The sequence below is a fragment of the Eucalyptus grandis genome, chromosome 6 (genome assembly GCF_016545825.1).
Source record: "Eucalyptus grandis isolate ANBG69807.140 chromosome 6, ASM1654582v1, whole genome shotgun sequence".
NCBI classification, from domain to species: domain Eukaryota; kingdom Viridiplantae; phylum Streptophyta; class Magnoliopsida; order Myrtales; family Myrtaceae; genus Eucalyptus; species Eucalyptus grandis.
The window spans coordinates 32946018-33017254 of NC_052617.1; the positions used below are offsets into that span (position 1 = coordinate 32946018).

General features: G+C 38.9%; 4 protein-coding genes across 10 annotated transcripts; 2 read left to right on the forward strand and 2 right to left on the reverse strand.

Moving 5' to 3' along the window:
- Positions 1–4893: 4893 nt before the first annotated feature.
- On the forward strand, positions 4894–15314 carry LOC120294816. 6 transcript variants are annotated; one of them, XR_005552145.1, is made up of 10 exons: positions 4894–5231; positions 6695–7440; positions 8386–10076; positions 10458–10630; positions 10703–11354; positions 11438–11519; positions 12986–13033; positions 13598–14069; positions 14163–14220; positions 14983–15314. XR_005552145.1 is itself a non-coding variant. In XM_039315467.1 (9 exons), exons 1-9 carry the CDS (start codon positions 4904–4906, stop codon positions 14201–14203), a joined length of 3885 nt encoding a protein of 1294 aa, XP_039171401.1. In that variant the 5' UTR covers positions 4894–4903; the 3' UTR covers positions 14204–15314. The 6 variants fall into 6 exon arrangements, 2 of the variants coding, with proteins under 2 accessions (XP_039171401.1, XP_039171400.1); XR_005552142.1 differs by having other exon boundaries at positions 13598–14220; positions 14955–15314; XR_005552144.1 differs by having other exon boundaries at positions 13598–14220.
- Positions 15315–17226: 1912 nt separating this feature from the next.
- LOC104449267 (activating signal cointegrator 1 complex subunit 2) lies at positions 17227–27175 on the forward strand. Of its 2 annotated transcripts, XM_039315468.1 has the most exons (10): positions 17227–17314; positions 17372–17806; positions 20310–20469; positions 20576–20637; positions 21314–21408; positions 22043–22156; positions 22882–22947; positions 23363–23460; positions 23889–24307; positions 25422–27175. In XM_039315468.1, exons 2-10 carry the CDS (start codon positions 17389–17391, stop codon positions 26642–26644), a joined length of 2655 nt encoding a protein of 884 aa, XP_039171402.1. In that variant the 5' UTR covers positions 17227–17314; positions 17372–17388; the 3' UTR covers positions 26645–27175. The 2 variants fall into 2 exon arrangements, with proteins under 2 accessions (XP_039171402.1, XP_039171403.1); XM_039315469.1 differs by lacking the exons at positions 17227–17314; positions 17372–17806 and having other exon boundaries at positions 20328–20469; positions 21325–21408.
- Positions 27176–29516: 2341 nt separating this feature from the next.
- LOC104449266 (interferon-related developmental regulator 1) lies at positions 29517–34390 on the reverse strand. Its single transcript, XM_010063379.3, has 13 exons — positions 33972–34390; positions 33429–33600; positions 33088–33168; positions 32655–32737; positions 32456–32571; positions 32256–32366; positions 31918–32027; positions 31447–31747; positions 31295–31372; positions 31145–31195; positions 30965–31054; positions 30191–30268; positions 29517–29795 (listed from the first exon to the last, which is right to left on the reverse strand). Exons 1-13 carry the CDS (start codon positions 33979–33981, stop codon positions 29745–29747), a joined length of 1332 nt encoding a protein of 443 aa, XP_010061681.2. The 5' UTR covers positions 33982–34390; the 3' UTR covers positions 29517–29744.
- A 4878-nt stretch (positions 34391–39268) lies between these two features.
- LOC104449265 (BRAP2 RING ZnF UBP domain-containing protein 2) lies at positions 39269–43479 on the reverse strand. The gene is made up of 12 exons (XM_010063378.3): positions 43136–43479; positions 42712–42827; positions 42507–42615; positions 42285–42408; positions 41639–41736; positions 41379–41485; positions 41029–41275; positions 40881–40934; positions 40605–40754; positions 40450–40514; positions 39798–39852; positions 39269–39719 (listed from the first exon to the last, which is right to left on the reverse strand). The coding sequence occupies exons 1-12, from the start codon at positions 43463–43465 to the stop codon at positions 39675–39677; spliced, it is 1500 nt and encodes a 499-aa protein (XP_010061680.3). The 5' UTR covers positions 43466–43479; the 3' UTR covers positions 39269–39674.
- Between the last annotated feature and the right edge of the window lie 27758 nt (positions 43480–71237).

Here is a 71237-nt window from a genome sequence, read left to right on the forward strand (position 1 = left end):
CATTTTCAAGTGGGTGAAGTTTGGCCCTTGGTTTTGATTGCTAATGGATCTTGTCTGTTAAGGACTAACTCATGTTATACTTGTTGCTCTTTGTCCTTTTGTTCAGGCTAGCTTGTGGTACGTTTTGTTCGGTCTCACGGGGAGTATTGTGATTATTGCTGTCGATTTTTATTTTTATTTTTTATATAAATGTGATCATGTTATGCTAAATCATCAATGCATTATGTTATATTGGCATACTATTAGTTGCAGGAAAAAGCACTGGGTCCGGTTCAATTTAGAAAAGATCAGCTTCTTGATTCTCTGACCTAAATAGGGCCAGAACTAGTTTGACTCCCAATTCCAAAATTGGAATTGCCAAATCTACTCGAGATTTGATTTTTAAATCTCTTTCAAAAAGAAAAAGAAAAAGAAAAAGAAAATCTTTTGCATTCATTGAAAATTGAAGTAAAAACAACAGAACTACTCGAGGAACAAATGTTTTATTTTATTATAAGAATTTGGCCCCAAACATAAATTTGTGTTTTCGAGGTTCCAATTATTTGGATATGGTTCCGGCTTTTAGAATTGGAACGGAGTATACCCCAGAGTTATCACCCCTACTTAGCTTGCCTCTCATGTTTTAAGATTGTCAAAACATAATCTTTCTTGCCTCTCATGTTTTAAGATTGTCAAAACATAATCTTTCTTTTGCTTGGATTGAGTTTGTCATAAATTCTTAATTGCTCTGTACTATTTTCTTTTGCTCTATTGCCTTTCAAAGGGGAGAATTGTCCAAAAAGTCATAACCCTATTGCAGTTTTGCCAATTGAGTCATAAACTTTTTAACTTTGCCAATTGAATTCTAAACATTTTCACTTCTTGCCGATTCAGTCCATTCGGCCAATTTTGGCAGGAAAATGTTGACGTGGGCCGCCGACGGTGCCACGTAAGACTATCGGCGCTGACATGGACAATTTTAAATAATATTTTAATATATTTTGAATTTTTATTTTCTGTTTTTTTTTCCTTTTTAGTTTTTCTTCTTTTTTTTGCTTTTTCCGGTGGCCGGCCACCGCCACAGGCGACGGCCGGCCGTCGCCCTCCCCACGGCGTCGCCCGGCCGGCCGAGCATTGGATGGCCACTACGAGGTTGACGCTCACCTAAGCGAGGGCGACCCCCCGCGAGGGCTCCCCTCGCCAAATCTGGCGAGGTCGGCTCTCGCTGGGGCTAGGGCGCCTCGCCGGGGGTCGCCGTCGCCCGGTCGAGCCTTGCCTGTGGCGGGCGAGGCTAGCCGGTCGATGGCCGGCTGTCGCTGTGGCCGGTGGTCGGCTACCGAAAAAAGCCAAAAAGAAGAAAAACTAAAAAGGAAAAAAAAAAAGAAATTCAAAAATATTTTAAAATATTTAAAAATATTATTTAAAATTGTCCACGTCGGCATTTTCTGGCCAAAAGTTGATCGGATGGACTGAATTGGCAAGAAGTGAAAATGTTTATAACTCAATTGGCAAAGTTAAAAGGTTTAGGACTCAATTGGCAAAACTGCAATAGGTTTAGGACTTTTTGGACAATTCTCTCCCTTTCAAAGCATACATCATTGCTGTCCCAATCATATGTTTCCTTTGGTCTAACAGACATCTGATGCTGCGATTATAGCTCAAACCGTGTGTCTTTGGTAACTTATTTGCATTGTTAGGTCCAGCTCCTCATGTGTAGTATTTGACAAGATGATAGATATGTATGGTAAGATGAGTGATCAGAAAAGACATGGCTATTGGATACTTTGCTAAGCAGTATAGATAATGATTTAGATAATGATTACAGAAGTTGACTACCCTCACCTATTGATTTAGATCATGATTTTGATGTAGCGATCATTGGTCAAAGAATGGATTGGTTCCCACACTAGAATCTGAAAGTGGATTGGACATAATTGATTCCCAATACGTAGAACTAAGAATCAACCATGTCCATCTTGGAATTGGACTGAATCAGACTGGCCAATCCCAGTCTAGATCCTAGGTTGTCTTGGAAACCAGCGATGCACTTTTTTTTTTATTATTTATTTTCTTTCTTAAAAAGTCCTAATTTTATTAGAAGTTACTCTAATGTATGATAAATTTACCGATCACGAGGGAGATACTAATAAAAGAAGAGATTATTTCTTGTAAATAATTTGTGCATTTTGTCCTTGCTGATATTCAAAAATAAAAATATATATGATTTGGCTAGTTCCGCCAGTTGAGCTTTGATTAGGTTTAGTTTCAAAGTTGGATCATGTCCGATGCACACACCTATTTTGATGGGTTTGATGAAAGCCTAAAAAAACGACTCAGTTTATTGTGCTTTATGATGAAGTGTCGGAACGACTTGGATAGATGTGTAAACAACAATGAAGTCGTCGTCGGTTTTGATGGAGTTGCAATTGGATCTGCATTTGACTTTCCAGTGGAGGATGAAAAAAACTGGAAAGACGTTCATGGTGAAGTTTGCTGATCTCTCCTTTCGAGTAGGGGTGGAGAACTTTGTAAGTAAAGGAGGAGATAGCCATTGATGTAGCTTATTTACCATTGTCGCTACATGACTGATGACTTTTATGTCTTTCTTTGATTTTGATGTGGCTTGGATATTATTGTCTCAGTTATTTAATAAACTATTTTTATTACAAACCCTCCTCTTTCTCGAGTCTTACTTCATACCCAAAAAAAAAAAAAAAAAAAAAGATCCTATCACTCAAATACTTAATATGATGTGTAAATGTAAGCTAAAGACTTTTTTTTTTTTTCCATTTAGGGCGGTGATTTCAACCATAAGAGAAAAATAAATTGTTTTCGATGGGTAAAAATATTCATCTCCAAAAAGGTTTTAAGTTAGCGTTTTACTCGAATTTGAAGAAATAGCCCGCATTGCCTTTACAACTAAACATATTTCCCTTTATGGAAATAATTCAAAAATTTCCATTTCACACATCCAAAAATACTGTCATTTTCCTCAATAACGACTTCTGTGAAAAATATTTTGAAAACGTTAGTGCCTTTCAGATACATTTATCCTCATTTATGAACAACAAAATCATTTAACTCGTTTTCATTTATTTGTTAATAAGCTAAACAACATTAGGTTATACCAAGTCATTTTCACTAAACAACATGGGTCGTGTTTATAAGCTGGTATATAGTTTGTTTATTTCATCGATATTTGATACATTTCAACTCGTAAGTTACATGGTTAAGATGAGAATCAATAATAGTAGGTCGTTAATTCTTGATTATGATAAAAAAAAAGAGCTACTTTGTTTATTAATTCATAACAATACTAATTATTTGTTGGACGTAGTAAGTTCTAATTATTAAAAGACAAAGAAAAATTTCAAAAGGTGTCAGTAGCTCTAAATACATTATTTGAGAGAGCTAATTAAATTGAAAAAAATTCAAGAACTTGGTGGTGCCCCTATTGCTAAGATTAAGACTAACTATTTTGAGATATATGTGTATTTAAAACCCGAATGGTGGGCAAATTGATCATGCATTTAGGTGGCAGTTCAACCGGTTAGCTCAAGGTTCGACCAATTTCTGCAGATAGTGAAAGTTTAATATAATGGCATACAATGTTTTCATCGTGCATATATATACACATTTAAGTGAAGACGGTCATGCCACGTTCCATTCTTAGGATTGAATTTAACCTCTTAATGGGCTATAATTGAGTGACCGTCCGACTTCACCGCCAAAGAGGTCTATCAGCCCGTCAACTAACATGCCAAACTAGGGCAGTTCGGTCCAAATAATGGGTCCGGTTCACCGATTCATCAGTTGAACCGCTGGCCAAACCAGTTCATTCCATGTTATCCGAGTCTGGATGAATAATCCAACCCCTCGGGTTGAAAAACCTTGGAAATAGATACTAAAATAGAGAGATGCGAGACTTACAAAAAAAAAACAAATGAAAAACAGAAAGATAAGAGAGCCCAGAAGGTGGTGATTGCGCAACATTGGAGAATTAAAAAGGTGAGGACAATGGTGTCGATTCTGTCGAATTGGCTCCACGTACTCCATTTCCTCTCCGGTTTCTTCTCCTTTCCGGGATGATTGCAATTGGTGGCCCTACACGGAAACGTCACCTCCAATTTTCTAATGCCGGTGAATCCAAAGTCTCTCCTAATTTTCTTTATGTCACTTTCCATTCACTTCTGGTGATGTTGCAAAAGGTACTAATCAATTGGTTAGCTAATCAATCGCCGAAAACCGGTCTATCCTGATTGGTAAACGCGATATTTTGACGTCTTAACACCTTTAAGATCTTCTGTCTGCCTAATAAGAACAAAATACCTCATCACGAAGGACATACACAATGCGACAGAGAAAGCTTGGATTTATCTTGACATGAAGTTAAGAAAGTTTGAAGAGAAACCCGAAAAAACACTGAGTTTGGAGACAATTTTGCTCAAGCGATCATTGTAATCCATCGCTCTCTCGTCCACATACATTCAAATTGTATTTCGAGCTCACTAAAGTTTGCACGATTTTGCCATTGCAGCTCCAATGGTTACGATAATATCATCTAAAACCGATATGAAGTACAGGTCAAACTCAACCAATTTTTGGGACTTGCAAGGTGTTTCACAGGCCTTCCGATAGCGGGTGCTTACCGCTGTAGCCTCGGCTCATCCAAAAAAGTTTTTTTTTTTTTTTTTAACAGCAAAAGTTGGGGATGTGGAAATGGGCCTCTTCAAACGAGATCATGGGCTTGGCTTGGGGGGACAAAAAGCCCAAGAAGTAATTAGCCCGATGGGCTAATTAGCAGGGGCACGTGCGTCCTTTCGCTGTTCCGGTTTACTCCGACTCGGAGGTGTAATTCCACCATTGCCCTCCGTTCCCACAAAAGGAAGACCGGCGCGCGTGCACCGCACCCCTCTCCACAGCCATGGCCGCGTCCGAGCAGCCTCTGAAGAAGCGCAAGCTCTACGAGCCCCAGCCGGAACCGCCCCCAACGCCGCCGCCGCCGCCCCACCAGCCGCCGCAGCCGCCGCCGCCCCCCGCCGCCCCAAACCCTAGCCCGCCCCGACCCCGCCGCCGCGCCGCCCCGGGGCCGCCGTCCCAGGAGGAAATCGCCGCGAGGAGGAGGAACAGGGAAGCGATTCGGGGCGTGTACGAGGCCTACAAGCGGATTAGGTTTTGCATTGGCCAGAAGGAGCCGCGCCCCGCGCCCGAATTGGAGCCGGCTTATCTGTCCCTCATTGCTGCCGCGCGAGGTGAGAGTTGATTTCGCTTTCTCGATTGTCTCCGCTTGTTCGGATTGATTCTTAGTTTGTGTAGCGACTGGTGGAGTGAGGTGATTGCGTTATGTCTGTTCGATTGTTGAGTTTGGTAATGGTGATAATATCTAATGTCTGAGTGCTCTTTTGTTCTTTCCCCTAGATAAAATTTGATCTTATTGATCGAGCAAAAAGGGTTCTTCAAAGTTATCTCCGGTGCTCTACTATTTTCTCACATTATGTTGAATTATCAGCAGCGTACTCTCCTTGGGTTGAAAATTCTCTAGGGATTGAAGCAAAGTATAACCTTGTTGTTGATTTTATTCTCCCTAACTAGAGGACGGAAGTGGTTTGATTTTCCATATTCAAGACTCTTGTATTGACTTGTCTTTTGGAACTAGCTGCTGGCTTTAGAAGATCAATTGGTAAGAAAAGCAATTTCTTTTGTAAAGTAGACATAGATATGGGAACTTTCTCTGAGTACATTCATTTAGAAAGGGTTCAGGAAAAAAAAATTGTTGAACATATATGCAGTTAATTGAAATGTAATTTGGTCTATGCAGATCAACTTAACCTTTTAAAGCCGAGTTTACATTTGTGTTTCTCACAAGTTTTGTTAAACATCATCGCTTTTCTGGATCCAAATGAAATTTGATGACCTAGACATTATTCTTTGTTAATTTTGGACATTTATGTAGCTTCTCAGCTGATCAGAAATTTCCCAAAAGTCATTTGTCTGGATCCCTTATGAACTTATTTCTCAGAAAAATGTGTCTCTTAATAGGCTGGAAGTTTGATTCACTGATATAAGTGGCGTGTGGGATTCTGGCCTGATATATTTGAGAGATGTAAGGAGTTGATTGAAATCGTTAAAGAGTTTAAGAACTTAATTATTCTGTCATAAATATAAAGTGGTGGATGATTTTGATACAGAAACATTAAATTGACAATGCTAATATGCTTTAGATCCTGAGGAGAAGCATTTTGTGATGCAAAAAGTTGTTTGTTGATTGTTTGATTCCAGATTTTTGAGATATTTGTTAGTTGTGGATCACAATGAAGGATCTATTCTACTTTCAACAATGAAAAAAAAAAAAAAAAAAAAAAAAAATTGACCCAAAAGATTAATCTGGTTTCTTATCTGGTGATCACAAGATTTCTTGCTTCAATTTGACCTCTAGCTGGCTGTTATCTTGTTGTTTGAGGATTTTCTTTTACTATGGTATTTTAGAACTCAAACTTGTGCATGTTTGCATTTTCTGGGCTTCTATGTTTTTTGCGCTGTGTGTGATCCATCTCATCCATCTAGTATGGGAGCATCAATCTATGCGTGTATCCTGGAAGATGCCCTGACCATGCCATGTGAAGTTATTGTTCGTTTTTTGCTTCCAATTATCCTGCCTCTTCATTTAAAGGCACATGAGTCAGCAGGAATGCTTCACTCCTTCTTCTCTACGCAGGTTGTTCTAGTGTGCAACGGATTGTGGTTGATCTTATTCCCCGATACGCATCATACTGTCCGACTGCTCTTGAAGCCGCAACAAAAGTCTTAGTCAATATGTACAATTGGAACCTTGCAATTATGACCAAGGGAGGGGATGCTGATGGAATTGCATTTCAGACTACTAAAGCCTGCATTCTTGGTCTAGTTGATGTTTGCTGCGCAGCTTCTTCATTGGCACCAACATCATCTGTTATCCGAGGCATATGCATGACCGTTTTTAACAATGTGCTCAACTTTTTCATGTCCTCTTTTGAGGGAAGTAGTATTGTCCAGATCATTGGTAAACAAAATTTGAGGATGCCAGATTCTGATGAGATCTTTTCTGAGCTCAAGCTAAAATGTTTAGATGGAGATGATTCTCCACTTATTAGATTGTCTAAGTTGCGTGCACTGAGTGCCCTTCGGATCTTCTGTGCTTGTACTAAGAACATGCTCGAGGCTTGTTTTGAGCTCCTTAACTCCTCTATAAAGGAAGGAACTCAAAATGGAGGATTTTATTTCCTAAATCAGGTAACGAGCAGGCTTGATGCTGATGATGTGGCTTGCCTTATGGATGACTCAAGTGATGAAGCTAAGTCATGTACAGGTTCTGTTAGAACCAGCAGAGACAGGAATGAGGTTGTGAGTGTGGACCTACCATTAGATGGCAAAAGTTCCTCTATGAATGGATCTTTAGTTCCGAAGAATTGCTTGTTAGGACTGGTAATACTTGGATCTCTTCTCTTCATCCCGTCATTATCTTTATTTCAGCATTAGTTTTTGCTCTTTACTGTATTTTGCTAGTGGCAGCTTTTTGTTAGAAGTGTTCATAGGCAATGCTTTACTTGGCTGGAGTGTGCTACTTGCATTGTCTTGCCCCTTCAGAACTGTAAATTTCTGGATTCTGCTACTTACTAGAATGAAAAGTGATTTACATAATGCTATTGGTGTTCTGTGTTGTGGTTCTTTTATGATGTCACATTTAATTTCATTATGCTGCTAACTAATGGATATTTTGCTCAAAACGAACTTGGGAGAACTTTTATAACTGTAAGGCATTTCTGGTCTCTGTTCACAGCATTTCACAATTGCCTTTGAAGGATGGATGATCTTGTTAGCATCATGCACATATCTTGGTTTAGCAAAATGATTTGATCAAATAGGTGAAGGGGTATGTGTTCAAACTGAAGTTGACAATAAGTTGTAAGGGATTAGGTTAATAAATGTCTTCAGGGTAGTTCAATGTTCTAGCAGCGAGGGCTTGTAGCTACATGCTAGACAGGGACTAGAGAGTTCTTGAACCACCAAACAATCTTAAACATTTATTTTCTTACTGAAGACTGTCTTAAGTATCTTGGTTGAAATCGTGTAAAGTTGGGACCTGTGAGGTTGGACTGGCCTGCTCAGTTGACTCAGTTGGCTTTCCATTATGGTCAAACCTGGTCCAATCCATATTTTCAATGAAGATGCAAACTGTATAACCAAACTGAATTTCAAATTGGACTTCCCCCATATTAAAATATTGATGACAAGGATAACTTTTTGTTGAACATGCCAAATGTTTGATGAAGTTGTGTATCTTTTACATGTGAGTTGATGATGTGCCTGTTGAATTATCTTTTTATGGTTTCTCAGTGGTAGCGGCTGTTGACTAGCTTTTTAATGCAGGCAATTGCCAAAGATTCATCCTTGAGAACTTGGATTGTTAGGAAGTGCAAGAAATTAAAAAGATTGGCATCTTCTAAAGCTATGTCAGAAACATTATCTGCCTTTGAAGGCTGCTTAGAGTCTCTGAGTGAACTGGTCAACTTAGAGGAGAGTCTAGGAGATAGTGATGAAGATGATTTTAATCCGTGCACATCTTTTAGCGGACATTATTTGAGGCGTGGGGTTTCTAATCAGTGTTCTATCCCCAGCAAATCATCTTGGGAAGATGATAATGTAAGATCTCATAATGGATCATGCAGTGAAGATTTTAGCCATAAATACCCTAATCAACATTTAGAACCTCAGGCTTGTGAGGTTCCTCTTGAGATGGATCATCACTCTAAGATTGGTGATCATGGTCGCTCAGGATCCAGGTCCTCATGCCTTGAGATTGTAGAAAATGGTGAATTTTCAGGTAGCATATCTTCTTGCACACCCAGAGATGTGCCTGAGCGCCAGTTGGTTTCACCTGGCAACAGATCCCAATCATATTTCAGGACTAATTCTTTGAAAGGCAGGAAGGACTTTTCTTATATTGACTCTAATCATGTCCTTAAAGCAGAGGCAACCTCACCTCACATGAGATCATCTGCAGGAAGTGCACCAAATAGTTTTTCCCCTAAGGGTAATTATGCGGTACCAAGTGGCTTTCCGAGTCAAATGGTTTGGTTCTCAGATGGTGAACCAGCAGCTATGGATGTATACTCTGCTTCTAACCAGCTGTGGGTGGGTGCTTTGGGTCATGATGTATCTGAAGCTCATGTGAGATTTGAGGCAGATAAATTTGGTCCTGTTGAACATTTATTTTTCTATCCAAGAAAACGGTTTGCACTGGTTGAGTATAGAAATATCATGGATTCTATTAGGGCTCGGAATCATATGCGAAGACATCTTCCATGGTGCATTAAGTTTTTGGACATAGGACTAGGAACTAGGGGATCTGTAAATGGTGTGGCCGTTGGTTATAGCAATTTTGTTTATATCGGGAATGTTTTGGGTCAGTGGATGAAGGACGAGTTACTGAATGAATCAAGGAAAGCACTTTACAAAGGTCCTTATACAGTTACAGATCTAGGCAATGAAGGTGCGATGCTACTGGAGTTTGAAACTCCTGAGGAAGCTTGTGCTGTGATGACTCATCTAAGACAGTATCGAATGGAAATGATTAAACGCCTGCCACCAGGGCCAAGTAATTTTAGAATATCTCCCATTGATACTCCCGGATCTTCAAGAAGCAATAACTATGCAAGCTTTTCTAACAATAATATTGGCTCACCTCAGTCTCAGAGAGTGCCTCAGAGCCCTGCTGGCAGCTCTAGGATGTCTCCCCTACATTCTTTACTCTCTTCGTTGCGTTCTAAGTATAATGTTGGAAACTGGCAATCTGCAACCTTGAGAGGAGAAAATAAAATGCCATCAAGCACTCTTTGGATACAGCATCCCCCAAATGCCAACTCTTACATCATGGATGATGAAATATTGGCCATTTGCAAACTTGCTATTGGCAATGTAGGCTCCATCATTCAGGTGACCCGCAATAATACGCATGTGGGATGTGGCTGGGTGGTTGAATGCAGCAGCGTTGATGCTGCCATTTCTGTTTTGAGAAATCTTCAGGCCTGTCCTCAGATGTTCCTTCAGATTGAATTCAGGTTTGGGCTGTGTTATTGGATTCTTCTGATCAAATCAACTTTCTTTGTTCTTTATTATTGTTGTCATCGCAGCTGTTGTTTTAAAATGTCTCTCCATCTCTCACACAATCAAAATCAAAGAAAGAGTCCAAATGTGGGGGCTTTTGTTATAAAAGCTAGACCATAACTTTGCATTGTTGAGGATAAAATCTGTTACGAGGGGTCGCAAGTTGTGTATGCTTTCTGAAAATCTGTTTCTGAGGTAGTTTATTATCTGCTAGTGTTTTTGGAATGGGAATATCTGCCTTTAATTCTTCCATATCAGCTTTTAGGGAAATTCCCTACCTTTTGAACTCTCTCTCTTTTTTTTTTTTTTTTTTTTTTTTGGGGATTTCTGAACAGTCAATTGGCAAAGCAACAAGGCCCTCCTGTCTCATTAAATCCAGAGAGTAGTTCAATGGGTTTAGTCTCCCCAAGGTTGAGAACTGAGAAAAATGGAACCGCATTAGAAGCTGCACAATGGGATGCTTCTGTTGGTGCTGAGCAGAACATGGCGGTGGATTCTTCACAGTGTGGTATTTATTTATGTTCACTAAGTCATCTCCCATTTAAAAGCGGGAATTGTGTATTGACTCCCAATCTTGCAGGTCCACCTGTGGTTTCTTGTACAAATGGAGGAGCATGGATGTACAACAAGCCCGAAGTTGAACAGCAGTCAGCTTCCGGGAGCATATCATGCATGCCAGTCGCAGCACAAGGACCGGTTCTGGCACCTCAGCAAATTCCAGCATCTCCATACATGAGACCCATGTATTTTACCCCACCCAATCCATGGGATGTACAAGGTTCTAGTCATCACATGCCTCTGAATCCAATAACAGGGTCAGTTCAAAGTAATTTTCAAACCAATGCCGTTGCTGCCCCTTATCCTCCTCCTTCTGTGACCCCTCTGGCACAGATACAGGGAAACATGGTGAGGAATGACCAAACTTTTATCCCTCCTGTGCCTTTGACATCCCAACCACCTCAGCCTGATATGCCACCTCCGCTACCTCCATCTCCCCCTCCTTTACCTCAGTCACAACCACCTTCAGCCCCACCTCCACCAAATTCTCCTCCCCCTCCTCCACCTCCTCCCCCTGTCGGAGAATCCTCCAACGAGAAAAGGTCAGGACATGATCCTCAGTACAAGTGGCAGGGAAAATTATCTAAAAGTGGAGTTCACTACTGCACAATTCATGCATTCAGAGTGGATTCAAATACGTGCAAATATTCAAATGGCCTCTCTGAACCTACTGAGTAAGAATGTTGTCACCATTTTGCATCAACTTCTTGGGGTGAACTAATCACTAAGGTTGTTTTCATGCTGATAATTTGTGCAGGTGGCCCGTTAAACTAGATATGACAAAACGTACTGATTTTCGGCATGTAAGGTCAACATTTACCAGTACTCCGCCACATAGGGTGAGTGCGCTACTTCTTGTTCCTTGTTCTTTCATTTGCTATCTTACATTTGATTTTATTTTCTGGCCTACCTTGGAAACCTTGTGTTTTCATGGTTCCACCCACGCTAATTACCTTGAAGTTCTAAAACTTTCAATTCACCTTTGACTTTGCTGTCAGATTCAAATGTATCCCTTCTTAAATAATTGGTCAGTCTGACAATATGACCTCTAAGAAGTAGTTATTGGGGCATTAAAATAATGCCTCATCAACTAGAAAGAAGAAACAAAGGCAAGAGTAATTGCTAGTCATATGGTTCATACCTGTCCAGTTTTATATAATGGTCCAGATCTGTGTATACTATTTGTATGTGCAACCTATATTAAAATTGTAGAAATAAAAGTTGGGGGTAGATTGGAAAGTTAGGTATAAAATAAAGTAAAGAAATCCGTAAAGATTGGATTTACTAGCTACTTGGGGCTAGTTTTTTAAGTTTTCAAGGTTGAAGAAAAGCAATTGTGTGTATATAATCGTGCCTGTGTGGTTTCAACTGTGATTTCTTTGTTTGTTAAACTGCTACTTCTGGATTTTGATTGTATAGAGCTTTCAAAGTTTGGTATAGAATCAGAAAAATCCTGGAAGTATGGGAGATTTTCAGTTAGTGAAGTCTTTCTAACGATGCTTGCAAGATAAGCCAAACTGTCTCCGTGAGTATATAATTAGGCCTGGGTTGTTCGAAATGTGAAACTTAAGTTTGACAAGGTGCCACCTCAGGATGGGAATTGTAAACCGATCTTTTGCTAGGAGAAATTTTAGTTTGTTGCCAGAAAGTCTGGATCCAAGCAAGGAAGATATTGTTCTAGATAATTCTGTCTGTTGCTGATGTCCCTTGAGTAGCTACTTATGCTGAACACTTTGAAGCCTTAGGTTAAGGAGATACCTAGCATCAACTTCTGCCCTTGATTTTTGTCATCAAACCTGTTGCGCTTCATTTTTCTCACTGTGCAGCTTAATCAGTGAATTTGGTTTGTTACAAATGGGTAATGCCGGAGATTTGATGTTTTAACCTGCCACAGGTTAAAATTGTCAATGTGTTTATATTGAAGTGTGCTATTAATCTCTCCTTGGGGCAGTTAATCATTGCATTGTTACCTTATTTTGATTTGCTGTGATGTGCATCTGGAACAATGCTGTAGCAATATATTTGCTTGGTCATATTAATATCAAGGTTAAGTATATGAGTTCCTTAAGAGCTCTGGTTAAGTATACTTAATGAGGTAGGTTTCAATTTCCAAAGCATTGACTACACATAGCATGGTTGCAAGCTTTCCTCATAACTAGTGTGGGGTGCTTGTTACCAAAATCCTTGATATTGTTAAATTCCAAAAATTTAAGTAATGCTGAGAAAAGAGAAATTTCTTTCAACACCTGTAATAGTTGTTTCAGAACTCTTAATGGTATTCTCATTGGTTGCCCCTGTGATGCAGAGAGAAGTGTGCCAGCTGATCCCGTCTTCTGCAGCTGACTGTAAAGGCGTAAGTTGATAACTTGTCTTCTTTTTTATTTTCTAACAATTGATCAAATCATGAAAACCAAATGAACTTTTTTATCCATACCCCTTTTTATGGTAGAAATTGATTGGATTGTAGATCCGCCGAAGTTCTTCCTTTTCAAAAAATGGCATGGACCTGGCCTAAGAATCTATTTGTTTATGACAAATCAGCAAGGGACACTTAAATAATGGTGAAAATCTTTTTTGCTTAATGGCGACATGTTTAGATTGTTCTAGTCTATTCTAAAAAAATGAAAATCTAAACCATTGTACTGATGATAAAAGAAATTTAATGTATTCTAGACACCTGATTTGAAGTAGTGAAAAATGGTAGTTTGGACAACTATAAGCGAATTCTTGCAAATCCCTAACATTTCAATTGTGTTTATCAGCTTCCATCTCGTTTCATTGATTACAAGTCTTTATATTATCTGTGTATCCTCACGTAGTGGTGTGAATTCATATTGATCATGGATGTGCCCCCTTGTGAAACATTTGCTTAAGGTCTTACCATTGTTTTTTTTTTTTTTTTTTTAACTCTTTTCAGTTTCAGGATTTTATATCGTACTTGAAGCAGAGGGAATGTGCTGGAGTTATTAAAATTCCTGCTGTAAATTCTATATGGGCAAGGCTCCTGTTTATTCTTCCTTATTCACAGGACATTTGTTCTCTGCTCTCGATCGCTCCTAATCCAGTCGACTGCCTTCTTGTGTTGGTTTTGCCAAAAGAAACGAACTTTGAGTGGGTGTGATCTTATTAAGTTAATGGCAGTTTGAGAGCTTGTACATTAATGCCTTGCAGATGGTTGCTTCACATTGTCGTGTGACATGTAATGAGGAAGGCACTGCCCAGAAAAAGTAAATTCTGTTGGCATTGGCAATCATCTGTGCCTTTGTGAGTGGGGGGTCAGATCTGGCTCCAATAATGCTCGATGGCAGAATTAGTTTAACCAGTTCTGTGTACATTGTACGTTGTACAGCAACCATCGTGAAAAAAATTTTGCTTCCTGGTATCAGCAGGTACTTCTGGAACTTAAAGATTGCTTACCATTTGAGTTTATGGGGAGCTTTCAGGTCCTCAGGATCTGACAGCGCACTTTTGAACTTTTCTAGTTGATAAAGTATAGTATGGTTCAGGCTTGCAAACTCTCTAGCGTTACTGTGGCTGGAGGTAAGAGTTAATATTTGACTCAATGGAGCAATATCTTCATTTTGCTTTTACATAAAGAACTATCTGCTTTTGTTTAAAATAGTAGTTTTGAATCTTCCTCGAAGACTTTAAAATGTATGGCTTCTTATCTAGCCTCCTACCTGATAGTGGCCCTTTGAGGTTTGTTTTGGGATATGGATCCTCTGACTAAGAAGAATAGTCCCTACTGATAAATGGCAGAAGACATTTAGAATTGTGGCTGTGAGATGCAGCATAGACTATCGATGAATTCCATTATTTTGGTGCTTTATACCACACGGTAAACAGTCTTGTACATGCACATAAAAATTTAGTGGACTTACGTAGGCTTTTCTTTTTCCCGAGGACATGGTTTTTTTTTTTTCTTAGGCAATATGATTTTGATGCATGTTTGCATTTTGTTTATGACACTGTTATGTTAGTCGATTTACATTATTTTTGAGGAAGTTGCAAAGAAGACTTGGATCTTTCCCCTGAGGAATAGGAAATTGTTCATAGAAAGGAAGCGATGGAATACCCTAACAGCATGGATGGATTTTAAGTTCATGAAATGGGTTTCTTCTTGTTTACCTCCGACGACTTTGGTTCCTTCTCATGTGGAATGACTTCTTGTGTCAGGTTTCCTTAACAAAGAAAATATAAGTGTTTCAGATTCTATGTCCTTGTAGTTACATTGTATTTCCTTCCTTCTGTACTTACTTGTAAATGTTGTGAAGATTGAGAACGGAAAAAGCCCTGATACAGCTGTCTCCAGTGTGGCCGGCGTGCTTGGGAGAATGAAAGGCTGCCCACAGTCGAAGAAGATAAGTCTTTTAACGGATCCTTCCTCTTCTATTGAACCGGTGAAATCTGTGTCGCATTTGTTCTGGCTCCTAGATGTTTTTGCTCATGTGACGCTGATTGCAAAAGAGAAGTTTCTTATGGAGGGAGTTGTTTGTACTTTTGTCTAGGTCAAGTTCGAGTTCTTAGGATTTAAAGGTGTCTCAAAGCTAGATCTTTGCTCCCTTTTAGTTTTATCTCTGTATTCATTCTTTACATCTTTAGCATGAAAATCAATTGACCCTCTTCTCATTTTAGTTGGAGACGTGCACGATTGATGAGAGCATGCACTTTTGCGCGCCCCTTTGAAAATCTATGGGCTCGCGACATCGCACGCTTGTTCTAGAAGTTATAGGATGCTGAACAGTGAGCACGATATGCCTATAATTGCTTCCTCATGTGGTTCCTATTACGTTTGTTTCGCTGTTCAATTTATAGCTTAAGCTAGTGGTCGAAAAGCCTTATGCGTATCAGGTGACTAATCCATGCCTTTGCTATATTCAGAGATGTCGTGTTCGTTCGATTTCATGTGGCAACGAGCTCAGTACTATTAACATAATGTAACATGACTTTCACTTTTCATCCTCATCGTTTCTCATTAAGCCTTTGAAATCTAAATTTTGTTGGGCGTGAAACACTCGAATATGCAAATTACCATGTTAACGTCTAATTTTTCAAATGTTTTTTTAAATATTTATGACATATTGTCCTTTCGAAAGATTTTGGATGTAAATTTGAGTGGACAGATGCCTAAACAAATTTCCTTTTTTGCTAAAATCATGGACTTAAATGAAATAACTTTTTATTTCTTATAAGTAGAAATGGAAGGTTTTTGGATGGCAAAATAATAAAATAAGACTGCTCCTTTGTTTTACAGAAATAAATAATTTAAAAAATATATTTCTAAAATCATTGCTTATGTCGTTTGAAATATTTAGACAATAATTTTTATTTTATTATTGATAATATTTTACATTTAAATATTTTAATAAATGATGAAAATATTTTTCATTCATTCATTTTTATAAGTGATTCGAGAGATTATTTATTTTCTATAAAATAAACATATTCTAAGTTTCTTTTTGTTTCGTTGAGAACGAATGATTTAGAAGACATTTTCCAAAAAAATGATTTTTGTATTGATTATGAACGAAATTTTTTCGTTGTTCAATAAAGCATTTTTATATAAATTATTTTTCATAATGAATATATTTGGGAAAATTTTAAATAAAGGCCTGGAGTGCTTCTATATTCTCGAATAAAGATTTGAAATGATTTTATTTCAAATAAGAAATTTCAAGTGGATTTTGTATTAAAAAAAGGTAAGTAACTATATATTTTTTTAAATAAAAACTTAACTTTCCAAGCTGGTCAAGGAGATTTTAATCATTGATTTTTTTTTTTTAAATTCCCTTTTTCTTTTTTTTTTTTTTTATGGTTTTTCTTTCTTCTTCATTAGTGGTTGGTGACCACAGCAATGCCAAAAAGGTTGGGTGAGGGTCACCTCACCCATGCTAGCGAGGCAACCCTCACCTTGAGGAGGCCACCCTCGTGGCCATCGGTGAGACCAGCCCTCAATAAAGGCTGGTGAGGGATAGCCTCATCCTACGAACAGATTGCCCCCATGGCTATTGGCAAGGTGGACCCTCGCTAGATTAGGTTGCTGAGCCCTCATTAACATTGGGTGAGGTTGACCATTGTCAAATCTGACAAGTGTGGCCTCGTCGACCCTTATCAAAGGTTGGCAAAGGTGATCGAGCCCTTGTTAGCCTTTTACCAGCAACTGGGGGTTGTTGGCCATCGCCAGAAAAAAAAAAGAATAAAAAATAATTAAAACTTAAAATTGTAACCGAATGAAAATATCCTTAATTAATTGGAATATTTAGTCGACCAGCGAAATCAAACCCTTATCTAAAACAATTATGCTATTTGAGATTCTCATTTGAAACAATTTTAAGTCATTATTTAAAATAACCATTGCCACTTTAAATTCTTATTTAAGATAAGGTTCACTTGAACTTTCCTTTAAGAAAACGAGAGTACCTTTATTTAAAAAATTTCCTAAATTGTTTATAGGAAAATATTTGTGGACGTATTTTCTTCACAAAGTAAATCGAGCCTAAATAAAAAGCTGAAAAAGAAAACTATAAATAAGGATCGCCCGCCACTCCCTCCTTGCGCATCACGCAGGCGCTCACGTGGACGCGCGTACTAAAATCACCCGCAGACACTCTCTCTCTCTCTCTCTCTCGCGCAGTTTCTTACGCTCGCCTTCCCTTCCTTCCTGCCTTCTCCAATTCCCATCATCTCCTCCTCCCTTCGATCCCCAGCATGTCGAACCGACGCTCGCACCCTCCGACCCGGCACGAACCCGGCGCCAGGCCCCCCGCCAAGCCGCAGCCCCGTTTCGTCCCCAAATCGCCGCACGGCGAGGCGTCCCGGGCCGCTGGCTCCGCCGCCACGCTCTCGGGCTCCCTCCGGGGCCCCCCGGCCTCGGATCGATCGGGGGATGCCGCTCCCGCCGGCGGCAGGGTCCGGCCCGCCGGCGAGGGCGGCGGAGGTTGGGTCCCGTCCGGGGCCTCGGGTGGCCGCTTCGTGAGGTACTTGCCCCAGGACGAGGCCGTGGCGAGCGGGCTCGGCGCCGAGGAGGGAGGGCTGGATCCGGTGGAGTCGCAGCGGGTGGTGGATCTTCTGAACAGAGAGCTCTCGCGGTTGCTCAAGCTCAGGCCGAGAGAGTTCTGGAGAGAAGGTACGGGTGGGCTGCGATTGAATTTCGACGCTCGTTTTCTCTGATATGAACTGTGTGCGATAGTGTCTCGAGTCCTGATAGTGTTAGCGGGCTATGATTTTGTTTTATGGAGTTTCTTTGGCGTAATATTGATTAAGAGAGAGATCAGAGAAGGAGAAGATTAGCAGAGATGTTATAAGTAGAGTAAGGTTTAAGAGGAAGTAGAAGAGAAAATTTTAGAGAGGAGATAGACTACGAAAAAGTCTGTGTGTTGAGTTTCCAATCCCTGATACTAGAGCATATCGGCTTCTATGAATAATGACCAAAAAAACCAGGAAAAACGAAAGTAAATATGCTAAAATTTTGGCCTTGCAATGTGTGATTTTCTGAAAGCAGAGAGATTCCTCATCATTGGCCTTCGCCATTTGGCCCTTAAAACAGAACACCTCAGGTCATAAATGGGTCCTTTCAACTTGCGGTCTAACTAATCATACTGCATGTAATATGTCTTGATCGTAGTAAATGTGAAATTGTCTGTAGTAGAGAATGTCGTTCCATTGTTACATCAATTGCACATGGATAAGATGATATTAATCAGTCCATAAAGAAAAAAATTTCATCTAAAGTGATTGTAACTAGAAAACCTTTCATTGTAACAATGAATAGTCAATTGCTCTCTTATTCAATATCTCTCGCAACTCGAGTTTTCATGGTGAATTGTCTTTTTGAATGTCAAAGGGCCCCTCATCTTATTTAAGCTCTGCTGTAATTGAGGAACTTTTCAGGATGTAAATGTTGAAGAGCTAGAGAATTTCCCTCATAGGCTTATATGTCCTTAAAAAATTAAGATGAAGTGGATGGGGACAAGAAATATCAAGCACAAAGCATTCATTACTGACTCTCATTATTTTGGTTTAATGTTGGCTTCTTCTACTGCTTTGTGTATGCGAAAGGGAGTAAACATATTTTAAAGATTTTTATTATTGAGAAAGTGGATGCAACATAAATGCAGGGGAACAAAAAGATTTCTCTCATTACAGGGCTTGAGTTTCATCGTAAAAGCAGGAGAACTGTAGCTGATAAAAATTATTTACACCACTTGCAGCAAACTACTGACTCTGTAAACAGAGTATTAACAGGTTTTAATGCTATTGCATTACTCTCTCTTCACTTAGATTACATCTAAGTAGCAAAAGAGAGGTGAAAATTTTTCTCCAGCTCTCTTTTCTCTTCTCCGCCCTTGGAATTTATCCCTGCACCACCCTTCATTTCCTTTTTCTTAACTTACATCTAAGTACCTAATGACAGATAGATATTTTCTTCCAATTGTCTTCTTTTCTCATCTCTCCCTTTCTCTTACTTTTCCTTTCTTTGCAACTATTGAAGTTAGTGCTTGTTTTTGTTCTAAAAGTTTAAGCAGTTAGAGAATAGTGTGGAATGCATTTTATATCTTAAATCTCCCCCTCAAACGGAACTGTGATTGAAGTGTTAAGTGTAGAAACTCGATTCGTGTGCTGTGGCTGGGTGTGGGTGGACAAATTCTATAGATGCCCATGATGCCTAAGGAAGGGAAATCTACAAATCTTTGCCTTTCATATAATGCTTTTACTTACTTAATAAAAGATTTTTCTAAAGTAACGATTCTAGTACATCAGAAGTATACAAAAGAAGAAAGAAAGAAAATTAAAAACAGAGAAAAGGAAAAAAGAAAAAGAATACATGACAAGACTGTATGGAGTCAGAACAACATGTCCAAAGCTGAAAAAGAGCACTGCACTGAAGCCACTGAAGATTATAAACAATTTTTTTCCAAATGCTAAAGTTGTTGGAAAAGGTTTAAAATGGTATGCATCGTATTTTTAGCACTTTTCCTCTCACAAAACACAAGATGTGGACATAACTACATCAATGAGATGATCAGGGATAGCATTACATACATAATATCAGGAATAATTGGCAGAATAAAGATGACAGGATGCCAACATTCAAACTAGCGTCTTGTACTTGATACAACATTGAAGTGGAGAGTGTAATTGTTTTTTCTAGGTGGTTAAGCTTTTAGAGAACAGTGCAGAATATATACTTTTATAGCGACTAAAGTTCATATATATAGTTTTAGTATCTCCATGTAAATATTGCTTGAGATGTGCTGTTCTTACATTCTTATGTAAGGTATATAATTTTGTTTTTTAATTGCTATATTCAGCCAAGTTTTGCAAGATTGTTGATTTTGTAATGGATTTTGTTAACAATTTTATTAGGGGCACTTGTTAAGCAACCAATTAAGGAATCTATTCATTGTCCAATGGATTTGTTGCTCTTGTTTTATATGCAATCATTGTCTTGAAAATTGAAATATTCCAAATAAAGTATACTTAACAAGTGTCCTGGAGCACTTTTTAACAAGAACTAATTGTAATTGCAAAATTAATGTTCTGGTATGTACTTAAGATTATCTTCTGGACAAAAGCATTGTCTAACGGGTTAATTATCTTTCTGTTTTATCCCTTTCTTTTATTTTCAGTGGCTACTGACACTTCATTGCACGAATTCCTGGATAGCTTCCTAAAATATAGAAGCAGATGGTATGACTTCCCTCATCGTGGCGCCAAAGGAATAGTTGCAGGGGTTATTGTTGGAGAGCTTGAGTTGAGTCATCGCGTTTTCATGGTTCTATATCGAATGTAAGGATCTCTTCTAAGGTTGCAGGTTTCATTCCATTTTCTTCTTTTGATTTTTCATGATCATGATCCTTATGGTCATTTCTTGCCTTTATTTCCCCTGGTGCAGATCCTCCAATAGAGATCCCGGTGCACAAGCTGCTGATGCCCTGAGTACAAATGATCATGAAGGTTGGTTGTACTACACCCTCCTTAATTTGATTGTACATGGCCTGATATTGTATAAATGGGATTCTAAGGTTGGGTTGTTTATCTGCTAATTGATTTTTCTCTTGCAGCATGAAAAAGAAACATTCTTTTCATAAGCTCTTAAATGTGACCAATTTTATTGATGTATTTGTGTCTGCGATAAGGTCTAATTTATTTTGAATCCCAGTGGAAAATGGGGTTTGAGTATCGTTAGGTAGTTATACAAGGATATGATCTTCATAATGACCCCTTTGTAGCCACCTTTAGTTTCCTCAGGATATCTGGGCAGTTTTTGATTTTACTGACAATATGCTGCACTAAAGCACAAGCCCTTTATAAAGCTTATCTCATGTAATAAAGATCCCTGACTAGGAAAGCATGACTCGTTAGTCATAACTGGGTAAGCATGAATATTTTCCCCCCTCTTTTTATTTTTTTATTATAAATTGAGGAACCGTTGAGTTACATGCAATATTCTTTGTTTCATGTTTCATTCTTGATGTTAAAAAATATGACATCCTTAATGGCCGCAACACACTAATAGGGTCTCATTTGAGCTTTCACACCTCTAATGAGGATTTCCTTATTACATGAGATCAAATGCTATTCAGGTATTTTATTTGTTCACGTATGTGTCATTAAGTAATTCGACCTGTAGTTCTTTTGCAGGAAAAGCAGTTGCTTGACTTGCCTAAATTGTTAGATATATGTGCCATATATGGCCATGAAAATGAAGATCTGACAAGATTGCTGGTGAGCATTTTAAGGACATCAGGGTTACTCAATGACCTATGCAATAATGTTGCAATGCAAAAGTCTGTCCCTTTGGAGTCTTTTTCACGGAACTCTCAATCACCACCTGAAATATATCTCCTCCTTTTTGTCCCCCTTTCGTGCTTTCCTTGGGCAGGTGTTTTGAGGTACTTCTATCAGGCATACTCAGCGAGTTAGAGCACTTGACAATTGTTTTTAACCAAGAATTTTTGTCTTCTGTTATGAAATATTATTCTAGTAAAGAAAAAGAAGGGTGAGAACTATCAAAATTTAAAGAAATGAATTAGAAGTTTGTGACTTTGGTGGAATGAAACATGTGAAATAGCAAGAAAGTGATGGTCATACTTAGATACATATACTTGCTCCCTCAGGGATCATCAGTGGTGGGTAATCAGATGATTAATTAATTCTACGTGTAAGTTTCACCATTACATACCAACAATCAGATATTACAGGTTTAAGTTTCTTCACTAGATTATTGAAGGTTTCAAGATACTCTATTGGATCCATTTGTTGCCCCAGTATTGTCTCAGTTTATTGATTAGCACTTATTGCTTATTAGCATGTCTCTACAAGTGCATGTAATAAACCATTTACATGATTATTTTTCTAGGTTTGCAATGCTTTGAAGGTGCAACCTTGGATCCATGATAATTTGATAAGTATGGTGTCCCACTTCCTGAGTATAGTCCAAACAATGTATGATAGATGCAGTGCATCTTTGGAGGTACTATTTCTGATCATCTGATTACAGCAGGACTATTAAGAGCTTATATGGTAGTTCTTCATTAAAAAGAATCTTCTCCTTTTAGCAGAGTCCTTCATTAAAATATTTACTTTCTTTCTAGCAGTCAGTATGTCGACTTCCTCTAAGCATTATCATGTATTTTAAGTACTTTTGAGTTTTTTTTACGGTTAATACCACAAAACACCTCAAACTATGCCCATTGAGATAAAAATACTGTGAACTTTTTATTTTTTATTTTTGTATCACAAAAAGTAAAGTCCTAAACTTGTTTATTGTGACCCAAATACCCCAAACCTTTTTTGGTATCATAAAAAACCCCAAACTTATACCAGTGTGACAAATATATCTCGATGAAACTAAAATAGATGGTATATATGTCACACATGTATAAATTTAGTTTTTGTCATGAAAAAAAAAATTGGGGATATTTGTGTCACAATGGGCATAGTTTGGGGTTTTTTGTGGTATTAACCATTTTATCATTTTATGCTACAGTAGTCACTCTTAGTCCCCAACATATAACCTCTTTGCTTAATTTCTTTTCGCAGTTTCTACTTTACGTACTCAGTTGATTCAGTCTTGTTTGTGATGTTGTTGTGTCTCTATTATAACTTCTTCATAAAAGTTTCCCAAGACATGGAGGCATTTTCTACTTGCAGATCATCACATATCACTATCGACTTTCTGGTTGAAATTTTGTGCAGTTGCTGTTTTCTTCTGGAAGCCATGAGGATCATGTAGTCAATCAGTGTTGCTCAGACTTTTTGGAGGTGATGGTCTCTTTTATACTAGAAAGATAGATTGGAGTCCATGACCCTAACGTGTCTTGTCTTGTCTGATAATTTTTAATTTGCTTCTTTGTGGCTTTACATATCTCCTGAAAGGATGAACTGAAATATATAAAACTGTGACTTTGTTCTAATTTGCTCGTTTGTTGCGAAAGGAGTTATATCAGTTATGGCCTTTTACTTTGAGTATACTTGAGTTACTTATGGCATGCAGGATAAGAAGGTTGAAATGGAATTTTCCCTTGTTGCATTAAACAAGGAGTCAGCCTAAATTTTGAATGAATTCTAGCACGTTAATTACACAAGAAATAATTTTCGTGCATTACTTTCTCACAATGGATGGAAACTCTATTAAAGTTCTCTTTGTGATTGTGCGTATTTGCTGTTTTGTTGATAGGTCATGGACTTTATAAATGATGCAGTTTCATCTATGGACACTTTTGTGAGTGCATACAAACTCGCAGGAATGCTCTTCTCATGCCCTGTTGAAACAAGGTAGTTATGCTTATATTTTAAGAAAGAGAATGTGGGTACAACTAGAAGCAATGAATGATTAAATTCGATTCCACATGAGATGTTATCTCATTCAATTTTTTTGCTCAATCAAGCTCCATTAACTTCGCCTCAGTGGGAGAATTGGTTATGTGAATCCTTTTAGGTGGTTAGCATAGTTGGCTCTTAGAATCTCTGACTATGTGCTTATCTGTGTTCTTCCTTCACTTCTTTTTTTAAGTTAAAAATCAGGTCACCTCTGTAAAATGGATCAGGAATTGTTTGCTATATTGTTCATGTTCTTCAACCCTCTGCTAATTTTGGTTTTCTATCCAATGGTTTAAGCACTTGGTGTCAACTTTATTGCATTCCAAATGAAAACTTTATGAGAGTTCACTTTGCTTCTTACACCAGCCAACTAATTCATGCAGCAATGGGAATGAAGAATTGCTCCCTACCCTTGTGAAACTACATGATTCCTTTCTTCCATCATTAAGGAGGGGTGTCAGAGTCATCTTTTCATCAAGAGAAGATAGTGCAAAGTCCAATGTCTCTATTAGTTTGAAAATGTTATCGATGAGAATAGTTGCATTTGGTTGGAAATTACTCGATGCTTGTTATCTTAGTGATGAATTGTTTGAAGATGGCCATTACATGCCTCCTGCCACTAAGATGTTCCCGGCAAAAGTAGAAGATCCTGTCATAAGGGCAGATATTGTAATTCAAACTTTTAGGGAGTTGAACAGTTTTTCTCTCCAAGAACAGGGGAGTCAGAATATTGAGACATTTCTTCAAAGTGTCGAGAAGAATTACCAAGTAATGAGCAGACTTAGGAGCTTGCAAGATGGAGGTATGTGGTCTGAGTACTTTGAATTCTGTGATTTTCTCCTCCAATGCCATCAGCTTTGTATCTGGTCTTGCCGTAGCCCTAGCATGAGCATATTGGCATTCTTCTGATGAATTCCAGCATACTAGGTTAGTTACCCCATACCTAATGTAAGAGGCACGAGCTGCACAAATTAGTGTTATGTACACTGGATGACAGAGAGTTCAGCTGCATCTTTCAGCAGTATCATCTGTAAATTCTTGTAAATATTCAGGAACATAGATTTCTCGTGATGTCTTCATGGCATGATAATATCAGGCAGAATAGACCAAATACTCGCACAGGCATTGATGATGATTCCTATTAAAGTAGTTGAGTGAGAGCCATGGAAGGAAGAAGTTAGATGCATCCAAATTTTGGATTTGCCAAGTTACTCTCGGTGTCGCAGTGTTAATTCTACCTGTTGATTTAAATAAAATGTTAGCCTTTATCCCAGGAAAAGAAAGTCTACTATTAGGAAGGATTAAAGTCAGTGTGAGATGTGGTGGATGATTTTGCTGTAACTTGAAATTTTGATGCTGCGTTAGTTTTTCGTCTGCCATTACATTAATGTTTTCTGTGCTCATCTTTTAAAAAAAAGAAAGGAAAATTAGCCCCTGAAGATTCTTCTATCACTATTAGCTCTGGTAGAGAAGCTTTTAAAAAGAAGAGTTCCATCAGGCAATTTTTGAATTAGTATTTTTGTTATGTAATGTATTTCTCTAGTAACTTGGACAATTTTGTTTCTGGAATAAAAGATAAGGTGATTGAAGTGGAGTTTTATGGAATTATCTCCATTATCTAGAACTGGTCACTTGATTTGTGTTTGCCTAAGCTTCTTAAGTGTGCAATAGAAGAGTTCCATCAGGCAATTTTTTGAATTAGTATTTTTGTTATGTAATGTATTTCTCTAGTAACTTGGACAATTTTGTTTCTGGAATAAAAAGATAAGGTGATTGAAGTGGAGTTTTATGGAATTATCTCCATTATCTAGAACTGGTCACTTGATTTGTGTTTGCCTTACTGTATGAAAAGCATGTTTCTTAAAAACATACAATAGCTCTCTTTAATAGCCTTCATCTATGTAACACAAATGCAGGATGGATATACATGGATGAGGAACAATTTCAATATTTATCTAGGATATTGATGTCTTATCTACCCATAAGTAGCAAGGAATCACCTCATGCACCATTCAGTAAGACCAGCAACAAGGTCCAGGTGGATGAAAACTCTGCAATTCTGGAGTCCAAGATTAGTCAAATTAGGGACCTCTTCCCTGATTATGGTAAAGGATACCTAGCTGCTTGCCTGGAAGTGTATGATGAGAATCCAGAGGAGGTGATTCAGAGAATTCTAGAAGGAACTCTTCATGAAGATCTTCAGTCTTTGGACCCTTCCCTAGAGACCATTACAGTACAAAAGACTACATCCACTTTAGAGACTGATGATAAAGGGAAAGGGAAGGTTAATGACAAAGGGAAAGGAAAGTTATCAGAATCTGTATTTGCCCCTTCTTCATACGCTGCGCCTGTGGTTCAGGAGCAACGGGATGGGGGCTCATCACTGTCATCCTCATATTCAGCTGGAAGGTATGTGAGGAAGTCTCAAGCTGACACACCCAATTCCAATATTTTAGATCACAGAAATGAAAAGGATTCAGCTAGGACATCTGCCTTGATTTCACAATATGAGTACGAAGATGAGTATGATGATTCTTTTGATGATCTTGGCCTGGGAGGGCTTGAGTCGGGATTTGAGGAAAATGAAATACTCAGTGACAAAATCAACTCAAGCGTGGGCAAGTCAAGTGGGGCAGATGCTGGGCACCCTGTCCAAGATGCACAGAATGCAAAATGGGGTTCTAGGAAGAAACCTCAATACTATGTCAAGGATGGGAAGAATTACAGTTACAAGGTTGAGGGTGCTATTGCTGTGGCAAATGCCGGTGAAGCATCGTTGGTCACCCAGGTACAAAGTGAATTGATTTACGGTCTTGGACGAGGTGGGAACCTTCCCTTGGGTGCAGTTAAGAAACTGATGGAGTCTCAGAATGAACGAGAAAGTCATTCTGATCTTCCTGAGACAGAAGGAAGAGGTGGGAGTTCCAATTCAAGGGGTAGGGGTAGAAGAGGCGGCGGAAGGCACAGAGAGTCAAATGAGCAGGAAGACAGTGAACGGTCTGATGCTTCTGAGGCAAACACAAGAGGAGGTTCTGGAAACCAGAGGGGAAGAGGAAGAGGAAGAGGAGGAGGCGGAAGAAATAATTATAGGAAGGATAGAGCCATGAATAAGCACTTCTCTGGCTTGGGTGGTTATTAGTGGCAATCACACCTTGCTTGGCTTGTCTTTGATGGGGCAAGCATTCTTGTTTCTTGATGATGCATCTCTTGCATAGAATCAAGCACTGAGAGCTAAAATTGTGAAGGTTTACATTGTCTTGGCTGCAGATGAAACACATGCTTTGAAGGGATGTCATTTGCGTGGCTCAATGCAAACATGAGGTTATTCGAAATACTTGGAAGTGGTATAATTTCCATAGGTACAATGAACAAGCACCTTTGTTTCCTTCTCAAGATTTCAGACAATCTCGACAATCGATTTTTTGACTGCCAGGGAATTGGAGGACAGTAAAATGCAGGTATTCGAGTGTACATTTGATGGCCATGAGGTAGGGGGACTTTGAAGCGTAGCGTGCAATGAGTCGAGGAATATTTTTGCTTAATCTTATATTGTCTCTGTGACTGTAAGTATGCTTTCCATACAAAGAAAATCTCATTCATATCATACCTTATACAATGTTTTCCCTGAGGTTTCAATGGAGCATTTAAGAACAGGAGCTTGGTTCAGTGACGATGGATGTATCAGACTCGATATCTATCTTCCAACCCCAACCCCCACCCCCAATCATATCTAATTTCAACTCAAGAAATAGTATCTTGTTCCTCACATGATCACGTGGTCTATCATCGTTTGAGATATAAGAAATTCGTACTGGTTGATTGCGGACTTTCAGTCTCTCTCAGTCTCTCTCAAGATAAGAAGCAACCTGCTGTATTTCATTCGTTGACTTTGCGGTAATTCAAAGGATTATATGGTACGTCACGAGTTGATGAGTAATATAGAAAAATCCTAGGCTTAAGAGAGAGAAGTGGAAGCGAACCCGAAGGCAAGCATGTGGTGCGTACGTTTCTTATGGGGGATGGAGACTTGTTCCCTAAGGGAACTGTAAATTTAGACTCCAAGGAAACTAATAGAATCCACAATTTCGACCAAATATTTTAATCCTCAATTGACTCCGTTCGCAAGTCATTTCAGTAACCATCGACCATCTTTCATTAACTGATTTGAGAGGGATTTTAACTTCAATGAGTTGATAGAGATGGGTAGAACGTATACAACACACGAGCTAGACTCGAGTAAAAACTGAAGAGACACCGATGCATTGTCGAGAAGTATTCTCATTCACAGAACTCGACATTGCCCGGGCCTGGAACGTGGTTGTTACCTACAGCAAACTTCGATATTGCATCGGTTCTAGACCTTACGTCGCCATGACTGGTTGATGATGTTAACTTACATCGTTCAATGATCAACTCAGGCTGTCAAGCGTCAAACATAACTAAAAGATTTCGGGATTGCGATGACTGAATGATCATGTCACCTTACATCATTCAATGATCCACTCAGGTTGTCCAGCGTCAGACATAACTAAAAGATTCCGGAATTGCGGTTCGCCTCCGGCTGTCTGCTTTCGCCAGCTTAGGATTTGCTGTATAACACGTGGGCAAAGCTAACCCAAGTTGCTTGTCGTCTGAGCGTGCTCGCAAGATGCCAAGTTGAATCATTCCAAAACACGACATGCACAGTCCGAACTAACGCCAAGGTTTAAAATGTCGAGAAAGAGCAGGATAAGTCCTGATTTCAACCTTTTGTGAAAGAACCTTATTTTGTCAAAAAAAAAAAAAAAAAAAACATGCAGAGTCCCCATTTCTTTGGCAAGGCAAAAGACTTTCGAGTTGGTAAGAATATGAATTTCCCGCACCGTACCAAAAACTTCGTTGATAAACAGGCATAATTACTAATTATCCCCACTTTTGTAAACTTAGATATATCAACACCAATTAGGGTATGTTTGGTTCAATATTTTAAGAGTCTATTGATAAAATGCAAAGCAGTTTAACTTAAAAAGTTTTGAGGAACTATAAAAGCCGTTTAATAAACCACGCTTTAAAGAGCAACTTTAAAAGAACGTTGAAAACACATTTAAAAAACTCTTGATTAATTAATATTAGTTTTTTTTAGTTGTTTAAAATTGAAAAAAAAAATGTATGCAATTTCTTAAATATAATTTTTGTCAATAATGCTAAAAATATTATATATATATATATATATATAAAAAGAACCAAACCTTTTGCCCACCGATAGTTAGATTTGGCACCAATGGCCATCAGTTCGGGTCTCCTAAGGTTGGGCGACCTCCAGCGCGACCCTCTACAAGAGTAGTGTGACCCAAGCACGCATGACCCAAGTGACCATTGCTCGAGCCGGACAGCCTAGGTCGCACAACATGAGTCACCTGAGATTGTGTGAACTCCAGTGGCCCTCACCAAGGTCTCACCTGAGATTGTGTGAACTCCAGTGGCCCTCACCAAGGTCGCACAACCCTCGCTAAAGGTTGCCCGACCTTCGGCAACCTCCATCAATGGCCGTCACCAGCCGTAGCCTTTCACATAACAAGCGAAGGGTTTGTTCCTTTTTTAATTAAATAAATAACGAGATAAAATTAAAAAAATATATTTGAAGACTTGGTAAGAATAGTTTTAAGAGAAAAAAATGAATTTTCGCATTCGAGATAATGCTGAAAGCCTAAAACTGATTCTTACTAATGTTGACTTTACTTGAAAGCTTATTAAAAATAATTACCAAACATTTCAGCATTTTCTCAAATCAGGATGTTCATTCCATATTGCTATAAGATCGTTGACAATAAACTACCCCCCCCCCCCAAAACAAAAATCTCCTGAAAGAAGTTCTATCCTTAAGTTTTCAGGTTCGTTGCTTAACGCGCTCAACTCGCTTCAGATTTTTGTACTAATTAATTCGAATTCCAACATAATGAACAGAAGTGATTGATGTAATTCAATTTTATTCATCCATTTCACTCCCATTTCTACGGAACAGCAGATGGGAGTAACGACAGAGAATAAAGAATGGCATACACCTTTTTCAACCGATAGTGTAATAAGAGTGAACTTTTAAACATGGGCAATTGGCAATGAGTGCCCAAATCACGTATATGAAAGCAGAATCTAAAATGGGACCTATGGAGTATGAGACCAAGTTCATCGAGCATTAGCCTTAAAACTGCCAAGTCAAATTACGGCAGAAAAGTATAAATTGGTAGTGAGCACTACCCAATTCAGAGTTCATCGTCGGCTGCACCCACTGCAAATCGCCCAACGTTTCTACCCTGCATTGTCGGGCAAAAGAGAAAAGGGATGAGCTAATTGCTGGACCTCCTGACGATTCGAAAAAACACTCTTGTGGAGCAACGGGAAGTAAAGGAATTGAAGAGAAGGGCTCTATATGCTAGTGTCTATCACAAGTAGGACAATTCAATGTGTTCCTATCAGTATCAATAACTAAAATTTGCAACGCTAAAACACCATGGAATAACCATCTCGAGTAACAAAAGTGACCATATGGAACCAAACCATAAATTTTAAGACAACAAAAGAACTGTTCTGAACCCAAGATGGAGGTGTTGTTATTCTATCAGTCGACCTAAAAGTACACCTACCCAGACTATGCGGCTACTTTGGCACCCTAAGTAAGAATCAGGATCTAGAGTAAGGACAAAGTTACCTTGGACAACATGCGCTGCTTGTTCAAGAATTGGGTCCTCGCCTTGTTAAGGACAGAGTTTGGGGACCTGAACAACCTCTGTAACAGCAAATGAATAGCCATTAGACTAAATAGGCAAGAAGAAAGCCAAGGCGGAAAAAGATAAAAATAGGAGGAATGTGCATAGGGCCATAACAAATGAGAAAGATTCAAGCTGCTAAAAAACCAGACTCAAGTTTCTTTAAATGTACGACGCATTAAGTTGCAATTGATTGCAAAAGATAGTGACTATACCAGTCATCCCACTATACTCTAAGGAGATAAGATATAAACCAAAGCCAACAACCTAATTGCTAAGCCAAGAAGCCATTGCATTCTCCAAAAATAATCACCATCTTAATGAGAAGAAACACAGCACAATCCTCCAGAAGGAGATTCCAAGTTCCACAAGTGCCCCACAAAACAATTGACCAAGACAATCGCATGCCACCTCTGACAAACAAAACTTGCATGAAACTAAATATCTAGCCCTTCTTGACGTTTTTTTTAGCAAAAGAAAGAGGTGATTGCAATGACTTCATCAAGTAAATATGAGAGTTACGAGTTTACAAAGCATTTACTTTTTGGTTTCAGATGCAAAAGTAACGGCAACACATGCCAGGACGCAAGAGGCAGCATATCATGAAAAATTGCATTGCCACTCCATTTGGCAACCATCATTCCAAATTTGATATGGAAAAAAACAATTGAGTAAACCATATCAGCAAGCAACTCTGCTAGATGGGCTATACAAACCTTTTCACCACTAGACATTTGGTGTTCAGCTCCTAAATTATACTTTTTCTTCGGAGCAAAGCCAAAAATATCATGAAGGAGATCGTTCTCCTGAACAGTAGATAAAAGTTCCATCAGAAGGTGCCAAAATGCAAGCAAAACTAGGAATTCAACCTACAGTTTAGAGAAGACATCTCAAACCTGCATGTGCTTCACAAAACCACCACCGAGGAAGTGCTTTAGAAAGTTCAACTGTTAAAAAAGTTTCTATTACACCACTTGCGACTGATTGAAGAAACTCATCCAGTAAATGAGAGAACAATTAAAACAAGAATAAGAAAGTACAAAAACCTGTATCAACTGACACCAATCTGATGTCTGTAAAGCATCTCCACCTATCTTCATTGAGGTCTCAGGAGAGTCTCCATGCTATCATAAAAGGACAGCATAAGAAAACTCTGAACCAGAACACACAAAAAAGAATCTCAAGACAAAAAAATTACCTCAAGAAATTCCAGGATATCCTTAAACAGGTTGCGCTGGCTATTTAGATCTTTCTTGGCAGAACCTTTACCGCCTGCTTCCACTGCAAGGTTTCTGACTTGGTTCAAAACTTTTCCTCTCAAACCATGCATGTGCGCCAACTCCTTTCCCTCTTGAGTGGAGCCGCCACCAGCACCTTTAACTTGAGAACAGAACTTTTCAAGGCTTCCAATCTCAAAAATCACAGCTAATGCCTCCCCAGCAGCAATGCGGACTGATCGGTCATCCTTATCTAGTAATCCAGATAAATATGAAATAGACCTGCATATCAAGAGGGAGATCATCCTTTATGAGAATATCCACCATCCAGAGTCTCAACAAATTCCCCCAAGCACAAGTTATTGATTTCACTCTCCACTGGAGATCTTTAGCCAATGGTAAGTCAATTGCAATAATCACAAAGAAATAACTATGTCTAGATCTTCACATACTCTTGCCAATATTTTGGATCAAGACTCAAACCGTCTATGGTTGTAAGGAGAAAAGCCCAAGCAGAAACCATAGCTGTTATTACTGCCGGCGAAGGTTTAACACCGGCCACCTTAATTGGAAAGCAAACTGGTCGTTAGTTGTTGGAAAGAAGACCAGGAATGGAGTAAAACAAAATATGAAAAGCATGACATACAAAACAAGTGAGGAGCAGTGAACTTCTCAGAATATTATCTCGTACAAATGTTCCACATTCCCATGCTGATTTGAGAAGCGTGAAGCTTCAGACAATGATGTGCACCATGCAACTCAGAGACAAAGGAGAAGAAACAATACTTACATTGGAACCAAGTTTTGGGTGCACCAGCTGCCACATAATTTGCATTGACCTCTCTGTCTCAGCAGGATCATTTCCTCCAACAAAGGTGACAATAGCCAGACACTCCAACAACTAGAATTTAAGAGGCACCCAGATACCAAGTTTAGCTAGATAAGGAGTAACAAAACCAGATAACTCTAGTGCCCAAAAATGATTTATACCGCAGATATTTTGGAGGAATCAGCTCCTATTTTGAGAGCCTGTGGTAGTGTAGGAAAAATTCCTTCCAGAATCTCCCGAGCATTATCACCACAACCAACGGTCAAAGCCAACAGCCCTAAGACGAGAAATTCCAAATAGATTAAACCAAATTTCCCACGAAAGATCATATGTCAAACATGAGATTCACTACATACTCACCAATAGCATGTGATGCCAATGATACCTCTTTGGCAGAACCCTTCTTTATTGAAGTTATGCACGGATGCAGTAAGGTAGCAAATCTGGATGCCAAAGAATTATTTCTCAAATTCAGTTAATCACAAAACAGACAGAAAAAAGATGGATTTACATGTGCCACATCAAGAGTCAACAATGAAAAAAATGATATGCTAAAATTAGCTATCATCTTTTCACACAGTTTAATTGTGATCTGCATATATAGATTCAAGAGCTTCTCCAAGATAAATAACTCTAATAAAGCACAAAGAAAAAATCTTAAAGCTATTTCATATGACTTATCACATCTAAAATCCAGAATGTGATTTAAATCTATGCAAGTATCATCTTCTCAGTTCGATACAGGTAACTTTGGGCCAACAGAATGGTTGGAATAAAAGATTAAGATGCTCACTTCTTTTCCACAAACTCGTGCTGCAGGCCACTATTGAAAGCCTCAATTATTGCTGACAATGCTTTCTCCCGTGTAGAACCCCTTCATTAGGAAGACAACATTGAAAACACACAAATATTAGTCCAGGGGTCAGCATAGTGACAGATCGTTGTTCAAGCAAAGTAGAACAAAACCAGAAAGAAACACTAGTTTCTAAAATGGAAATACTTAGCATCTAAAGATACCTCCTTTATTAAAAACGCACAATGAGACAAGACTTTGCATCACAGACAATGTTTAAAACAGCAGTAACCAATAGAAACTGGCTATAAATGGTCCAAAAGCTGCACGATATAGATTACCTCTTCTCATACAAAGCATCAAGAGCTTCATCAAGCAACCTATCTTTATCAAGCTGTACTTCCTCGTTCGCACTGACTGACATGTGGTCCGAACGGGCATCCGACGACGAACTTACACTACTATTATCATCATCACTATCCAACATTGCAGCATGTTTACGCTGCGAGCTACCTGTTTTGCAAGAACCCAATTCATCAACACCACAATTCACACAAGAGAAGGGACAAAAAAAAAGAACTGGATGAAATATCCATATGAAACCCACGAAAGATAACAGCAACAGGAATCAATCTAACCAAATTCACATCAATTCGCAACCATCAACTGCAGCCATATGAAGAATCTTGGCCAAAAAATTAAAAAAACAAATGCAACAACAAAAGAAATTAATCCCGAATTTCACCAATCGCACATCTACTTTAAAAAGAAAAAAACCTAGGAATCAACCATGATCAAGAACCTGAACCCACGACCAAAAACAAAAACTTTAATCGATAAACACAACAAGGAGCCAAAAAAGAAAAGTGGGTTTCGCAACTCACGCTTCCCCATTGCTGCTTCCGCAACGACGCCGGCTCCAGGGGAAGAAATACACACGAAATTCCTACCGATTCCCTCTGTGTTTCTTTTTTTTTTTTTTTTCCTATAGTCAGAAAGAGGGAATACAGGGTTGACTAAAAATCTGAGGATGGGAAGACTTGGCAAGCAAGAGAGCGATGGAATCGAGCTGGACGAAGACGAGGCAACACAACAGCAGGCTCAGATCGAGGGATGAAGTATCCATTAATCGTTTCAACAAAGAAAGAGAGAGAGAGAGATCGATTCTTAGATCGAGCGAACGAGAGGGAGCGAGCTAGCGAGCGAGCGAGCGAGAGAGAGAGGATTTAGGGGGGAGGGCAGCCTCGCGTTCGACGCAAAATAAGAGGAGGAAGCAAGCAAACGCAAGCGGCGAAGGATTTTACGTAACTGGGTACGATTCCGGAACGCGCAACGACACACGCAAAAAGTAAAAAAAAAAAATTAATTTAAAAAAAAATACGTAAAGGGAAAAAAAGGAAGGGGGAAATCAATTTTTCTTTTTTCTGGGTGTTTCTGAGAAAAGTGAAATAAAAAGAAAATAAAGGGAGAAATGAGAATTGGTGGGGGGTGGTGGACTATTCGAATCGACGATATTCCGGTGGATCAGAATATTCGTGTGCCGAGGCGAGGCGAGGCGAGGGAGGGGAGGGAACGAGCGGCTCCTGGACGACCTACGTGGCGTCGTTTCGGGGCAGCAGCGTCTGGAGACACGGAGAGAAACGCGTGCGTTTTTGGACGGCGTGGGTTTCGTTCAGGAAAAGGAGAAAGGCGCCGTGGGTTTTCCGAGGAGGTCTGTCCCTGTCGGGAGGGGAGGGGAGGGGAGAGGTTTCTAGGAGAGTCCAGCGGCGGTAAAAAATAGGGTAAAAAGTCTCCGTGACTCCGTCTATATTACTCCTAAAGAAAAATTACATTTTATCTCGCGCGTCATATTGTCATTCTTGCACCTACATTAATACTTACCGCATATGTAATAGTTATTCGTTGCATTCGTTCGATCGCGTGACGATCGTGTACACGCGCAGCACATGCCCCCCCACATCAACAGAGAATTAGGGAAGGTTTTAGTGAATTTTTGCTTCATGTTTCTCGATCGATACAAGTTCATCAATTTGAAGGAGATGAAGATTGTGACCCTAGGTGACGTGGATATTTTTCCATGCCTAACCCAAGAGGTTTTTTTTTTTTTTTCTTTTTTAATCATTCGAGAGAAGTATGAATGTAGAATATTGTTGTAAGGTTAACGCTTTTCAAATTGGTATTATAATTGATGGAGTAAGACAATGTTTACGCCGTCGTTTGTTATATGGGTGAAATTTATACACGATGTTAATTATGTTATTGAATTCTCACATATGACCAATAATCATATAAACTAAATTGATTGACCATATTTAGCATGTGTTTTATACAAAAAATATTTTGCAGGAATGTTTATTTTCATTAAAACTACTTCTCTACTCTTACACATTCCCCTTATCTGAAAATAGTTTTTTTTTTTTTATAGTTAGCAATGGGAAAGGAATTATGGAATTATGTATTTGCAATATAATTAAATGTTGTGGGCTCATTTGGCTTATATATGAATTCACATACGAAGCATCTCTGACGTCATATTATACAAAAATTGTATTTATCTTAACTCCAATTTTGTATTTTACAACATGTTGTATATTTATATATATATGATAAAATCTTAATTTTACTCTGTATAGTATAACATTTTGAAGCACACAAGTATATCCATATATATGAGTATATTTTCTTCTACAGATATATCATATCACATGTTATGTATATCATGGTCAATTTTGTGTAAAACTACAAACATAATTACTTTCTCATTCTCATGGAGCCAATTTTACTAACGACATTAGTCTTACTAAATAGATGTAATTTCTAAACTACAAAAAATTGTTGATATCTTTTAAAGAATATTTGCTTACTCTTACGGATCAAATTTAGTTCCTATATTGTCAATAGATCTTCCCTTAATATTTTAAAGCTTTTTATGTTCTTTTGAAAAACACTTAAATTTTCATTAACAATGAACTGACTCCTTACATTTAAATTTAATGAAACTTAGGATGCGCATGACAACATTTCTATTTTTCTGTTTTTTTGTTTTCCAGAACAGATTTGGAACAGCAATCTGTTTGGTAATGCAATTTAATTTTTCTATTTCTGAAACAGATTTCTATTCTAGAAATAGATTTAAAGTGGAAATTAGAAGTTAAAATTTTTACATTTTCTATTTTTGGAACAAAAATGAGAAATAAAAAAAAAAAATTCATCATTCACTTTTATTATTGCCCATTGCCTACCAGCCACCCATGGGAAGCTGAATGCTCGCCACTTGTCGCCGCTTGGTGATCGCTTGCCATCAGCTGCCCGTTGCCAAACTCTGGTTGCCCATCGTCGATCATCAACCATCGGATGCTCGTCGGTCGTTGCCTGCTCATTGCCAACTACTGGATGTCAGAGGCCCACCGCCGACCACTAGACGTTTGCCACCAACCGCCCATCGCTTGCCACCGCCGTTGGATGTCGGCCCCTCGCCACCACCCGTCGGACTTCGGTCATTGGTCACGGCCCGCAACCGACGCACACAAACTCCGTACATCGAATGCCAAACTCTAGATGTTGGACGTCGATCATTGACTAGTTGGACACCGAATGCTGAATTCCAAACGTTGGATGTCAAATGCCGGCCGTTGATCGTCGAATACCAAACTCCGAGCGTCGGACTCTGAACTTTGGCCGCTCACCATCGGTTGCCGAACGTCGACTTCGGCCATCGGATGTCAATCGTCGCCGCTCCTAAAAATAGAAATTTTACTCTTTTACTAAACAAATTTTTATCCTATAAATATAAATTTTAAATCATTATTAAATGTGTTTCTTTGTTCAGAAACTCGTCTATGGAATAACAATTAATTTATATTCCAGAAATTTTGTGATGCGCATCTATAACGAGCAGAAGCCACTTTTAGCATAATGTATTTAGATTACATTGTCTTTCTTACACGTCACCAAAGAACAACCCAAGAAATGCGCCTTTTTATCAGGACGATGGGACCGAGGATGCTCCACCACGATCCGCGCTACGGTCATCTGCCTTTATAAGGTCCGCACACGCATCTCTTTTCTAAAGTTTTTCGTTAGTAATTACAGTCAAAGATATTTCCCACAAATTCTCCTCTCTCTCTCTCTCTCTCTCTCTCTCTCTCTCTCTAGGTTAGTTTGTGGTGTTGGAGATGTCCACTGGAATATGTGGTGCTAAGGAGAGAGAGAGAGAGAGGAGCACCAACGTAGGGCAGCAGTTTGATAGTCGCAGCGGAGGTGGGTGGCGGTGGCAATGGTGGGTCGAGCAGTGGTGACCGACGACTGGTAGGCGGAGGACGGTGTGGACTTGGAGGGAGGGGAGGTGGGTTGGGCATGATTCGGGAGTAGGCTGTATGTCGCATGGAAGAAGGAAGACGGGATGGCACATGTCAACATCGGGCCAAGTGGGGGTAAGTGACGCAAGCAATGACTGTAACATAGGATCCTCTTCCATTCAATTTGCGAAGAATCTAACCATCTCTTTTTGTTCCTTTCTTCCCTCTCGTCAATTTTAGGATAGCTAAGGTCTCGGACTTACAACTTTAAATCAAATCCGTCACAATCAATTCCCAATTTTCGAAGTCGGGGCTTTTTCTTGTCTACATTTTTGTTTCTTTTGATTAACGTATATGTGAAAAGTTCGGTTTTGGCCACGTCGATTTCGCTACTGCAGATTCGATTTGAGGATGGTAACGTTACCGAAATCTGCCTTCTCCCACGTGCAGGCCAAGGTCATGAACACAATTCCAACAGGTCTAAAATTGTAGAAGCCGCAAAGGGTCTAATTTCAATACGATCCATTATCCCTCTTGTGCATTCAATGCGGGTCTTTTATCCTATGGACAACGCCCTTGATTGAGGGTTGTAATCCAGGTTGAAACGAAGACACTTTTGTACGCATGATGATTAGCCTACGTTTTCTTTGGGCTTTCGTTAATTTATGGAATTATCACTAGGCACCTAATTATAGATAAGGAAATGGAAAAATTACTAAAAAAGTACTAAATCTATTATATTTGTACCCATTCAATCCTAAATTTTTCAATTTAAGTAATATAGTTATAAATATTTTGACAATTTACTAATTTAATCCTAAAATTTTTGATAATTCAACTAATTTTAATTGAAAATTGCTGAAGTGGCGACGGTCTAATTAATATCGATCACCTTACGTGACACAATTGATGCTAATATAAATAATTTTTAAATATTTTTAATTCCTTTCTTCCTTTCCTCTTTCTTTTTTGTCTTTTTACTCTCTGCCAGACTACACAAAAAGAGTTGAGAACCAAGCAAAAGATTTCCCTTTAGCATGGAAAGGGCCGTATCAATAATTATGATTTTATCTGGGGGACAATTCCTCTCGTTCATTGACAACAAAATATTTTCTTTGATTGACCAATGACTTAACAATGAACACACGTCTTCATCTTAATTTTCGTGAAAAGAAATTCGTTTGAAGGAACAGCCAACAGGCAGAGAAAGATAGATGAGGAGAAAGAGAGGCACACCATCCCCATCTCCGTGTCCCTACTATTCCAAGCTGAAACTACTCGCCGCCACCTTCCTCGCACCTTATATGCACGACTTCGACGGGCTACACCACAAGGAGCTCACACCCGCTTTCCGCACCAACGACGAGCTCTCGCCCAACTAGATCTACTCCGTCCTCCCCGAGCCCAAGCTCCAGCAATGGCTCATGGCGTCGGACATGGCGGCTCTCATCCTCAAGGCAAGCATTGCCCTCTACAAGGAGCCTAAGCAAGAAGACCCAAATCTCTCCCGGTCTTGGAAGTCAAGTTGGACGAATGACCACATCAGACACCAAAGCAAAGAGTTCGAGGTCACAAGCGATTCACTGTACTGTCCACCGGACAAGAAGAATGCAGATATTATCTACGATCCGAATGCAGCTCGTGGTTCATTCATTTAGTATGAAATTAAGCACCATTTATGAGACTGCAAAGTTGGAAAAGACTAACTCCGTAAATTAGATTTTTTTTTTTTTTTTTGGTTATTAAATTCAATTTTCTGGTTGACTGAAGTCATTTTCCTTTAATTGGCTTACTTCCCACGACACTGGAAAAAAAGTGTAAAACATTTCCCGATAAACTATTTTCTGTCAAACAATCAGAATCCAAAAGGAAAATGCTTCATATTTTTTTTTGTTATAAATCCGATCAGTAAACGAAGTGATTATACTTCGGTAAACAAATCATGGGAATCCCTAGATGCGGGACAGTGCCATATTTCACAATGCAGTGAATGCTTTCAAATATGAAGATTCCCTGCAAACGGGTAGAGTTTACAATCTATTCAATCTTCCTCATCTGTACAGACTATCCGGGGTTTGCTAATCCGTTGGGCCACTGGAAAAACATCTGATTATATACAGAAAAGCAAACAGTCGCTTGCCCACGACTATCACCCCTTTACCTTTCTTTTGGCCAAACTTGTGATTACCGCTCTCCCTAATCCACCTAAGAACCATTTCTTGAAGAAAAGCCTCTGGCTTTCCTGAGTTTAGAACGGTCTTCAAACCCCATCCAGTATGAACTAGCTGATTAGTTAGAGTTACCTTCTTCAAGGCACGCCATCAAGTCCTTGAGCTGCCAGCAAAATCGTCAGTTGAATAAGTCAAAGTTTGAATAGCCAATCATTAAATAACAAAAGCATTGAGATCCTACCTCTTCTTCCAATTGCTGTATCTTATCATCTTTTGCTCTCAAGGCACTTCTTTCCCTGTGCAAACAATGGCCATCACAAACTAGAATACATATATACTTAAGTATTGCCATTTTATGCCAATCAATGAGGAACAAGAGTCTGAGGGAATTTCCATGATTCTCAAAAGAAATATGCATGCAGCTAAACTTTCTCACTTCTATATCAAACGGAAAAGTGACTTATTTTCAGAACAAAATCCTTAATACCATCTGAGAACTTAGTCTAAGAATCTGCAATTGCAATTGCAATGCATGCATAAAAGCTAGAGGAAAGTATCTTCAAGCAAAAGGAGAAAATTCTTCAGGTAGAAGATGAAACAATTTCTTTCAATGCTGAAATTTTCCTTCAGTTAATCAAAATTTAGAGCCTGTGTCTATTACCCATAGCCAAGGCATTCTACCGATTATTTAACAGGGCATCAAGTTACCATAAACAAACCATGAAAAAGTCACAGTAAATGAAAAGGCAATAATACCATTGTCATGAAAAAGATCTAGACAGCCCTGTCTAGGTATTACAAAATTGACCCTCGATACCCGAGTTAATGCTTAGCTTCCATCTAACTAACATGCTTGCTATTGTGTTTAATGCTAAACTACACATACAACATACCTCTCCTCAGCCTCTAAAAGCTTTGCTTTCCATATCCCCTGATTTGCCATAAGATTCTCATTGAGCTACATGAAAAATCAAATCCAATTTCAGTAAAATATATATATAGATACATGACAGGATATCTATCAACAACTCTTTAAATCTAAACTTACTTCATCAAGAAACTTCTTCTCTCTGACACATTCGTCCAGCTTGGCCTGTTTTTTCTGCACTTTACTATTAGTGCCTAAAGCCATCTCAACAGCTTCAGAAATTTCCCTTTCAGTTTCTTCTTCAAATTCTTGAAGCAAAGTCTCATAATACTACAACCATAAAAGAAGGATAACTTAAGAACTACTCTCGCATATTTTTTCAAAATAATTGAATCAACATACTCAGAACCCAGTCAATGAATCTGTCAGAATAAAAGTTCTAAATCAGACACTCACTAGTTTCTGATTCTCAAGTTGAGTGTCAAGCAAATCCTCATACTCCTTAACAATCTGTGTACAAAGTTGAAACAAAATGCATTCATTTGCCTGAGAAACAAGTGAAACATTGAAAGAAAGAATTAAAGTAGACTTTAGAAATCATTACAAATTCCACTTTGCTAGTAAGAAGAGCTTCATTGAGTCCAGAATTGGCACAATTACAGCTTCCACAACCATCTGTAGAGTGCATACAGTGGGAATTCAACGCAACTAATTTTCCATCAGTTTTGGATTGGATGAGCCGATGCACATAGTTGTCACCGGCATAATCCCAAACACGTTGAGTTTCCAACTCAAGAGAATAACAGTGGTGCGTTTCTTTCCAGTGCACTCTGGCATGTCCTCCTTTATACCTGATCAATGGTTGTGTTAGGTGTTCATGCTTTATGGAGGAAGAATGTGAAATTAAAAAAATGTAAAAAGGAGAAATACAATATTAACTGAATGGTTTGTTACCTTCCACATCCAACAAAACCACATATAACACACATCCAAAGATTTTCTGATGTTTGACAAACAAAACATATTGACTTCTCTGGTTGTTGCTGGCAATAGCGACAGACCTAAAACAAATGAAATCCATTAATATTTGTCTCAAGAAGACCCCAAATATGATTCAACACTAGTACCTTCGATCATTTATAATAACCTTCCAAATAACTCTAAACAAGATCACCAAGCTAATAGTTTAGGAGAAAAATAACTAAATAACTTACCGGACAAGAAGAATCACTCCATTTCGAAATACAAGAAATATGGAAAGAATGGTTACAGATGGTTGTCAGAATGCCACTTGTGTCTTGGTCTAACCTCTCTGCAAAATTACCCATGTAATAGCATGTCATGTTTAAAGATGACAAAACAACTTGATTTGAATGAGAAACATTCCCTAGTGACCTGACAAGAAAAGATATAGTCCAATTTGAGCACCGCCAAAGACGAGATTAAAAGCAGGTAAATATAATAGCACAAGCACAAAATTCTTAAGCCGCGCAACATGTTAGCTCAGCATGGTTTGCTAAGTGAAGCATCTCCAAAAGATTGGAGTCAGGACTTCACAAGACAGGGTCCCTGAGACAGTAAAAAAGGGAGAAGGAATTTAAAAAGATAGGCAAAGCTAAGCTAAGCTACCTAAGTCACGCTCGGTGAAGAGACTCAAAAGAAAAGTGTAGCTACTCAGCAAGCCATGTGACGCAGTCTAGGGTCTGCTGTATGGAGAATACTTCTGAGCACAAGCACCCCAAATCAAATTTGAAGAACTATTACTCTTACTCTAAAGCCTAGAACCTAAAGCCAATCACTCGTATGCATGGAAAGTTTGTCCAAGCAAAAGCCATCACTCGAGAGAAACGACAAACATACCTAGACAGACTGGACATGATGGCTGCTCACTTGTGGCCACTGGAGAAGTCTGTGGCTGCTCAACTGAACCTTTATAACCAGTGTACTGTACATCAACGGTGTAAAGAATGTGGCAAACCTCTACCTACATAAAGCATTTTGCATAAAAGTCTTAAGGAAATGTTAAATGGAATAATTCAACATAAATAGAGAGAAAAGGGGTACTTAAAGAGAACAACGTACTTCCAGAGAATTAAAACGCCTCCCATTAAAATACCGGTAAAAGTTATCTGTACTATCTTGACCATCCATTCGTATCAAGATACTATATCGGTCTTCCATCCCGTCAGTTCTAAACACCAACAAGACATCAGAGCAATGTATTCGATGAACAAGCACAAGCAAAGTCAATAAATTGAAAATGGAGCAAAGTAGTCCAAGATTGAACCTGACAATTCGCATCTCCAGTATATGATGAATAAATGAAGCACAGAACCGGCAAAAGTCGGCATACGTCATGTGATCAGGCACTCCGAACACGCAGATAAGAGGCTTTCTTCCAACCTGAACAAAAGGCACAAAAATGTTATACCAACCATCAAGTCTGACACTACTCATTCCTTGTTCCATTGACTCGCAGACCAAAACAGAGCAAAGAGTGCACTGAACAAAAGTAACAGCCACAAACCCGGCATCGCGCTAAATAACTAACAATACCAAACCACCACCTCTAACTCAAACCCCTTCCTATATCAGCACAATTTCTCCAACAGAATCATCGAACTAAGCTAACGAAGACACGTCTAGAATCATTCCACGCGACAATTCTTAGGATATCAAACGATCCAAGCTCATGGGCAATGCCAGGTTACCGGGAGATCGGAGGATGAGGACGAGACGGCGTCGTCCGGGAAGAGGTGCATAACGCCGCGAGTCTCTTCAATCCTAGGGTTTCCGGAGGAGAAACAATAAGCCTGAGTCATGCCGCCGCCGCCGCCGCCGCCGAGGGAGGAGGAAGTAGAGGCAGGGTCGGCGGCGGGCACCGGGACGGGGGGCGGAGGGAAGCTTTCCTCTTGCGAAGTGCCGGCGGCAGCCGAGGCCGTCGACGATGACATGGTTGGTTTCTTGTGCAGCGGAAAACAAGGTCGGAGGATTTTGGTCTTCTTCTTCTTCTGAATTTTGTAAAGTTGCACACGAAACATCCGAAGAAGAAGAAGAAGAAGAAGATTTGTACAAGATTATAAAGCTAAATATGAAATAATTTTTTGGCAAATAAATATCCTTTTACACTAATGCTAACAGAATAAATTCTAATCGCATAAAATTCAGGATCTCTTTGTTCACGACCTTTCTTATATGAGTTCCGGAATTAATATTTTTCAATCAATTATTCAATATTTAGATTTTTTTAATTATATATAGTTGACATAGTCATTATGAATGACAAAAAGCTTCCACTACACAATTTTGATTTGATACATCTTAAAGTCTTGCACTATATTAATTAATGAAAGGAGATTACTAATTCAATGTCGAGACATTACACACATACATATAAGGGGGAGAAAAAGAAAAGTGTCCCGAAATTATTTTTTAATGAGGTTGTTGATAAGATAGATTAAACTGAAATCTCAAAATTAACCTTGCAAGAGATGAAATAGAATTATCATTTTACGCATTTCTCCATTAATTAAAAATTTATAAAATACTAATTAAGAATATTTGGAAGAGAAAAATAAGTTTATAATCCCTTTAAAATATGATATTCTAATTTTTCGGTTATACTTTACTCATCTTTAACAATTACTTTTAGACTTTTTACTTTGTACTCACGTTTAGAGTTAAATCATCCTCAACTCCTCGAGAAAGTGAAGATTCGAACTCTCATCTCTTCTTTCCTATGTGGGAAGAATAGACAAACCTAGTGATTTAGGAGGTTCTCTTGAACTTATATAATAATATAGATAATTAGAATGTATTGATAATTTTATACAAATTTCATCCATCTTTTGTCTTGTTGGGCTCAAGTAACATGCACGCACCTAGCTTGATAGTGGTTCCATGAACAATCTTTTGCGTAGTTTTTTTTTTTTTTTTTTTTTTTTTTACGCCAATCTTTTGCGTAGTTGGATCGGCACAAATTCCACATCCATTTTGGCAATGCACACCCTCTCCAAACGATTGGCTAATAAAAGTATCTTCATTTTGGGTATTTTGAGGAAATGACACAACAAATGAGGGCATTTTCGTAATTTTATCCAAAGTTTTTGTTTTTTGTTTTTGTTTTTTAACAATAGTGTCAAGACAACAGGTGACGAGAAAAGGGCCAATGAAGATCCCATTGGGCCGAAAACTAAGATGACCGCTTGACTTTAACCATAGATGGGCCAACACATCTCGGGCGCAAAACAAAAGGGCTGAAATCTTTCGTGTTGTTTTTTGGTCCAAAGAAATCTTCCGTGCTCAAAAGCAACTTTTCGAAACTTTAACAATAGTTTGTGATGGCTTTTGTTTGCACGGGGAAAGAAATGCTTTGAATCTGACTAGAAGTGCTGGGGAGATAAGATGGAAACGACGGGTCATCAATGGCTAATTGAGAGAACACCAATATTGTGCTAGGCCGAATAATTGTTTGCCTCTATATATATATATGTGTTTTCTTGCTTGTATTCATTGAAGTTGAAAAATAAATACAGTTAGAAAGTTGGGAGATATTCGGATCACAAATGTGCATTATTACTCTACTCCAATCCTCATCCTCTTTTTCGAGAGCGAGAAAGATATTAAATCGATCTACTAAAAATAAATAGAGTAAGGAATGTTGCATTTGCCGTCATGCTTGAATATGTGAGAAGACAATAATATCTATACAAGTATCTAATCGGATTTATCTACAATGTTTGTTAGTCATATGGTTATCCCCATAATTAATGGTCAATCATATGATAGCAAATGCATATATACAACAAAATGTTTTATCATGAATCTGCGAATCAGGAAATAGAAGGAAAGAGATAATATACAAGTGCAACTCTAAACAATCAAAACAATTCATGATAAAATATGCGAGAGTAGTTCTTAAGATTGTCCACGTTCGACTCGAATTTCTTTGAAAAATGCCACATTGAAGTCAAAATTCCATGTAAGAAAACTCACATGAATAGACACTCAAGTAAACAACTTTTCACATTATATTACATGAGATTTTATGTTAAAAATTTAACTTTTATATTTGAAGATTGCCTCACATTATCCCACACACCAGAAAAGAAAAGAAAAAACTATTTTCTAATTAAATTTTGCCTTTCATGCTATATAATTTGTCATAGATTTGGCTTTGTTCCGCTTACAACAAAATATCTTTTCCGAAAGTTTTTCTTTGGCTTTTGATGATAGGAGATAGGTTTCGTGGCAACTTTGAATAAAAAATATCCAGGCAGACAATAAATAACTACAAACATTTATTTCAAGCTCCAAACCAAACTATTCATACAAACTGTGCCAACAATCAAAGACAAAGCTTGAAATACGACTACTTTCAGAGCAACACACATACATGAACTACATTGGAATTTAATTGACGACAAAACTTGATAACGTGCAAATATGTAACACTAGAATTTAATCTATAACATGACACCCAGGATAGAGATATGCATCAAAATTTAATCGACAACGTAAATTGGGAAGCTATAACTAGATTAAAATAAAGTGCGGAAAAGTAAAGATAATAAAAGATTACATTTTGATTGCCTAGGGTCTTTTTTCTAGTTGATGGAAACATGATATTTATGGGTCTTCTATCATAATCGTTTGGGAGAAGTTCCTTAATATTTGTAACTATGCTTCCACGCCTCCAAAAATTCAATCCCATGTTGGCAAGTCTTTTCTTCAAAACAATTGTCGATCTCTCCACGTTGATCAACTTTTATCCACGATCTCCCTTAGTGGGTTTTCACGTGCATGAACCTTGGTGCAATCCTTTGAATGGACCATCTTGCTCCTCAATTAGCATGCTCATCGACAACTTGGGTAAAATAATTTGTAATTATTTGCCACTTGTCAATATGTGCCGAGATTTATGTTAAAATATATATATATATATATATATATATATATATATATATATGTGCCAAGATTTATACGGTGGAAGAATTATCAAAAAAGTCATAAACCTATGACAAATGCGACAATTCAGTCTTAAACTTTTTTTTTGTTAATTCAGTTATAAACCTTTTGTATTTGTACTAGTTCAGTCTGTCTAACCAATTTTGGCTGGCCAACACCGACGTAGCACTATTAGTACGACGTGGCACTTTTAAAATATTATCTTAATATTTTTTTAATTTTTTTTACAATTTTTTCATTCTTCTTTTATTTTCTTTATTTTTCCCCCTTCCCCTTCCTCTACTCTTAGCACTGACAAGGGTCACTAGCTGACCCTCACTAGCAGTGGGTGAGGGTGTTGCAATGCAAGTGAGGGCCATGATGCCCTCGTTGGCACTAAGGGTTAGGGAAGGGGAATGTTGAAAATAAATACAATTTTACCATTGACCTTGATCTTAATTGATTTAATCAAAGATACTTGGAGATAAAGTGAGAAAATCAAAGATACTTAGAGATAAAGTAGGAAATTGTAATTGTATTGTAATCTTGTTTATTCTTTCCGTTGTTCTTATCTTTTGTGTTATAAATTTTATACATGTACAAGGATGAAAAGAAGACGAAAAGTTTGCCCTAAAAATATATTTTCATCATTCTCGTTTTTCTTTTCCTTTCTTCTTCCTTCTTGTTCTTAGTTTTTTAACATGGTATCATAGCAGAGTTGAATTAGGGACTCTAAAATTGACCCAAACCAAATTTGATCAGATTGATTGGACTGACCAGACTTGACCTAATAGTTAGGGCTTCATTGCTGTTGCTGCCACCATGTTGTTTTGATTACTGTGTCGCCGTGTTGTTCTAATTACCGCATCGCTACCCCATTACTAATTAGACTCACCAGACTTACTTCCAGTTGTGCCGCTATCATGAGGTTTCCTATGCCACGATCTAACCAACATTGATATGAGGGAAGTCAGTTTGACATTGCTCTGATCCTTGCACCAACTCCGACGGTAGCAGCTCGATTCCATTGGAGAACTGTCCAGGAGAGTGATCCGAAGCTATGTTAGACCAAGGTGATATGGTGCCTCATTAGGGACAAGGATAGACCTCCAATAATGCAATTGCTATTTTGGAGGATTTGATGAATCGGATGAAAGAGATTTTGAGGTAGAATCAAACCCAGAATCATACATCGCTAGATGAGTCATCTTCTCCACAGATTTCAATAAAGTTGGATGGGACCAATTATGATTTATGGTCCCAAGTCATCGAGATGTACATAATCAAGAAAGATAAATTAAGGTAGGAGTGTCAAAAATCGAACCGAAAATCGAATTTGACCGAAAAGTTTGGTTTTTTCAGTTCGGTTCTTATTTGGTTCGGTTCTCATTAAAAATCGAAACTTTTTTAACTAGTTCAGTTTTATCGATTCCGTTGACCGAACCAAACCGATAAACCTAAATAACCTCTCTCAAGAACCAAACCCCATTTCTCACCTCTCGTTTTCTCACTTTTGCTCTGTGCTCTGAAAGTAGCTGGTGCGCTGAGTCACCAACGACGAAACTTCCGTGATCAGCACCATGGATTGCCCGCATCGTCGTCAAATCCATCGATCTCGTTTTCGATCCTTCTCAAGCTCTTCCTGACCAACATTGTACTCGCTCTCCTCACCTCCCTCTCTCTTGCTGTCGTCTTAGCTCACGTGACTATCGCATTTGGGCTTTCTCGCCTCGTTTGGGTACTCCCTCTTCGCACCGGCGCACACCACGGTCTGATTGGGAGGCTTAATGGTTGCTGCTCATCGCCCGTCGTCACTTCCCAATCGAACTTCTTTAGGTCTTGTTTGGGTCTGTCAGGTTCACTTTGAGACCACCACAGACCTCCTTCCAGAGAGACAGAGGCAGAAATAGAGAATGTGTGTTTCTCCTCTATTTTCCCCACACTCGTCCCGCTAGAGCGCGCAGGTATGCTGAGGCTCGTGAAACTCCATTTTGGGTCCAATTTCTTTCATTTTGTCTTGCAATTTCTTTTCTGTTGTGTGGGGTTCCGAATTCTACTGGGATGGCTCTTTTGGCTCATTAATATCCATGTCAATCCTCGGTCTTTACGATGGGGGCTAATCCCCCTGTATTGGATTCCGTGTTTGATGTTTACCAGGGGAGGGGGGTTACTTTTGTTTGTTTGGTCGAATCCTCTGCCATATGTGGAAGCATGGGGAGTTGTTGGTGGGAATCCTTGTTTTGTTGTGTAATTGGGGCATGGTTGTCCGATAAAGGAAGCCGATTTCCCTCTATGGATTGCATCGGCTTCTCCTGTTATGGAGATTCTGTCTGTTTGGTATTGTCCGCTTCTTCTTCCTTCTTTTTGTTTATGTTTCTTTTAGGTGTGGCGGTCGGGTGGTCTCCTTGCCACTTCCACCTGACTCTTTTAAACCATTGGCAATTGAATCTGATGCTGTTTTGGTACATCGCGTTTACATATTACTTTTTTTTTTGTTCCTTAGGCTCTTCTCTTGCGTTGGTTCTATTGAGTGTTGAGATTGGAGTTGCCCATTTAGCCTATGGCTTCCTTCGATGTTGGAATTTAAGTCGGCGGAAGACAACTTACCTTTTGTTCAATGCGCAAACAACAATTAACCCCGGAACAAACATTGAATTGCTGATGAATCACGAACAAAAATACTTCACGTTGGTTTGAATGCAATCACAAGGAAAGCATCCGATTTCCATGGCGTAAATGCCAATTATTCTTGTAAATGAAAAATGGAACGCCTTCTTTCTTTTGATGGAAAGGGGACAAGAAATTGAGAGAAAATTCTGAGCGTATGTTCTGCCAACCGTATCAACGGTTATCACCAGGATTCTTTTATATGACTTACTCACACCCTTTCAAATGGTGTTTTTCCATCGTAGTATATCAAGACGAAACGGTGCGTTCCAATCGCACTCCATCATAGACGTACTCATTAATTACATCATCTCCCACTCGGACATGATGGGCTTGATAGCGCTCTACAAGAATATAAGGTATTCAACATTCATCAACTCTATAAAACAATTTATACTAGCAAGTAAGCCGTGCGACCAGTGAGTACACCCGCACTTGGGAGCTCAAATTATGCACCTGTTAGGGATGACATAATGGCTACAACCCCGAAAAGAAATAAACAATTGATGTCTCACAGTGCCCCAAACATATTTTGTTACATCAATTCAAGTATACATATCCGTTAAAGCCTATACTTGACTATTCTCAAAACACCATGTATTTACAATTATATCCGCAATCACAGAAGGTGATATAATTGGTCGATCGGTAAATATATGTGATAGATGTAAAACAATAATAGTCTTCATTCACACTCATGTCTCTCTCCATTTCAGAACAACTGCTTTCCTAGACACGTCCCATAAGGCCATATCTATTCATAACCGCCGGTAACATGCTAAAGTAGCAACATTGATTTTCACTTCAAGTACATAGTTAGAAGTAACATATGGCACAAAATGAGGTAAATTATAAATTACCTCAAGAGCTCACATGATGAATAAATAGGGATAATTTTACTCACCTTCCCTTGTTGGTCGTATTATGCACATGTAGTATGAATTACATGCTATAATGGATTTTTCTTTCTATAAGAGCGTATGTCATTTATTAAATATATATACTATATGGATCTTAGCCTAAACATAGTCACGTGCTTCTCACGTTCTCATGTTTAGTTCAAGTGCTATATCAACTCGCTTTCTATAGCGCCCAATTAAGTACTCGCATTCGGCATCTTTCAGGCATACATGATTGTGGAACTATCATGTTCGGTCTTATTATAAACAAATCACAGACCTTATTTTGACTCCAATCAAGGTGACATATTATTTTATGTACTAAACTTGCTTTTCAGTATTTATTTGTACATAACGTTTCATCTTAACGTGCTATCGATAACATTTGAGGCGATTGCTCGTGTGACATTAAATTACTAATAAACAAACAAGTACAGTATATATGTTCATATATATATTAACCAATGATCCTTTATAATAACACATATTACATTCTACGCAATCCTAGTGACATCCTATGGGTTAAGAATATGTCTCTCAGAACAGCCTTTGTAAATGGATCAACAACCATTCTATTGGTTGTAATGTATTAAATGATCACTTCTTTCCGCACTATTATATCTTTTATGAAGTTATTCTTTATGTCAATGTGCTTCGTCATTCCATGATACTTGGGATCTTTCACATAGGCAATGACTGCTTGGCTATCGCAATAAACTGTTATCGGTTTTGGAACCTTAGTGACAGTCGCTAAATTTTCCAAGAAATGTTTTAGTCATACTGCTTCTTGCACTGCGACAGATTATGTAATAAATTCAGTCTCTATCGTAGATAAGGCTATGCATGTCTGTTTCTTGCTATTCCATAAATTGCACATCAATTAAGCAAGAACGCATATTCAGAAGTCAATTTACGCTCATTTAGGTCTCCACCCCAATCAGCATATGAGTAGCCTAATAGGCATAAATTATTCCCTTGGTAACAAAGTCGATAGTCCATGGTGTCCTTCAAGTATCTTAGGATCCTCTTCACTGCTTTCTAGTGTGCTTGACCGGGATTTGATTGATATCGGTTTACCAATTCCATGGTATAACATATGTCGGGTCGAGTACACATCATAGCATACATTAAACTTCCGACCGCACTAGCGTAAAGAACAATTTCCATCACTTTAATTTCTTTTGGAGTCTTAGGATACATCTCAATACTTAGGCCTTCACTTTGCATGACATGGGTATCAATGGGATTACAATGCTACATATTGAAATGTTCAAGAATCTTCATTATACAAGACTCTTGTGATAAAGCAATGAGTTTCATTGCTTGGCCATTAATCTATTACACTTCTTTTGGTCTAAAGACCACAACATAGGTCATTGATACATCCATCACCCTTCCATAGGTTGTAAGGCATCTAGAGGTTGCCATGGAGTTTTAGGATGCCACACCCATGACTTCCACTTTCGTGTTTAATCGATATGAATTGACCCCTACAATTGAGGAGTTCCGAAAAGCCATCAAGTAAGGTAAAGCTTCTTTAGGTTTTGTCACTCCTCCTATTGGTCAAGATCCAATATCTCTTCTAAGCCAATTCCTCAATATCCCTACCAACAAAATTAAGGCCATTCTTGAAGGAAACTCGAATTCCATGCCTTATACTTTCCTTGAACAACATTTCCTTAGCCTTAAGCCTAAATTTGGGAATCAAATTTCTCATGTCTTCCTACTCATATTCTTTGGCTTTGTGGTATTCCCACATACCTTTAAAACAATTGATCCTCTATTCACTCACATTGCCAATCAAGTGTGCGCCTTTAATTGTTTTACACACATGATCCTTGTCGAAACTTTCGTGTCTCTTAATTGTTTCAAAGCAAATGGCCGAGGAACTCTTAAAGTCCCATTAGGACTTCTCCAAATTTGGCTCTTTTCACATATCAAGGAATTCCCTCACATGAAGATTGTCGATGTCACGAAATATCATAATCCCATTCGTAGATTTTGCCAAAGAAATGAATTCTTTCTGTCATGATCTTTCTCTATATGGTTTCATTTCCTCAACCCTAGCTTAATCCAATGGCATGTTCAGTGGCTTGGGAATCCCGAGGTGTGCCTTGTTAGTGGAGTTGACGACCCACTCCCCCTCGTGAGATTGATAGGTTTAACGTCTTATTACCCTTTAAGGGTGCTCCGCCAATATCGCGCACTTCAAACGATCCCGCCAATCCTCAAGCTAGGGTTATATCATATTGATTATCATGATGAATAATCGAGGAAAACCAAATTGACCGTATCAAGGCTGCAATTCAAGCTGCTATTAGAATTTGGTACTCCTGTTCCTCACATTACATGCTCGCCGTGGATGAAGCAAACTTGGAGGGAGAGATGAGGACTCATCACGCTACCATCGATTACGTCTACCGTCAAGTAGAACCTAGGCTTGAGGTTCAATTGCCTGATATTCCCGAGCCTCAAGGTTTTTGGTGAGCTCATGTTGAGGAGCAAGAAGACGATGCCTTAATCGATGAGGAATGCTTGGCCCATGATAACAAGCATCTCCGCACGATCCCGCCTAGCCGTTAGGTTTCCATCTTATATTCTTTTCTTGTAAAAGGATTTCCTTTGTGTTTCCCTCCTTTCTATCAAGATTTCCTTATATTCATTTTCATATTACATGTAAAATTGAACCGCTTTGTAAGCTTCAAGAATGCAAGGTTCTATTTCCCTTGTGATTGTTCAATGAAATCAATAAAATTCATGAACATTTTCACTTAATTTTTAGAAAAGGCGCATTCTGATTAAATATTTGTCGTCGTTCATTTTCAATTGTATAATTTCTTTTGAATAAATTTTGATGAGAGGATGTTATATGATACTGGGATCATACACACTTCTTATCGTTATTTCATCTCAAGAAAATATAAAATTGACTAGGTTTTGTATTTCTTGATTTCTTTTGACTTGTACTAATTCAAGTTATCTTCTTTCAAAAGGTACTAAAAGACGGTTGAAAAACGATCTATCGTACGTACTAACCACCAAACAATAATGGAGAACAAAGATACCCGTGCTCATGTTATTAGCATGGAGAACCAAATGGTGTATATGATGGTGCTGCTAGTTTATCTCTCCAACCAAGTCAAAAACTTAACTCATGTAGCTCCTATTGCTCCTACCACGAATCCTCCTACCGCGCCTTTTGATGTGTCGGTAGCAGAACCCATCGAAAAAGGGCCTACTAAAGAGGTTCCTACTGCAGCCCCGACAGTTATTGATTTAGAGGCTCCATGTAAGGAAACCCCAACTTCGTACCTTGATGAGGAAAGTTCAAGATGCCTCGCAAAGATTGAGGAACGCCTTTGCATGCCACAAGGCTATCAACTGCAGGGGTTTAATAAGTTGTCGCACTTCGCCAAGGTTAAGGCCCTTGAATTCTATAAGGAGCTCAAGTTTACGAGGAAGTATAACATCAGTGGATGCCCCAAGACCCACTTAAAGTACTATCTGGGCAAGATGGCCCATTACTCAGACAATCCTCCGCTCTTGATTAACTCCTTTTAGGATAGCTTAGTTGGTCCTATGTTAACGTGGTTTATAGAGTTGGACTTGGAGAAGATCCATACTTGGGAGGATCTCGTTGACGAATTCCTCCAACAATATAATTTCAATTTCAACACCGAGATCGATCCAACTTGAGAGGAATTGGTTCGGGTCGAGAAAAGGAGAACTGAAACATTCAGAGCTTATGCTCAAAGGTGGAGAGCCACTGCATCTCAAGTAAAGCCACCCCTGTCTGAGAAGGAGGTTATGAAATTGCCACTTCAAGCCATGCCTTGGGACTTCTTCGAGAAAATGTACAACCACACTTGTATCAACTTTGCCGCTTTGGTGGAGTTAGGTGAACGCATTGAGGGGATCATGCATGAAGGAAGGTTGGTCGAGACCACGGACCGTCGATATGCCACAAAGAGATATAAGGAATCAACTGTGGAGATTGCTTATATACAAAACTCCTCTTCTCAGAAAACGTACAACCCCCGGGCTCATAAACCTACCGTGGAGATAGGGAGCTCTTCCCAAAACTTTGAGCGCAAAGGAAAAGCCCCACAAAGGCAGTTTACTCCATTGCCTAGACCCATGTCTTAGCTACTTCCGATGCTAATTGAAAGTCATCTCGTGGTGAGGGAGATCCCAAGGGATAATCCGCCAAAGTTCCCCGAATTCCACCTTAATAAGACATGTGAGTTTCACATGAGAGAGAAGGGTCACCATGTGGATAACTACCTTATGCTTCATTCCAAGATTCAAAATTTGCTGGATAAGAAATTGCTCACCTTTAAATATTCAATGCCAAATGTCCAACAAAATCCCCATTCCAAAGCACTCTGAAGATGTCAACATGATTTTTGGGGATGATGACAAGCATATACTCCTAATGGATATCCAAAGGTTGGAATAGATCACGACCTTTGCTAATCACCAGCTGGAAGGTAACATCACTCGTGATGAGAAGATAGCTTGCTTAGCAAAGCTTGCTGAGCTGGGAATTATCTAATATGAAGATGGTGAGCCTGCTCCGAGACGGATGTCTCTAGTTGAAGTTGATTTGTCTGGGGAGGATATAATCTCAAAAGTCATAAAAAGGCTGGGGATCCAAGTCAGGATGACACTCGAAAGGAGGATCACCAAGTCTCGAAAAGCAAAACCCCTATGTACCAAGACTCTGACACTGGAAGCAAGAATGAATATAAAGCTTGTCGCATGGACTGTGAGTTTGTTCGAAAAGCTCGCGAAAATGGTGAAGATGTTGGTATCATTGGCCAACCAAGTGGCAAATATAACTTTGAGGTGAAGTTCACACCACCACCAAGTTTCTTCGTTGACATGAAGGATATTGTCCCGAGTGGATGGGATGATGAAGAAGACCTTACTTTAACTTTGCCGAAAGATAAAGAGGTCCACTCCGACGACGCAGATGAGGATGAATACAAAACTTCTCTTTGGCATCGTGAGTTCATAAGGAAAGCCCGTGAGGGAGGCGAAGTGGTGGACACCTTGGGACAACCAAGTGGGAAGTATAACTTTATGGTCAAGTATTCCTCCCCCAAGTTATTTCCAAAACCCCAAAGGTATCTTCCCTAATGGATGGGGAGATGAATTCGGGGATGACTTTGTGGCTATGATTGAGCCTGTTGTGATTGATCTGACTAAGGAGAAAATCCCTCGTGGGACTGGTGCAACTGATAAGATAAGGGTGTTATCGAAGTCAGCTCACTAATTGACAATTTTGGAGTCATGAAGATCTCAAGTGCGGGTTATAAACCCGTTATGATTGAATTGCCGCCAGAAGTTGGTGAATATTCTAATATCAAGGTGACTCCTACTTATGATGCTAAGGCGGTCTATTGGAACTATAATACAAATGAAATCGACGCTGTCACCTAATTGGATTGAATCTACCCACCATGTGAACGTGTGGAAAAGAAGGCCGTAACTAATAAGGAAGCCGAACAACTCCTCAAAACACTCAAGATAAGTAAGGCAAAAGTGATAGACCAATTGCGCAAGATACCTGCACAAATTTCCCTATTGGAGCTTTTCAAGACCTTTGAAAAGTATAGAAATGCCCTCCTCAAAATCTTGAATGAAGTCCATGTGCCCGAGACCATTAGAGAGGTACAATTGGAGGAGTTTGTGGGTGCTATGCTTCTTAGAGATCAAATAACCTTCTCTGAGAAAGACCTCCCTCTTGAGGGCCAAGCACATACTAAGGCATTATATGAGTCCGCTCAACATTTTAGGACTAGGATTTCGAGGGTCCTGGTCGATAATGGTTTAGCCTTGAACATTTTCCTTTTATCCACCCTCCGTCAATTAGGGATAGGAATGAAAAATGTTCACCCTCCAAAGATTCTCGTCCGAGCCTTCGACAGGATGAGAAAAGAATCGATAGAGGAATTCGACTTGCCACTAACGATTGGCCCTGTTACCATTACTAAAAAAATTTCAAGTACTGGATATTCCAAGCAACTTTAGCCTGCTGTTAGGACGGCCTTGGATCCATGCTGCAGCAATCATTCCTTCCAGTCTTCATCAAATGATGAAACTTCCCATTGATGGAAAGAGTGTGACTATCCGATGTGAAAGAGATGTTGAGACTTTCCATAACACCGTCATACCTTTCATTGAGCCTAAGGTGAAGGGAGAGTCGAGCTACCACTCGTTTGAGTTGGTGTCTATCACTCATGTGCATAAATTGCAGGATTTACCTCAAAGCAACGAAAGCATTCGCAATGTTAAATTAAAATCCACATCAACAACCCTAGATATGGTTTCTAATTAACACGCAATTTTTGTTTTGTTTTCACTTAATTAATGAGAATCATGCTTTATGCAATGCATGCCACTAATTTAACATGAAATGATATGACATGGCAACATGACTTAGCTATATGACATAAGCAATATGACATAACTAAGCATGTAGTCTATCCTAAGCATGAGATGATTTATTCTAAATAATTTTTTTTTTTATTTTCTATGAGATTCGAAATTAAAGAAATGCAACATTTAAATATGCAATCTAAATTAATCTAATGACCTAATTCTAATGACAGGCAATTTCTAATTAAATGCATCTAACAAAAATCACTAAATGACGTGCATTGTATGAAACTAATTCTATATGACGTGCACATGATTTTTATTTTCCTAATAAGCATGCAATCTATTTAGGAGAAATTATCTAAACCTATAATATGCAATCTTAGCATGCAATGACGTGCAAAGAATGCCCTAATTCTACATGACATATGCATAATGACTTTTTTTGTGTTTTTCCTTTTTTCCCTTTTTTTAAATTTCGAAATTAATAATTGCCAAATAATTAAACATGCAATCCAAGTTTTTAAAAAAACTAGTAACCTAAATTAATTGATTTGATTTTTTTGATTTTTGAAAATTCGAAATAAAATTCCTATTATGAACATGCAAACCCTAAAACTACATTTTTTTGATTTTTTAAAAAAAAAAAAAACTAATTTAAGTAACACCACAAAGAAATCAAGCCATATCGATTCCTAAATCGACGAACCATATCTCGCATGAGATCGGGTTGGCCAATTTCACATAAATCACGAATCCCGGATCTCGAATGGGAGACGGATTATACAAAAGTAATTGCAGTCGGATTTCGAAATAAAATCTGGACCGACAATCACTAGCCCTAGGCAATTTCATATCATGGAATTTCGATTTCACATTAAAGGAATAATTACACTAAAAAGATAAAATAAAATAGCAAAAATAATAAAACAAAATAAGATAAAGAAAATACCTAAATTTTCTTTTGTTTTTCTTTTTTCTTTTCTTTTCTTTTCTTTTTTTTTCTAAAAAAGAAAAAGAAAAACAAAGCTGTGGCCGGTCCGGCGAGGGGGGGATCACCGGCTAGGGTTCCGGCGAGGCTCCGGAGCGGCGTGTCGGCAGCGAGGCAGCAGGGAGCGTCGCGGGTCTGCTCGGGCTGGAGGCGAAGCGGAGGCGGCGTCGGGGCGGCACGGGCCTGCGTCGCGGGGGCTGCGTCGGGGCGCTCGGATCACGGGCTTCAGCCGGCGGGGCGCTGCAGGGACGGCGGGAGGCCTCTGGTGGTCAGGGGCGGAACTAGGAAGGCTTGAGTCCTGTTCTGGCGATTTGCGTGCGGGCGGCGTCCGGAGTCGAACAGGGCGTCGCAGGTCTGCCTGGCGGAGCGGCTCGACTCGAGCTCGGGTCGTCGCGAGGAGGCGATCGGCGATTGCTGGTGTCGCGTCGCCGCGGGTGGAGCGACGGGCGGTGATGGGCAGATTTGGCTCGAGTCCGGTCTGCAGATCTTTGGTGGACCGGAGCGGCAGATCAGGTTCCGAGCGAGTGCGGGGACGGAGGCTGAGGGGATCCGGCGGTGCGGCGGTGCGGCGCCGAGGGTCGGTGATCGATGCGGCTGAGCGATGCAGGCATGGCCGGTGGAGGTGCGAGGGCGTCCGGCGGGCTTCGTGGCTGCGGGTGGAAGGCAAAATAGAGCCGGCGAGCGTGAGGGAGACGATGAACAGTAAACGTCCCCTCACCTCTGCCTTTTTACTTTTTACCTTTTCCCCTCTCTCTCTCTCTCTCTCTCTCTGTTTTCTCTCTGCACACTTTCAAAACCTCACTTTTTGTGTTGACTTTTCAAAGGCATGAATGAAGAGCCACCGCACGAAAGAACTTTTTTTCTTCTTTTGTGTGTTCTTTTTCGAACTAAAGCTCGAGAGAAACCCCCCTTTGTCCGTACGTGTGCAACGCCTTTTATAGGGAAAATTTTAGATCTTTGAAGCAAATTTTATTTCCAATTTCACTCGTGCATAATTTTCTGAATATATCATTGCACTACATGTGATATTCTCTTTGTATTTTTCACATATTCTATCCAAAAAAATTCCTTTTTTGCACGAAATACACCTCGCAAAGTGTATATTACCCAAATATGTGAAAATCCTAATGCAATATAACACAAAATAAAATTTCCCTAAACTATATGCCATGTGATTTTTTTATTTTATAGCAAAAATTAACCCTAAAAATTTAGGTGTCAACAATGTGCTTGTTAAGTCGATCATCAGGAAGCCTTAGTTCTCAAAGGCATCTTTAATGTCAAGTGAAGAACTGCTCAAGAACGGTTTTGCTATTGGGAAAGGTTTGGGTAAGCTTGCCCAAGGCATACCAAATCCCATTAAGGTGGTCAAGATCAACAAGCACAAGGGCCTAGGTTATCAGGGCAACTGTAAGGGTTAAGGTAATCATAAAAACCCATACATCAAAGGTAAGAGCTACCAACGCCTCCTACCTTCCCCATTGAAGGACTTCTTTCTTGGTCCACCAAGGTTCTTGCAAGAAGAGGAGGCCAATGTCTACAATTTCGCTGATTTGTTCGAAGATATTTTGGTTGGCACTGTTGATGAAGATGAAGATACTACAGGTCCCACTATTTCTAGTTCTTGTATTTCATTTTTAGTCATATTCCATTCATTTCTCCCCTGTAGGAGAATTTTATTCATTTCATTCGATTACACTTGTAATAATCTGGATCACAAAATCTATGTATCCAAGATGATATACGTTGTAATGCAGTTTTTGCGTATCAATAAAATTCACATTTTGTTAATAGATGTGTGAAGTTTTCCAAACTAGTCCAATGATGATGCTTTGAGGCCTAGGCCTCCACACGATCTATAGTTTCGAAATGTTTTAGTGGAACAATGACGTCCAATGACATGAGGGCTAGTTCCCAATAATTTTTTTTTTCAAAAACTCAAATTCGAAAACAAATTTTTCATGACATTTGCATAGATTGCATTCATTTATATTCATATATACTAACCATTTTTCGATTGCAACTTAGGCATGACATTTCACATCATGATAGTCATTTGCATGGCTTGGATTCGCATTCAAGAGATTTTGACGAACCCGATTATTCCAACTCAAAGAATAAGGATGATCCTCAAGTTATTGAAAGGGAATGGCTCAAACGTGAAGAGTCAAAACCTCTTACCACCAAGCAATCAATCACTGTGAACTTAGAAGATTTAGATAACCCCAGAGAAACCAATATTAGGATAGGTCTCTTTTAAGCGGATGCCGATAGATTAATTGGATTTTTGAAATAATATCAAGATGTTTTTGCTTGGTCATATGCTGATATGCTGGGTTTAGATCCCGAGATAGTGGAACATGCGTTACCACTCGATCCTAGTATTCTGCCCAAGAAACAAAAGCTCAGAAGGACGAAACCTAAGTTGTTGAAAAAGATTGAAGAAAAAATCATGAAGCTCTTAAATGTTGGTTTCATTGAAGTCACCCATTATGCTAATTGGATTGCCAATATAGTCCCAGTTATGAAAAAGGATGGATGAGTCCGAGTTTGTGTTGATTTCTGTGACCTGAATAAGGCCAGCCCTAAGGATGATTTTCCTTTGCCACAAACTGATGCCTCAGTCAACAGTACTACTGGTTTCGAACTATTCTTCTTCATGGAAGGATTTTCTGGTTATAACCAAATCTAGATGAAAGAGGAAGACAAAACTAAAACACCATTCATCACTCCGTGGGGAACATTTTGCTGCAAAGTTATGCCCTTTGGCTTAAAGAATGCAGGGATAACATATCAAAGAGCCATGATAACACTATTCCATGACATGATGCATAAGGAGATTGAAGTCTATGTTGATGACATAATTGCAAAGTCAAGACAAGGTGAAGACCATGTTGAAGTCTTAGGAAAACTATTTGATCGATTGAGGAAATTCAAGCTAAGGCTTAACCTCGCAAAATGCATATTTAGGGCAAAGTCTGGAAAGCTTCTTGGATTTATGGTTAATAACAAGGGTATCGAGATAGGTTCCTCTAAGGTGAAGGCCATATGCAACTTGAAACTTCCTTCTATTGTTAAGGAAGTCCGAAGCCTACTAGGAAGATTGAATTATGTTGTGAGATTCATCTCCCAATTGTCAGAAACCAGTAAGCCGTTCTTCAAGCTGTTAAAGAAAAGTACTAAGGTCAACTGGGATGAAGAATGTCATAAATCATTTGAAGAGCTTAAGCGATATCTTTCGCAATCTCCTGTACTCGTACCGCCAATCCAAGGCGTGCCTCTGATCTTGTATCTCACCATTCACAAAGAGTCTTTAGGAGCCATGTTGGTACAAAAAGGACCCAAGGATGGAATAAAACGCGCAATATTCTACCTCAGTAAGAAGTTTACTACCTTTGAGATCCAATATCCTAAAGTGGAAAAGACTTGCGTAGCCTTGATTTGGGTTCTACACCGACTAAGGCAATATACTCTTCACCACCACATCCTTTTGGTGATTGAGAATGACCCGATTAAATACCTTTTGGAGAAGTCTGCATTGGTTGGAAGGCTCGCTAAATGGCAAATATTACTCTCTGAGTTTGATATCCAAAGCATGGCACAGAAGTCAGTCAAAGGGCGAGCCATAGCTGATATGTTAGCTGAAAATGCCGGGAAGTTTGATGATTGGGATAAAATTGATGAACGAATTTATTTGTTCTCACTTGACAAGTGGACCATGTATTTTGATGGTGCTGTTAACATTTCTAGTTATAGCACTGGAGCAGTGTTAATATCCCCAGAAAGTCAACATTATCCAGTAGTTGCAAAGTTGATATTCCCTTATACCAACAATATTTATGAATATGAAGCTTGCATCCTTAGTCTACAATTAGCCATTGATATGAAAGTTAGAAAACTTCAGGTTTATAGTGATTCTACACTCATCATCCTCTAGACGAGAGGTGAATGGCAAATGTTCCTTACCATGAATATCTCGAAGACTTGGTCAAGGACTTTGATGAAATCTCCTTTGATTATTTGCTGAGATCACAAAATCAATTTGTTGATGCCCTAGTAACTTTATCTTCAATGTTGCAAGTAATCGATGGCTTAAGCGTTGATCTTTTGCAAATTGATGTCATGAAAAAGCCTGCTTATTGCTTGATGATTGAAGAGGAACCTGATGGTCAACCCCCGTATTATGACATCATAAATTACCTTCGAGAAGGCAAATTCCCCTAAGGGAGTCAAGCTAATGATAAAAAATACCTAATAAAGTTGGCTTCCAAATTCTTGCTCAGTGGAGGAGTCCTTTATAAAAGGTTCTTTCGATTCAGTTTTACAGAAGTGCATGGATGCACAAGAAGCTAAACTCCTGATAAAAGAGATACATGAAGGAGAGTGTGGCCCTCATATGAACAGTCATCTCCTGACAAGAAAAATCATGAGGCTCAGTTACTATTGGTTGACCATGGAAGCCGATTGTATTCAACATGTGAGATGTTGTCACTAATGCCAAGTCTATGGAGACAAAATCAACGCTCCTCCTAATGAACTACATCAAATGTTCGAATCCTGCCCTTTTTCAATGTGGGATATCAACATTATCGGACCAATTAATCCTAAAGTATCGATTGGACACCGTTTTATCTTAGTAGCCATTGATTACTTCACCAAATGGATTGAAGCCAGTTCTTATGCCCATGTTACTACAAAGAGCGTGACACAATTCATCCGTCGTGATATCATCGCTCGATATGGAGTTCCTTAAGCGATTATCACAGACATGTAGAGGCCTCAACCATAGTCTAAGATCACTAGAAACAGAGACAACGTAAGTGAGTCGAACAGGTACATTACACGACAATCATCCCAGACACCAAATATAAAAATTGTATTCCGACGTCCCAACGTCGTTCAGGCATTTAGCGAACACTTGGTGATTGGTTCAAACACAGATCACAAAGTCATAATCGAAGTGTTAATTTCGATCCAGACAATTGCAATGACATCAGGATGTCTTTAAACATAGCAACAGATCCACAATCTCCGTTCTAATCGTACTCGAAGCCTTAATCACAAATCTCGAATTCAACTTAGTAAAACAAAGTAATGATGTACATCCCTCGGAATCTTTTTGGCCATGAGGTGTTGTCACAGATGATCGGGGTCGGCGAAGAAGTTGCGAACGAGTCAATGAGCTTTTCGGGAATTCGCGGCCTGAAAACATAGACAGACAGATTGAGTTTAGCGTGACGATACTGGAAACGGATTAAGGACATCGGAAATCGAGAGTGAAGCAAAAGAACCGCTTCGGGAGACTTTGATCAATGTCTAGATGATCCCTTTCTCCCAAAATCGACTCCTCTGGTCAACAAGCCAAATGGAGCTACAAACCGCAGCCGAATTGACCATGGAGAGTTCTTGGTCGCCGCGAAGGATCAGGATCGTGACTGACGAACGAGCCTTGAGCACGCGATCTCACCGTTTCGAGATTTCTGCATGAAAAAGCATAGAGCGGCGAAGATAGATGACGGCGATGGTTCTCCGACCATTGAAGATGACGGAAAACAAACCGAGAGGATTTTCGATTGGTAGGTAGCGGACGTCGAGTTCTCGCTTCTTTGACGGATGTGTGTGTACAAACGCCTCTCTTTAAATCCGTAACTCCGGTGGCGTGCGGTGGAAAGCGGTCGCCAGCGAATGCGGGTGACCATAGACGGTGGATTTCAGCGTCGATCGGTGTCCTCGAAGCTCATTTTGGGTTCGATCACTCCGCTCGTGTTCTTTCTTTTTTGGACCTGGGCTTTGGATGGGCTCTCTCTATCTTATGAATTAAATTGTTTTCATGGGCTTTCTGGGACGCTGAAGTCCAAGTGATGCGGATTGGCCGCGCTCATGTTCTTTTGATCAAATGGGCATGAAGCCTTTTTTTTTTTTATAAAGTTTTTGGTTATTTTTATTGTTTTGTTATCGTTTTAAATGCAAATAGTGAGGAATGATGAGGAATTGAGCAAGTTCCTAGGTTGTGTGACCATTGCTAATGGAGGAGTGTTGCCTTACATTCACCAAACTCTTTTACCGAAGAAGATGGGCAAAGGGAAAGGAGGGAAAAAAAAGGGAAAGAAAAAGAAAAATTAATAAATAATTTAAAAGATATTTAAATTTAAAAAAATATTCACACTAGCGCTAGCCTTATCATGCAAGATAGTCAGTATCTATGTTAGCAATTTTTGACTTAAATTAACCAAATGAAGCTTGTTTGGATGGGTTTAGGCTTTGGAACTTGTTGGAAATGCTACGAGAGACATCAAGAAGAACAAGATTGTCTTGAGGCACATCCAACTTGCAATGAGGAGTGATAAGGAAGTGATCCTGGGTTCTATGACCATTGCTAATGGAGGAGTGTTGCCCTACACTCACCAAACTCTATCGCCGAGATGGATAAAGGGAAGGGGGAAAAAGAAAAGGAAAAATAAAAGATTAAATTTATACAAAATTCAAAAAAATATTTGAAAATTTTAAAAATGTCAATGTTATTCTCAGCCGTGCCACATAAGGTGGTTAGAGTTCACATTATCAATTTCCAACTTAAAGTGGCCAAATCAAGCTTGTTTGGATGGGTTTATGTGTTGGAATTTGCTAGAAATGCTGTAGGAGACAATAAGACCTCTTTATAGCTTTCTAAACTCCTTCTTCTTCTCTAGTCTGGTAGGATCCTCTAAGAAATGCAGCTCGGATAGTTAGAAATGTTACCATCCTGGTTCTATTTGAGTGTCTTTAGGCTCTGAACTAAATGTCAGAATGATTTTCTGTTAAAAGGCTGTTCCTAAGGGGCTTGAACGAGAGAGGTTTCCCCATTGTGGAAAAGCATACCTGTAGAAAATTGACTCCACCCTCCCTGGTTCTAAGTCTAGATCCCCTCAATGGTATTAGAGCCATGGTTTTGTTTGTAATAGTATTTGTTCCATGCGCTCAGTAGATAAATACAATGCTGAGAAGATTTCTTCACAACATGACAGATCCCAAGATAGTAGAAGCACCTATTTCTCTCGCTGCATCTCCGTCTTCTTCAACCCCTTCAGATTTTCGTGTTTCAAATGCTTATGAGATAGATTATCTTTATAAAGTCTCTCTTAGCGATGAAACCAAGATCTCTGAAACTCAACTTCCCCCGATGAACCCCTACTCTGCTTTTGCTAAACCCACTTCATCATTTTCTCCCATCCACTCTATTCGTCAACTCATTCGCCAAACTCCAAAGGAAGTAAAAGAATGTGTCCAGTCCTCCAAGTTCGACCAACATCTTATTCCTGCCACTGAAAATGAGTACTTTGTTACTCTCCAGATTTCTCTAGAGTTTCCTAGGTAGTGGATTCAACAAGGATATTCTCATGTCCACTATGGAGCTGTTCGTCTTGCTCTTACTTTTCATAGTCGCAAAGGTTTGCCAGTTGTGGTAAGAATTGCGCTATTGGATACTAGGTTCCTAGAATACCAGTATACTTGCATTGGTACTGTCCAAACCATTTTGAAAGATGGAACGGTATTTGTGACTTTGTATCCAAATTTCAATATTACTCTTTCAAACCCACAGTTACTTTCCTTTATGAAAGTCCAGATCCAGCTTACTGGAGCACCTCAGATTGCTGACTCCGTTGCTGCAACACTGCACTACCAAATGGTTTACCGAGTGCATAATCATGCTCTTGATTTGAATTTCCACGATGGAAATGAAGACGCTCTATTCATCTCTATGCAAAATGATCAAGCATCCTGCATTCATGTTCCCAAACAAATCCCAAAGGAAAAGTTGGTCAAGCTCCTTCCAGAGACTTGGATCACCAACTATGAAAAGTTGCATCAGAATAACAAGCCTTTCTAGTCATTAGACTCCGAGTTCGTAAGAAAGAAAGATGGAACTGTTTCCATCAAATTTGGTAAAGAAAAGGAAGAAAATCCTTCTATCTTCTAAACCCTTTTCATGATTGAATCATGTGTTCTCGAGTTAATTTCTGAGCCGGATCCAAATAAGCTTGTTAGATACTTCAAAAGTGATAGACATCCTGTCCATTATTACAAGGACTAGTATGGTCACTGTTTTTAGGATCCTTTTTGTCAATGTTCCTATTGCACAAACTCTCTCGATGAGGTAGGCTCATTTGCAAAACCTCTACCTCGACGAAAGCACAAAAGGCCAAAGGACCCTATGTACCAAATGTACTTGAACAGAGATTTCTCCGTTGATACTCTTGATGAGTGTGATAAATTTCAGTTTATGGTTTCATAGGCATCAACTCCATCACCAGAGTTCACTGCTCCTCCTTCAGTCTTACCAACTCTACCACTGTCACCTCCTTCATCTCCTCCTTAGAAAAAACCAGCTCTTTCCCCATTTTATAAGCCAATACTAAAATGGGCAAAGAAACACTCCTACCCACTCAAGACTCCAGTAGAAACGCCACCAAGTTCTGCCATAGCCATGTTCCATGAGACAGGCTTTCCTCCCCTTGCTCGAGAAAGTTTCAAACTCTCGTTCCCTGCTCCAGAAGAATTCATTAATCCACAAGGCAAATATAGACATGTTCCCAAGATACCTACCCCCACTGATGTGGATGAACATGGAAGACAGAAAAGAACCCCTGTCGCTGAAGCTGTCCTAAATTGGCAATCGGAGACTCTTTTGGCACATAATAATGCGTTCAAGGCAATTGATTCCAATATAGTGAATGTGCAACAAGATCTTCGAAGATATGATGAAGCCACCAAGAAAATGCTTTCTAACTTCCAAAAGAGGCTTCATGCCTTGGAATCCGAACAACATTTAGGGTATCATCATCTTGAAAGTCCTAAAGTGGAAATAGAGAAGCTCAAAAGGCAAATCCAAATCCTTGAAGAAGGAAGACTCAATCAATTTCCAACTACTCTGCGGACAGAGCATCCCCCTCCTCCACCATCCCAGATGTCCATTTTTGTTGCTCTCACAGACATTCCTGTCAGGCAAGATAAGACAGATGTGGCTGAAATACAAAATCGCCTCAAAGAACTAAACCGAAAAAGGAAAGAAAAGGGAAAAGAGAAGATGCCTAAAGAATCCTCGCTTGTTATAAGGGAAAAGCATGATCAATTGATGCTGTCAAATCCGTTATAATCTTTCTTAAGAGATTTGGGTGATCAAGAACCACAACCTGATCCTGTTATTCAACAACCTGATCCCATCATTCCGACAAATCAAATTCTATTTCCAGCAGAACCTACTTTTCCAAACATCTTTGATACTAAATCAGATTCGGTATCCCTCTCGTCCTCATTATCCTTCTCAATCCCTACCATTGATTTCTTTCCTTTTGTACTAGTAATTTCATCAATATTCATGGCCAATCCTCCAAACTAGGAAATGGAATCAAGCCCCTCTGAACTAGAAGTTGTTCAGCCAAATAATTCCTCCCAGCATGTGTCTAACGCATCAAAGCAATTTTTTTACCATTGATGATATTCCCTATCACAAATGGTAAGAAAGATTTGAGGAATTCCACACTTGGTTAAATGCCCAAGCTCTTACCAATCAGGACAAGTATGATGTTCTTTTTTATTTTGTCACAAGGTTTACAGGTAGCCTCAAACATTGGTGGCAATCTATGTCAGAATAAGATCAACTTCACTTTCTACTCTCACTTAATTGTGGTCATGCCATTACTCTCCTATATCATTTTTTTGTGGGAAAACCTGCTAACTTGGTGGAGCTTAAAAGAAGAGAATTTTTTTAAAGAAGATGCTGCTCTCTCTAGAAAAGACATCTTGATAAGCATTATTGAGAAATGCTTAAGTTATTCTTTCAAATTGGAGCTGATTCAAATTTGAAGCATGTCTTCTTGACTTTCATCCCCAAAGAATTATCCCAACAAGTAGAGAGAACTTTTCTCACCAAACAAAGAAGAATTCAGGATATTCCATTAGGAGAAATCCAATAAGAAATCCATTTGTGCCTTGAAGAATTGTATATCAAGCGCCAAATGATCCAAACCTATGTCAACGACAATAGAGAACTTGACATGGCTTGTTCTCGCCAGAAGCTAAAGATCAAATGCTCCAAACGAGATTGTGATGATTCTTGTGGAAAATCTTCCAGGAAAAAAAAAACACTTCAAGAAGCTATGGATAAAGAAATCCAGACATGACTCTAAACACTTCCGAAGAAAGAAGAAATGATGATACTTGCACAAAAGGAAGGATCGCACAGGCCACGAGAAATCAAATCGATGCTTCATCTATAATCAAAATGACATTTTGCCAAAAATTGTCCCCAAGCAAAAAAAGGTCAAAACCATCTGATACATCATATAGAGAATGAAACTGGTATTTCTCTTGAAAATGATGATATCAAATCTTTATTTTCCGCGAATGAAAAACCATATGAACAAACTTTTTGTGTCATCCCTTGTTACCAAACTCCCAGTGAAATTAATTCAAATTCAGATTATGAAGATATCTTTCACATATCTCTCACATCTTCATAATAGAGCACTAATATATTTTCAAACCAAACTCATTGTCCTCATTTTTCTGTGAAAATCTTCACTTCAAAGTTTGTCAAACCTATCACTGTCATTGCTCTCATAGACATAGGAGCAAGTTGCTCAATCTTAGATACTAAAGTTCTTCCTGAAGAATATTGAACTTCCTGTGTTCGATATTTCAACTCTGCCTCAAGAGATACTTTCTCTGCGAATGTAAGAACCACTCCGATAACTGTTCAATTTTTTCCCCTAGTGTTCTATAACTACAAAAATCTTCAGATCAAGTCTCCCCAACAAAGACTTGATCATTAGTTGGGACATTATGACTCAGATTTTTCAGCTCCGTATCATTCTTGGAAAATGTCTTAAATATAAAGACCAATTCTCTGAATTTGTCAATATCCAAAGACTTTTTTCTATCCAAATGAGTGTTAGATCCGATCATGCAAAAGTTGTTGGAATCTTGTTTGGAATCACATTCTGAATTCGCTCAAAAATGCTCTTATCTTTTATGGAAGAATCCAAAATTCTTTGTTCGCCATCCTTTAAAAAAGAATGAATATATCAATCCAACCAAGGCGAGTCACATGGGAATGAATCCGAAACATCTGGTTTTAGCTTAAAAGAAATGCTTGAAACTATTACAGCAAGGCCTTATTGAAATCTCCGATTCTCAATGGGTTTGTGAAGCTTTTTATGTCAACAAGCATGCCAAGCAAAACAGAGGAAAAATGAGACTGGTAATTAACTATCAGCCTCTTAACGTTGTTCTCCAAGATGACAAATTACATTTACCCTCCAGAAACTCTCTTTTTGCTGGATTATCCAAGGTCCACATTTACTCCAAATTCGATCTCAAAGCTGGATTTTGGCAATTGGGCATTCATCCTGAAGACAGACCCAAAATAGGGTTCTGTATCCTAAATCAACATTTCCAGTAGAAAGTTCTTCCTTTTGGTCTAAAAGTAGCACAATCCTTATTCCAAAAGGCCATGTGTCGAATCTTTCAACCAATCCTGTCAAGTGCAATAGTATATATCAATGATATTCTACTCTACAGTCCTAATGAGCAATCACATTGCCAACTTCTTGAGCAGTTTGCAGAAATTGTGAAAAAGCATGAGATCATGCTTTCTCAAAGAAAGATGAACATCGCTCAGAAAGAAATTAAATTTCTTGGTATGCACCTTAACAAAAGGTACATACTACCCAAGGCCACACATTGGTCAGGAATTACTAAAATTTCTTGAAGAAAATTTCACGACAAAACAAGTTCAGCAATTTCTCGAGATAATTAATTATCTCAGAGATTTTGTTCCAAATTTTGTAAAACGGTTGATTCCATTGCAATCAATGCTGAAGAAGAATCCCCCATCTTGGGGAAAATCTCAAACTAAAGTAGTCGCTGAACTTAAGGAGATTATGTAAACTCTTCCTCCGTTACAAATCCCATCAATAGGGAAGGGAATTCTCTAGACTGACGCCAGTGATGAATACTGGGCCACCATCCTATTCGAAGAAATCGATGGTAAGAGACATCTGTGTGCCTATAAAAGTGGAAAGTTTTCCCAAGTTGAAATGCATTATTATTCCACTTTTAAAGAAATTTTGGAGGTAAAAAATGGGATAAAAAAGTTTGAATTCTATCTTATTGGCCATCACTTCCTGGTAGAATTAGATATTGCATCTTTCCCTCAAATGACCAAGTTTAAATAGAAGTAGGTTCCAAATTCTCAACTAATTCGATGGGTTGAATGGTTTTCAAAATACTCTTTTGAAACTAAACATATTGCTGGAAAGAAGAATGCACTTGCTGACTTCCTTTCAAGACCAAAAGCACCAGTAGAAATCAACATGTACATCATGAGGCATGCTTTTCATACTCTTCATAAAAATGAAAAGTACAAGATTGAGAGGATAAAAAATTAGCCAAGTCGGCAATACCCCTAGGAGGTCATTAAACAGATCCAAAATGACAGCCTTACTGAAAATCTGGATAATCTCATGTGACAATGCCACACAGATCTATTCAAACTCAGTGGAGGTTTGATTCTCTATCATTTTGGATTAAATTCGGACTATCTGTTTATACATCCTCTTATCTGGAAAGAAGATGATTTCCTTGACCAACTGAGATGGTTATTATGGTACTTAACCAATAAGTACTTAATAGCTATTAAAATTCCAACCATAAGATTCATTGCCAATCTCACTAGGATATTTGGACTCGGTAGAGGAAACATTAAAAATGAGAGTGACAAAAACCTTTTAGATTTCCTTAATTGATTTTATCCTCCTACTCACTGGAAATACCTCTTGCAAAAGGAATTAAGAACCACACAACTAAACCCTGAGGTCCATACTATTTTTTTTTTCCAGATGACCATGGGCTTTTGTCACAAATAATGGTAGCATTACTAATGCTCCCCTAATTATAGGTACCACATCCTATAAACCTTTACCTCACAATGCAGAAGCTCGAATTCACAAGTCTTATCCAAGACCTGGTGGCTGCTGTGAGCATCAATACCGAGAACTCCAAAGGGTTTTGTGTCAAGAAAATAAAACCATTCCTGGAGATGCATGAAATTATAATGTACCCATTGCATAGGATCATTATAGCCTAGCACTAGAAGCCAAAGAAGCACTCGAGGAATTCAGACAAGCTGCATCATCACAAGAGCATGAAATGACAAACACAAATGACATTGCACAGTCCTCCCAAGACCCCTATGCTAAATGGAGAGGTCCTCTTTCCCAAGACCCCTATGATCAAGGACTTTTGTCCTTATCTCAAAGCATGGACACATCTTACTATGCTCAGCCATCCAATTGGCCTCAGCCAAACATTCCTACCGACACTACAAGTTTCTCCCAGAATCAAGTGGAAGCATCCTCATCATATTAGCTAAACTAGATTCTCTCACCAGATGACCTTAAAGGACTTGAGCAAAAACATGAAGAACAGCTTGTGGCAAGTCACAGTTCGAACAACTTAGACTATGACTATAATGCTCGCGACAGATGAGACCGCCGACCGTACAAAATCACTGTAGTGAGTTACTGTAGCAAGTTATTGTTTACTTTTACTGTAGCAGTAGGCTAAGGAAATCACCGTTCATTGTCACTGTTCATATCGTGCGAATAATTCCCTACTGGAAGTTTCCGACGCCTTTATTTGTTTCTGGACCCGTGAGCATGGTCCTTGTTTGTGTGAGACCTCTTATTGCCTATAAAAGGCAAGGATGATGTAATGTGTTGGGCAGAGTTTCTTGAAGTAAAGTGAGTATTTTGTAAAATCTCTCTATGGCCTTCTAAACTCATTCTTCTTCTCTAGCCTGGTAGGATCCTCTGAAAAATGCAGCTCGAATAATTAGAAATGTTACCATCCTGGTTCTATCTGAGTGTCTCTAGGCCCTGAACTAAA

Excerpts from the sequence above, each read along its gene's own strand:
- LOC104449267 (XM_039315468.1), top strand. The coding sequence starts at position 17,389 with ATGTCGAACCGACGCTCGCACCCTCCGACCCGGCACGAACCCGGCGCC. Across the intron at positions 17,807-20,309 it reads GAGAGAGTTCTGGAGAGAAG|TGGCTACTGACACTTCATTG; the intron begins GTACGGGTGGGC and ends TTTTATTTTCAG. Across the intron at positions 24,308-25,421 it reads TAGGAGCTTGCAAGATGGAG|GATGGATATACATGGATGAG; the intron begins GTATGTGGTCTG and ends ACACAAATGCAG.
- LOC120294816 (XM_039315466.1), top strand. The coding sequence starts at position 4,904 with ATGGCCGCGTCCGAGCAGCCTCTGAAGAAGCGCAAGCTCTACGAGCCC. Across the intron at positions 11,520-12,985 it reads CCAGTACTCCGCCACATAGG|AGAGAAGTGTGCCAGCTGAT; the intron begins GTGAGTGCGCTA and ends CCTGTGATGCAG. Across the intron at positions 13,034-13,597 it reads CTGCAGCTGACTGTAAAGGC|TTTCAGGATTTTATATCGTA; the intron begins GTAAGTTGATAA and ends AACTCTTTTCAG.
- LOC104449266 (XM_010063379.3), bottom strand. Across the intron at positions 32,738-33,087 it reads CACGAGTTTGTGGAAAAGAA|ATTTGCTACCTTACTGCATC; the intron begins GTGAGCATCTTA and ends TTTGGCATCCAG. Across the intron at positions 31,748-31,917 it reads GATCCAAAATATTGGCAAGA|GTCTATTTCATATTTATCTG; the intron begins GTATGTGAAGAT and ends CTTGATATGCAG.
- LOC104449265 (XM_010063378.3), bottom strand. The coding sequence starts at position 43,465 with ATGTTTCGTGTGCAACTTTACAAAATTCAGAAGAAGAAGAAGACCAAA. Across the intron at positions 42,616-42,711 it reads CTGGAGATGCGAATTGTCAG|AACTGACGGGATGGAAGACC; the intron begins GTTCAATCTTGG and ends GTTGGTGTTTAG. Across the intron at positions 42,409-42,506 it reads GGCGTTTTAATTCTCTGGAA|GTAGAGGTTTGCCACATTCT; the intron begins GTACGTTGTTCT and ends TGCTTTATGTAG.